This window comes from Pinus tabuliformis, chromosome 7 (assembly GCF_031772625.1).
Source record: "Pinus tabuliformis cultivar Carrire ecotype Pingquan chromosome 7, CPIR1, whole genome shotgun sequence".
NCBI classification, from domain to species: Eukaryota; Viridiplantae; Streptophyta; class Pinopsida; order Pinales; family Pinaceae; genus Pinus; species Pinus tabuliformis.
Genome location: NC_142293.1, coordinates 709319860 through 709391948, shown reverse-complemented (window position 1 = coordinate 709391948; position 72089 = coordinate 709319860). Strand labels below are relative to the sequence as shown.

At 36.2% G+C, this 72089-nt stretch overlaps 1 protein-coding gene and 2 pseudogenes across 1 annotated transcript; 2 read left to right on the top strand and 1 right to left on the bottom strand.

Moving 5' to 3' along the window:
• Positions 1-33106: 33106 nt before the first annotated feature.
• LOC149249478 (F-box/FBD/LRR-repeat protein At1g13570-like) lies at positions 33107-34632 on the bottom strand. Its single transcript, XM_089453091.1, has 2 exons — positions 33628-34632; positions 33107-33379 (listed from the first exon to the last, which is right to left on the bottom strand). Exons 1-2 carry the CDS (start codon positions 34630-34632, stop codon positions 33107-33109), a joined length of 1278 nt encoding a protein of 425 aa, XP_089309217.1.
• A 5831-nt stretch (positions 34633-40463) lies between these two features.
• Positions 40464-46632, top strand: LOC149249477 (ubiquitin fusion degradation protein 1 B pseudogene; annotated as a pseudogene).
• Positions 46633-47080: 448 nt separating this feature from the next.
• On the top strand, positions 47081-48168 carry LOC149249476 (NAC domain-containing protein 82-like; annotated as a pseudogene).
• Positions 48169-72089: the final 23921 nt, after the last annotated feature.

Below are 72089 nucleotides of genomic sequence, written 5' to 3'. Positions count from 1 at the left end.
AAACAAAGCCATGTTTTCTTCTTTAAATGATTGTAACACCAAAAATATATATGTTGGTGATGATAGATCTCTTAGTGTTGTAGGGACTGGAATTGTTCATCTAGACAATGGTCAATTTAATGATGTATTATGTGTTCTAACCTTATCTTGCAACCTTCTATCTATATATCAGATAACTCATTCATGTGAAGGTAAAATCATTGAATTTTCACTTCACGATATTGTAATTAAGGACCTAAGAGATCCTAGACAGATTTTAGTTGCTGGCATTGCTGATGATTCTACAAGGTTGTATAAGTCTAACAACTTTGGGTCATCAAATCTTCCCTCAGTATTTGTTGCTCATAATGATGAAGTCAACAAACTTTGGCATGAGCGATTTGGTCACTTAAATTATCGCTCCCTTGAGAATCTATGTAAAAAAAATATGGTGACAGGTCTTTTAATGGTATCTTGCAGAGATGGTGTTTGTTCCGGATGTGTACTCGAAAAACATCATCGGGATAGTTTTGAAAAATGTGCCTCTTGGCATGCCTCAACCCATTTACAACTTGTGCATAGTGATTTATGTGGTCCACTTCCAGTTGTTTCATTCTCTGGCTACAAGTATTTCTTAACTTTTATTGATGATTTCTCCAGACGCACTTGGGTATACTTCTTAAAACTCAAGAGTGAAGTATTTAACATGTTCTTGGCCTTTAAGGCCTTTGTTGAAAAACAATCTGGACATCAAATTCTTAAGCTAAGATCTGATAATGGTGGAGAATATGTTAACAACAAATTCATCAACTTTTGCACTAAGAATGGAATTCCAATGCAACATACCGTTCCATATACTTCACAACAAAATGGTGTAGCTGAAAGGAAGAATCACACCTTAAAGGAAATGGCTAATTGCATGCTTCAATCTAAAGGACTTAGTCTCAATTTTTGGGCAGAAGTAATTAATTGTGCAAATTACATAGTAAATCGCACTCCTACTAAGTTTTTAAAGAATATCACTCCAGAAGAAGCATGGAGGTCAATTAAACCAGGTGTAAGTCACTTTTGTGTGTTTGGAAGTGAAGCATGGGCCCATATTCTAGATGAGAAACATAAAGCTTTAGAACCTAAGAGTGAAAAATGTATTTTTGTTGGATATTCTGAAGATTTCAAAGGATATAGACTTATTCCACTGAAGTCCAAAAATGTTATCATTAGAAGAGATGTCAAGTTTGCTGAAAATATATCGGCCTACGAGCCTAGTTCGGTAGATGTGCCACCTCTCTCTATCCCTTCTACTTCTGAAAATACTTCTTCTTCACATGATGACGGCGAGGATGACAATCCTCCCCCACCTTCTCAAGATCCTCCTTTAGCTCCTGAGCTTCTAAAATGGGTCCGTGCTACCCGGGATGCCGCAGGTGCTCTTGCCGGTGATCCTATAGATCAATGACGTACACATTATCAGTTCGATAGAGCCTCTTCTTTACTGGCTCAAGCTTCAGCAAATTATGATCTTGCCACCTTTGCAGAAGCTTCAGGCCATCTATATTGGGACACAACTATGAATGAAGAATATCGTTCATTGTTGGCAAATGATACATGGGATCTTGTTCCTCTTCTAAAGGGACGAAAACTTGTTAGATGCAAATGGGTTTACAGAACCAAGTATAGACTAGATGGAAAAGTTGATAAACATAAAGCTCGTCTCGTTGCTAAGGGTTTTTCACAAGTTGAAGGCATTGACGACACTGAAACCTTCTCCCCTGTTGCCAAAATGAACTCTATCTACCTTGTTCTTTCCCTTGCTGCCTCTTTCAAATGAGAAGTCCATCAGATGGATGTTGAGTCTGCCTTCTTGCATGGGGACTTGCATGAAGAAATCTATATGGAACAACCTACTGGCTTTATACAAACAGATTCCAGCATTGTAAGTCTGCTTAAGAAATCACTTTATGGTCTCAAGCAAGCCTCTCGGGCTTGGTATGCCAAAATGGATAACTTTCTTTTAGAAATTGGCTTTTCTAGGTGTCATTCTCACAATATTGTCTACACCAAGAAAGTGGGCAAGTATCTTGTCATTCTTGTTCTTTATGTTGATGATCTTATCCTTACTGGTAGTGATCCCAACCTTATAAACCATGTGAACTCCAGCCTTAAAAATAAGTTTGAAATGACAGACTTAGGACACTTGCATTATTTTCTTGGTCTTCAAGTCTTGCAATCCACGAAAGGTATTTCCCTTTCCCAGTCCAAGTATGTCTGTGATCTTCTACGCCATTTTCACAAGGAAGACTGTAAGCCAACCCCTTCTCCCTTTCAGTCTAGAGCCAAACTTTCAGTCACTTGTACTTCCCGTGAAGTTGATGCTACCTTATATCGTCAACTTGTAGGAAAACTTTTGTATTTGACCCATACTTGTCCTAACATTTCCTTTGTTGTTGGCCTTATTGCTCGATTTATGCAAAACCCACATGAAAGTCACTGGAAAGTAGCTAAAAGAATACTTCGTTATGTTCAAGGTACAGTTCAGTTTGGGATTCATTATAGTGCAGAAGCATCTCCTCTATTGGTTGGTTTCACTGATTCCGATTGGGCTGGTGACCTTGATGATCGGAAGTCTACTATAGGTTATGTGTTCACTCTTGGTTCAGGACCTATTAAGAAACAAAGTACCATTTATCTTTCTTCAGTAGAAGCAGAGTATCGTGGTGCCGTAGAAGCTAGTAAGGAAGCCTTGTGGCTTCGTCAGATCCTGTTAGAGTTTGGCTTTCAATAGAAACATCCGACTACACTTTGGTGCGATAATCAAAGTGTCATTCAACTATGCAAAGATCCAGTCCAACATCAACGCAGCAAACACATTGAACTGCACATGCACTTCATTAGATAGCTCATTCATGACCATGATCTTGAAGTGCAATATTGTTCAACAGATGATAAAGTTGCAGACATATTTACAAAGGCTCTCTCAGAGGTGAAGTTTACTAAAATTTGATTTATGGTTGGAGTTCAGGAAGTTGTCACTAAGGGGGGATAGACTCTAATGCCTCCTTCCTTCTCCTATTGTGTCATATTTGTACATCATTCAATCCTATCCCAAGTTGTTCTTAAGGGGGGATGTTAGGATATTCTGACACATAGGAAATAGTTAAGTATAACTTGGTCTAGTGTAGAATTAAGTAAAGTGTGTTTTTTTACTATGTACTTTTGTAACTTACAATCCGAGGGTCATGATATGTTCTAGACATGAAGTGATCCAATGGTTCATTCTCTCCTCGGTATTACTAACACTTGATCCGTGGCTTAACACTCGATTGGTCCATGATCTCTATTTAAAGAGCATGGAGGGTCATTTGTAGGGTAACCGTTCATGAGAGAAGCTTATGTAAATTTTCATTATTTTATTAATAAATTGTCTGAAGTGGTCGTGTTGGCTCAGGCCGTGGACTGTTTCCCTCTTTGAGGGTTTTAACCATGTCAAGAATACTGGTGTATTGATATGTGATTTGTTTGTAAGCGGTGTCCTTTGGTGTTCTGTCTGAGGAACTTACCCTGTAAATTCCTACACTTCATAAATTCAACAATGGAGTCAAGTGATTTGTTATATTTTTTGTTCATATCAAAATCCATGATTTTTTAGTTCTATGTATTTTTAAATGAGGGAACGAAAGAGAGATATATGACCAGTCTAATAATATTTTTTAGTTGCTTAAATAATCAATTTGTAGAATATCACAAATGTATATATTGTTGTTTTGAATATATAAAAAAAAATTCCTTTGGAAAAAATTCAAGAAATAAAAAAAACCATCTAAATTATAAAAAAATTTGAGATACTCATTAAAAAACAACTGCAAAAAAACTATTCTAAAATAGAAAAATATGAAAAATAAAATAAAAGCTTCTTACAACCCCTATAAATTGAGAATATGCAAAATATATAAAAATAATCAACTCGAAAATTATTTTGCATAACAAAATGCGGTTTCTTTGGTTTCTTTATAGGTTAACATTTAAATTGGTGTCAAAACTCCCTCCCAAAAATTAAAACCCATTTTCCTTTAAATTTTTATCAATTATAATTACTTACAAGATACTTAGCTAAAAGTTGAATGATGATTACTTAGCTAAAAGTTGAACAATTATTTCTCAGTTAAAATTACCTTTTTCTTTTATCCATTTTTTTCCTATAAAATATAATTATTTCACTTTTACTTAGCTAAAAGTTGAATAGTTATTTCTCAGTTAAAATTATCTTTTTCTTATATCCATTTTTTTCCCATAAAATATCATTATTTCACTTTTGATTTTTTATATTTATAAGGGATAATTTCAATATATCAGGGATAATGGATAATTAGGCCGATAGGGATTTCTTTTGAATCAGTTAACCTGATAATTGGACCGAAGGCATTTCTTTTGAATCTGTCAACCTGATAACTTCGTCAACCTACTTGTTATGCAACATGCGAGAATGGTGGCAATTTCAGTGGTGACCTGTTTAAGAATTATTATGCTGAGACATCAAAACCACTGATGTTGTTGGCGAGGCAATTGGTCCAGTCGAAATAGTGGCTTGGTACAAGTTGCTCTTGCTGCTCCAATTTATATATCTTCTTTTGCTCTTTGAGGTTTCTTACATTTCATTGTTCCTGGTTGCAGGCATCAACCTAAGAGCCTTCAAAAGTTTTGCATGCAACGGAGTGTTTGAGATTCAAATAATAAATAAAAGAAACAAGTTCCAGAGAAGTTTGAATTTGCCCGTAGCTCCCGTTTAATACCTGATAAAGCGAATCTGGGTTTTCGCTTTCCTTGTGATGGACCTGGTAGAGGAGGAACATGTCAAGTATCTGCCTGGGATCATGTCTTCCTTGGTTTATTCTGGATGTACAATGCAATTTCGGTAGTAATATTCCATTTCAGCTGGAAAATGCAGTCCGATGTTTGGGGTAATATAAGTGATCAGGGAGTGGTAACTCATATTACGGGAGGAAACTTTGCACAAAGTTCCATTACGATTAATGGGTGGCTCCGTGACTTTCTATGGGCACAAGCCTCTCAAGTGATCCAATCTTATGGTTCTTCATTATCTGCATATGGTCTTTTATTTTTAGGTGCTCATTTTGTTTGGGCCTTCAGTTTAATGTTCTTATTCAGCGGCCGTGGGTATTGGCAAGAACTCATTGAATCTATTGTTTGGGCCCATAACAAATTGAAGGTTGCTCCTGCTATCCAGCCCAGAGCCTTGAGCATTGTACAGGGACGTGCTGTAGGAGTAGCTCATTACCTTCTGGGTGGAATCGTCACAACATGGGCGTTCTTCCTGGCAAGAATTATTGCAATAGGATAAAGGCTAGGAGGATTTGAAAAGTATATGGCATCAAGATTTCCAAAGTTCAGCTAAGGCTTGGCCCAGGACCCAACTACTCGTCGTATTTGGTTCGGTATTGCGATCGCACATGACTTTGAGAGTCATGATGATATTACCGAAGAACGCCTTTATCATAAAATTTTTGCTTCCCACTTTGGTCAGTTGGCAATAATCTTTCTGTGGACCTCTGGTAATTTGTTCCATGTGGCTTGGCAAGGCAATTTTGAAGCATGGGTACGCGATCCCTTACATGTAAGACCCATTGCTCATGCAATTTGGGATCCTCATTTTGGTCAACCAGCTATAGAAGCCTTTACCCGAGGAGGTGCTCCCGGTCCGGTCAATATTGCTTATTCCGGTGTTTATCAGTGGTGGTATACCATTGGCTTACGCACTAACGAAGATCTTTATGCTGGAGCTCTTTTCTTGCTATTTCTTTCTGTCATCTTTTTAATAGCGGGTAGGTTTGAATGGTTTAAATTATAGTTACTAAATTTGAATTCGAATATATTTAATATGGAAATTCGAATTAGAATATGATTCAATATGGAAAATATTTGGCTGTGTAAATTTTCAGGAGTATACATCTTATAAAAATAACATAGTGTTATTTTTTCCTAAAATTTTAAAGAATTGAAATGAATTTTTATTAGAGAACAATAAGATACTCTATTTACTTATTTCCAATATTAATTTTTTTGTGTAGATTTATAATGATAAGATAAAATGTATCAATTTTTTTTTTGTGTAGATTTATAATGATAAGATAAAATGTATCAAATTTTTTAGTATCAAAATTGGGAAAACATATAAGTAAATTCTAGTAAAAAAAATAACAAAACTCAAACCTAACTGTAATTTAAAAAATTAGATAGTAGCTATTAGAAGTATGATTTAAGTGATCGCACATATTAAGAGATTTATATCTTAATTACTATCTTTGGAATTCAAATTTATTTAACATAAATATGTAAATTTATATTTTAATTTTTTTTTGGGATTTAAATTTATTTAACAATAAGTATGTAAATTAATTTGTGGTGGATAAAAAAAAAAAAATTAATTGAATTCCAAACCAACTGTCCTAGTGAACCTAATAACTCTAATGACAGTGAACCTAATAACTCTAATGACTCTAATTGAATAGAATCATAAAAGTCTTGAATATTCTATTATTCTATTTTAAAGTTTTTGATTTTTCAAATATCAAATTTAATCTTCTTTTTATTTTTTAAATAAGAAAGTCAGATTTTTTAAAAATAAGAAAATTACATTTTTTAAAACAAAAAAAATCACAATTTTTAAATAAATAACTTACTATTTTTTGTAATTATAATTTTCTAAATATAAAATTATTTCTTTCTTTTTAATTGCATTTTCTGTAATATAATGGGATGAGATAGACGTTTACACCCTATGGCTGCATACACTGTTTCAGAGCGTCTGGCCCCTGCTGAGCCTCGAGAAACATAAAGAGTTTAAAAGCTTCGTGACCCTGCTAATTCTCATTGCTCAGAATAACAATAAATGGTTCTAAGTTTAATTGGAACAAGATAACCACACACAATAAACTTAAATTGATTTAAAAAACCAGAAATGCGCAACCTTATTATATTTATCGAATTTTAACTCAAACCGAACCATACTAACGAAGTTTCGAATATTTTTTTGGCCAATAAGGTCGAATTTGGTAACTATGGTTTAAAGTAGGGATTATATAATGTTTTTAAAATTTGATTTGATAATATGTTTATGGGATAAAGTATTTTATGAATTTTTAAAAGAATGATAATGGTAAAAAATAAAAGAGACATATTTTTAATTTTATTAAAAATATAATTAATATTTATTTAATTATAAACTAAAGTTATTTTAATGTGACACCCCTATATTATATAAAAAATATTATCACTTTTTATTGTCTAAGTATTTTTTAAAATCTTAGTTTTCAGTTCTACTTTAAGGAGAAGGGTTGCTCAAAAATCTTATGTCAATGTTATTTTTTGTAGTTATTAGTGTCACTTTCATAAATACTTGGACGGAAGCGATTTAATGCATTACACTGCTTTGAAGTATCATAAAATTTGTTCCCTTTGAATATAAATACTACCCTCAAAAACTTTTGTTTCCTTTGAATATAAATACTACCCTCCAAAACTTTTGTTAGTAGTTGCAATAATTGCAACCTTGCAGAGAAGGAATTGTGTTTTCTATGAAATGTAATATAAAATCTAGGTTGGATTGAAAATTTTAGCATGACAGTTGTTAGTGTCACTTTCAAAAATACTTGGATGGAAGTATTTAATGTGTCACATTGCTTTGAAGTATCATATAATTTGTTCTCTTTGAATACAAATATTACCCCCAAAACTTCTATAAGTAGGCACAATAGTCACAACCTTGTATAAAAAGAATTATGTTCTCTCTTAAATGTAATATAAAATCTAGGTAGGATTGAAAATTTTAGCAATGATTTGCCTTACCATTAGTATCTATAAGACAATATTATACTTGTTAATATGTAAATATATTTCACTGTCTACATTATACAATTTGTATGATATTCTTGTTTTATCATTTTTTTTTTGTTGGTTCTACTAGTGAGACATGTCCAGAGGATTGAACTTGCAATCTTACTAGCATGTCCAGAGGATTGAACTTCCAATTATTTAGATACACAAGGGCTTGCTAATGTGCTTTTTTCCAATTGTGTTACCACTGTTGGACATATTCTTGTTTTAGATTTAAAAAACACATAAATAATTTTTTAATTTTAATATATATTTTTGTTCAACCATTATCAAGGTCAATAAATAAAATGAATGAGTTGTTGAAATCAAAATACATTTGTATCCAACGATAACATACCCATTTAATGGAGTGTATAGGCAAGAGATTGTAGTTAAGAAACATCAATAAAAAGTGAAAAGAATCGGTAAAAATATAAATCATCACCACATTGACATCTTAAAAGTAGAAGATGTTGGCATACTTATTTATGGCCCATAATACTTCTGAGAATTTGCTTAGTTTTCAACTTTTCTAGGTTATTATTAGTTTTTGACAAACTCTATTGTTGTCATTTGTGTTTTCATTTTCTTGTATACCACAGTTTAAGATAATATACATTTTCATGGTAAGAAATGTACACAAAATTACTTTTTGAAAAGCCTTTTTATGACCTTTGTATGCTTTTGTTTATCCAAAATTTTATAATATCGATATAAAATTTAAAATTACCAATACATATGATATATGACATACATATCTATAAATACTTTCTTTAAATACTTTCTTCATACCATTTTTCTAATTGGAAAAACCTATCGACCTCTAATTACACTTTTTAAAACAGTTAATAGATATTCACTTTTAATTTTTTAATATTTGTTTTTTAAATATTTACAGTAGTTTAAAAGTGTTGCCTGCACTAATAAAAACAAGAGAATATTTTTTTGAACTATTTACTTCCTCAAAATGACACACATATCCTCGTTAAATACATCATGGAACATAGAGTTTGTCCCTTTCTATATTAGGTTTCGAAGTTAAAATGCGTAGCTCCTCCTTGCTATGAATACTTGGATGTCGTTAACGACAATATGCACGTGTCCAAAACCCCAATTACATGGTTAGAAAAATGCATTTAATTGAAGAATTTAATTGAAAATTCAATGAGTTTTGGTATACATATTTGAATTTGATTTAAAGTCTTTTTCGATGAGCATGAAGTTCGTGATGGAAATTTAGCGCGCTTCTGGCCGGATGCTTGGCAACAACGGGCCAAGCTGGGGAGCCATCCCACTCTACACGACCTTCAAGCTGGGGCACAACAGGCTGGCCTTGAATATGTTCAGGATTATTGGCGCCCGGCAGGGCAAAATGAAGTATGGCGTGCATGGAAGAAACCTTCAGAATGGCATGCGAGAATAAATATGGACATTCAACAACTGTATATCAGGGAATTAGAAATGCGGAAAATTAGGATACGTCCAGGCAATGATATCCTTCGCTGGGGGAAAGCATCGAAAGGTATGTTTACAGTAAAAGAGGCATACTACTGGATAACAAAGGAGGATGCCATGGCTGACCCAACGCCTTGGCAAAAACTCTGGCAAGCAAAATGGTGGCCGAAGGTGACAATTTTCGCATGGTTGGTGTGCCGTGGTAGGATCTTGACGTGGGATAATCTCCAGAAACGAGGTATGATCGGTCCCTCATGTTGTTCTCTATGTAACAAGGAATTTGAGACACAGGAGCACTTGCTGAGTCGCTGTTTGTATATCCAAAGCCTGTGGGAGGAAATTCGGAGTCTCTTTGGTTATTTGAATAGGGACCCTAACAGTCTTAGGGGTACCATTCTGCAATGGGGAGTGGGACATTTTCACAGTAAACTTGTCCGGAGGTTATGGAGTTTATCGTTGGGTTTTGTTATTTGGGAGGTGTGGAAGGAACGTAATCGACGAATTTTCCGGGGACGCAGCTGCTGCGAGGCAGGTATATGGGAGGTGATATGTCGGTCGCTGAAGGAAACTGTCCTCTCTGAATCTTGGGAAGAGGAGGATTGGAAATTAAATGTGGACGAGCAGCGAATATTACTCAAATTGGGCATTGATTCTACGATGTTATACCCAAACACTGATCGGATTCGTCGACAGCGTTTGCAGAGCCCCAACTTCTTTCGCCTCCCAGATGAGCAGCAAATTAAGCTGTCCTTCGACGGTGCCTCCAAGGGTAATCCTGGGGAGGCAGGCTGGGGTGGGATTTTCCGCGATAGCCGAGGGAGGTCGCGTTGGGCATATGCGGAATGGGGAGGGGAGATGTCCAATAACGAGGCGGAGCTCTGGGGGGTTTACCATGGCCTTCGCATTGCGGTGAGGAACGGATATCACAATCTGGTTGTAGAAGGTGATTCCCAAATCGTCATTGATATGCTGCGGAAACTGCAGCGGGGAAAACCATGGGATCACGTCGCCAAGAGCTGGCGGGTGGCTGCTATTATCCAGGATATTGAGGAACAGGTGAGGAAGATAGATTATCTAACACTTACCCATGTCTTACGTCGTGGCAATCGCGCGGCAGATTATCTAGCCAATTGGGCCACTGCTGATTCAGCTCGGGTGTTGGATGGTAGTTGGAGCTCGATCTATGAGGATCCACGCTGGGCTGAGCTCGCAGCCATCACTCGCCAGGATAATGATGAGGCCATGGGGTGCGACAGGACCTTTTAGCACCCTTCACATAATGATCTGGGGACGAAAGGAACGGCATCATAAAGATCGCTGCGGTGGGATCAGGTACGAATTTGCAAACCTTCCCATTTGGCAGAATGATTTAATGAAGACATGCGCTGAATTGCCCATCCCAAGGCCGACGGCAGAGTGGGTATTGTTGTGGGTAAGCGGTGGCATCGAGAGAACACAATGCTCATCACATCAAACCCCTCATTCCGCGACGTGTAATCATGACCTTCCTTCTAATGACGACGGAGGGTGGTGGACAGGTATCAGCCTCCATGCAACCGGTTTTATAACACTTGGTTTCTCTAAGTCTCTACTCTATTTCGTGAGGGAGTTCAGTATTGGTTTGTCTGCAAGTATGGCTGCAGTTCGCTCTGAGGGTAGACGAACGCGCAGTCAGGGAACGCCCCTGGGGGAGCAGGGGAAACATGCCGCGGACGAAGCCTTGCGTTATATACCTGTAGACCTTTCTGAGGATTCGGATGACCAGGCCAGGGAGAATTCTGGAGCAGTGGCGCGACGGCCGACCTCGGGAGGCAAGGTAGGCAAATGGATGCGGCATTCTAGCTCTGTAGGTGGAGATGACGATGCTGAGGAGGATGATAGTAGTCCTGCGGATGAAGACGAAGAGGCGGTTCGCGGAGGTCGCGGTCGCGGGAGAGGCCGGAGGGGCCGCGGAGGTGGCCGTGGTCGTGGTCATGCCCGAGCTCGCGAGGAAGGTGGCAGTGCTGGGGTTCCTGGAAGGGGGCGAGGAAAGAGGGATATGCGACGCAAATTGGCGGAAGCCGAGAGCGCCTATATGCATGAAACTCATCCAAAAGTTCGGCGGTTTGTAGACCATCTAGAGGAGGAGGCCCTGCAGGAGCAATCGGATCTGGAAATGGCGGATTGGGAGCATTATATCCCTGACCCTGGCCACACCAGAGGGCGGATGTCCCTATATAAACAATCTCTGCACGTTTATTGGGGTCTGAAGCATTTGCTTGCCAAGTCTATGGAACAGGTAGCAGCGGAGATGGTGGACATCGCCCAAGCAAATCTGAAAAAAGAACTGAAGAACCTCCAAATTACTCTCATGATGCAGGACAGGAAGATCGATAAGTTAACTCAGCTCATCCGAGATGGTGGCATTGTTAAGGCGGAACCTGATCTTCAGCCAGATGACCTGAAACAGTAGCGTCTGACGGTTTTTTACATATCACTCTTTTTGGTAGTTTCGTTATCATAGAAAGCTTTTCATTTCAGTTTTGTCTTCGTAGTTTCGCAGTTTTGATTAGTATGTTAAGGTTGAACAGTAGTATTCTCTTTCCTGTTTAGACAATCTGACCATATACTCACCTGGACATGGGACATGACTTATTTTTTGAAGCTCACCTGGTTTCCCTTCGAGGCAGGTGACGAAATTTATATGTACATAGTTTCTCTATTTTTCTATTAATGGAATCATACCTTAGCTTACAAAAAGATGATCATGCTATAGGTACCTTCCCTAAAAGGTTATTTAATTAGATTTTTGGTGTTTTGTTCGGTAATTAGTGAATCTGATAATTGGGCTGGTTTTTATCTATTTTTTTTTTTCTTAATCTCTAGGATCAAACCCTTCGGCCATCATAGACTTGACCCCAAGGGCTTCGGGTAGAATAGACCATGTGACCTCCCGTTTTGGCGAGGCACGACTTGACCAGTTGGGCTAACCCTTGGGGTTGTTTTGTATTTTTTAATATAATTTTATTTATTGGAAAGGCTCAGTGTGATGTGTAATATTAATTGTTTGTCATTAAAGTTATTTTGTTCGTATCTTTCAAAATATTTTTTTTTACAAAATAAAAAAAAAAATTATACTAAATATTTAAATAATGTTTATTTTATAAAAAAAATTTACAAGTGAAAAAATTACGTCCCTCTCAATTTATGTTAAATCTGTATTTAAGATAAATCTATGCCGATAATATTTTACATAATATATTTTATTAAATAAACTACACTTCCAAAAATTAAACTATTAAAATATATAAATTTAAAGAAAATAATAAAGAGTTTCTTGACTCTTAGAACCGAGATGTTGTAAAGCTCAATAAAATTCTTCACAGTATACGAAATGCATAAAACGAGGCGCGAGATAAAAAACTATGGGCAAAATATCAAAAACACATATTCTACTTGATGCAGGAGCATCGGGACGGGCCAGCAATGTGGGAAATTGCCCGCATGTTGTGGCTTGACAAATTGGATTTCATTTGCTGTTAATTTTAGTATTACTATGAGAGTTGATTTCATAATTAGTTTGTTATTGTAATGAGTGACATCTCTCCATTTAGTATTTGATTTGTTAGGCGCATTAAAATAGTTCTGTTGGAATAAATTTATGGAGGATCACCTTATCTATCTGTTAGAGTAATTAGTGGTATAACAGAAGCTAATTAAGGGGCGATTCTGGTGGCAATAAATTGTAAACTGAAGATCTCTTGGAGCGTATCAACGCCGATTCCTCATGGGCCTGAAATCTGGTAAATTGTTGTGTTATATACCTGTGCTAACCGCCGATTGTGGCAAATACAGCTGTGTTGGACCAGATTCTCGGCAATCATCGAACCTGTACTAAACATCCAACTGAGATATGGCGGAGGGGCGTATTCATTGGAAGAAATTGCGGTCAAAAGGGAATGCGTGGACGCTCTTTCAAAGCGCGCAATATCCAATCACTAATAACCATTACAGTGGGGAATTAACTCAGCAGTGGTAAGCAATGAGAGATCCAGGAATGATTTACATCGAGCAGTAACAAAATTCCTCCACTGCGCGTATATCAATTCCGGCATTCTATTTCCCTTCTAAGGATTCCTTCATTGCTCCAGCAACGTCCCTGATTGATGACCAGCATACGGTTCTGTACAGAGGACACAAGTATGAAGAGTTCTTCAAAGTTTTTATGAACCAGACACTGCAGATTGATAAGAGTGCGTTGGATCATTTCAAGATCGAACATCCAGGAAAAGATCATTGAATTGATTTATGGTGTTCAATCAGCGTTTTTTTTTCCCAAAGTCTTTATATAATCTGAAGCTGTGTTCAACCAGCGGGTTCTAGTTGTTTTTTTTATTATTTCGGACAGTCATGTAAAACAAGGTCCTGCGTTTTTTTTTAAATAGTTAATGGGCAGAAGTGTTTTTTTCTTTTGTTTAAAACATCTATTATGCGTGGGCCAGAGGAATGTAATGTGCTGCACTGGTAATGAAATAAGGAAGAGTCCGATTTATGTTTAAAAAAAAAACAGAGTTTCTATGTTAGTAGATCGGCCTTTTAACTTTTTAAGCAGATTGATATGTATCTTTGCTGAGATCTGTTGTTGAAGATTGGGCTCAGAATTTCAGTTACATTATTTTTGGTATCAGAGCCAGTGACAGGTGTTGCAGCAAAGATGCCGCCAAGGAGAGGAATTGGTCGAGGAAGACCAGAACCTAATGCAGTCCTGATAGAAGAAGTGCGAAGACTGCGTGAACGAATGGAGACAATGGAGACAGCCCAGAGAAGAGCGCCTGATGAGGGGGCTGAAAGTTCTTCAGAAGAATCTGAGGAAGATGTGGAAGCAGAAGAAGAGAATGAAAACGTTAAACTTGTGAAGATGTTGGCGAAGGTTGGAAGCAAACCCAAGATAGAAATTCCTATGTACGAAGGGAGTTTAAATGCCGAGGAGCTCATGGATTGGATCAGATCCATAGATCAATATTTCGATTATGAAGAGGTTGAGGAGAATAAGAGGGTGAAGTTTGCAGTCACTAGACTGAAGGGCCATGCAGCCATCTGGTGGGATGAGTTACAGACATCAAGAACGCGAAAGGGGAAATCTAAGATCAAGCAGTGGGATAAAATGGTAAGCAAACTCAAAGCCAAGTTTTTGCCTAAAGACTATCATTTGAATCTTTTTAAGCAGATGCAAAATTTGAAGCAGAAAGGAATGTCTGTTAAAGAATATACTGAAGAATTTTACAGGTTAAGCATCAGAACAGGGCATGTAGAAGATGATCTGGAGAAAGTAGCCAAATATGTTAATGGGCTAAGGTATGAGATCCAAGATGAGATTAGCCTGTTAAGTTTGAAAACTGTTGAAGATGCCTATCAAGCAAGTTTGAAAGCAGAGGAGAAAATATTGTAGAAACAGAGTCAAAGGAACAGAGGAAAGAGCTCAGCAAGGGGTAGAGGATCAGTCAGATCCAGAGGAACACAGCATCAGTTTGAAGCAGGAAGTTCAAGCAGCAGATCACCACAGATGGGTGACTCTAGTAGAGGGAGATTCGCGCCCAGAGGAAGAGGGCGAGGAAGAGATGTCAGGTGTTATACCTGTGGAGAATGGGGACATACATCGTGGAATTGTCCTCAGAACAAATCAGCAAGCCAGAGAGGTGCAAATGTGGCTGAGGCAAAGCCAGAACCACCTCGACTTGTAGAGAAGGAAGAACCACCGGAGGAAGGTGAATCATTACTGCTCAGAAGAACTTTGCTGAGATCAGAAAAAGAGATTGGAGAACCTGCGCAAAGGAAGAACTTGTTCAGAACTACATGCAAATCAAAGGGTAAGTGCTGTAAGGTTATAATTGATAGCGGGAGCACTGACAATCTTGTGTCTACAGGGATGGTGGAAAAGCTTGGGTTAACAAAGAAAGTGCATCCTGCACCTTACAAAGTATCTTGGCTTCAGAAGGGTCATCAAGTCACCGTGACAGAACAATGTAATGTGGAAATGCAGATTGGCACATACAGAGATGTGATTTTATGTGACATAATGCCCATGGACGTATGTCACCTGTTATTGGGGAGACCATGGCAATTTGATCGAAAGGCGATTCATGATGGAAGAAGAAATACATACACCATAGAAAAGGATGGAGTTAAGCATACGTTGCTGCCAGTGAAGAATGACGCTGATAAAGAGTTGCCTGAAAATAGTATCATGTTGGTGAGTGGTAAGGAACTGCTACAGGAGGTTGATAAAAGCGAAGAGGTGCATTTCGCTATCGTGGGAAGGCCAAAGGTAATTTTAACCTCCACAAATTTAAATGATTTGCCTGAAGAAATTCAATCTGTGTTAAATAGTTACATGGATATCATTGTGGATGAATTGCCAAATGAATTACCACTGATTAGAAGTATAAGTCATCATATCGACTTAATACCAGGAGCAAGTCTACCTAACAAAGCTGCATATAGATTAACTCCTCAGGAAAATGCAGAAGTTGCAAGACAGGTTCAAGAGCTGATGGACAAGGGGCTGATTCGAGAAAGTCTGAGTCCGTGTGCTGTGCCAACGGTGCTTAGTCCGAAAAAGGGAGGAGAATGGCGCATGTGCACCGATTCCAGAGCTATCAACAAGATAACAGTCAGGTATAGATTTCCTTTGCCCAGGATGGATGATTTAATGGATTGTTTAAGTGGATCCAGGTACTTTACTAAGATAGATCTGAAAAGCGGGTATCATCAAATCAGAATTCGGGAAGGTGATGAGTGGAAAACCGCTTCCAAAACCAACAGTGGATTGTATGAGTGGTTAGTGATGCCTTTTGGGCTCACTAATGCACCCAACACATTCATGAGACTAATGAATGAGGTTCTGAAAGAATATACAGGTAAATTTGTTGTTGTTTACCTTGATGATATTCTAGTTTTCAGCAAAAGTAAAGAGGAGCATTTGGAACATTTGAAGTTAGTTTTGAAAACTCTGCAAAAAGAGAAACTACTAATCAATCTGAAGAAATGTAGTTTTATGAAAGAGGAGCTGGTATACTTGGGATTTGTGATTTCCAGAGACGGTTTGAAAATGGATCCGGAAAAGGTACAAGCAATCAAAAACTGGCCTATTCCCAGGAGTGTCTTTGAGGTAAGAAGTTTCCATGGACTTGCTAGTTTTTACCGAAAATTTATAAAGGGATTTAGTCAAGTTTGTGCACCAATCCTTGAGACAATCAAGGAGGTCAATCAGCCATTTCGATGGACAGAAGCAGCTGATAGAAATTTTAATTTGTTGAAAAGAAAGATAACAGAAAAGCCTATTCTAGCCTTACCAAATTTCGAGAAAGTCTTTCAAGTGGAAACCGATGCAAGTGGAGAAGCAGTTGGTGCGGTGCTAAGCCAAGAACAAAGGCCGATAGCATATTTCAGCGAGAAGTTAAATGATGCAAAGAAAAAATATTCTTCTTATGATAAAGAATTTTACGCTATTGTGCAGGCATTGAAAAAGTGGAGGCATTACTTGCTACCGAAGGAGTTCATCTTATATTCAGACAACCATGCTTTGCAGTTTATTAATAATCAGCCAAAGCTAAATCAGAAGCACGCCAAGTGGGTGGAATTTCTGCAAAGTTTCACTTTTGTAATAAAGCATAAAAGTGGTAAGTCTAACAAAGTGGCGGATGCATTGAGCAGAGTAAGTTTTCTTTTGCAAGAATTTAAAGTGGGTGTTGTAGGATTTGATGAAATGATAGAAATGTACAAGGATGATGAGGATTTTAAAGACATCTACACAACAGTGCAGAATCCAGTGAGCCATAACAGAAGTCAATGGATGGATTACCTTATTCAAGGAGGCCTGTTATTTAAAAGCAACAAACTATGCATTCCTAAATGTTCAATGAGAGAGAACATCATTAAAGAGAAGCATAGTGGAGGATTGTCTGGTCATTTTGGCCAGGACAAAACTTTTGCTCAGGTGAATGCTTTTTATTATTGGCCAAAAATGCAAACTGATGTTAAAAAGTATGTTGAGAAATGCAGGGTATGCCAGTATGCCAAAGGAAGGAGTCAAAATACCGGACTATATCAGCCATTGCCCATACCAGATCGACCATGGGATGCAGTGAGTATGGACTTTGTTTTGGGTTTACCAAAAACTCAGAGAGGAAACGATTCTATTTATGTTGTTGTAGACAGATTTTCTAAAATGGCTCATTTTATTGCTTGTAAGAAGACTAATGATGCCACACACATAGCAAATTTGTTCTTTTCAGAGATTGTAAGATTGCATGGGTTGCCTGTAAGTATTGTATCAGATCGAGACACTAAATTTGTAGGGCATTTCTGGAGGACACTTTGGAAGAAACTGGGAACTAAACTCAGTTTTAGTTCAGTTTACCATCCTCAAACAGATGGTCAAACTGAAGTTGTAAATAGAAGTTTGGGGAATATATTAAGAAGTTTGGTACATCAAAATCCCAAACAGTGGGATTTGGCATTAGCGCAAGCTGAATTTGCTTACAACGACACACCAAACCGAAGCACTGGAATGAGTCCATTTCAGATTGTCTTCGGAATGCATCCGAGAGGAGTATATGAGCTAAGAGACTTGGGGAAACAGGAAGCTAGAAGTGCAAGTGCCGAAGATTTTGCTGAACAAATGCAGAAGCTACAGGAAGAGGTTAAAGGTAAACTACAGGAAAGCAGCAAGAGATACAAGCAGAGTGCAGAATTGAGAAGGAGAGAAAAAGAGTTTCAGGTAGGAGATTTGGTCATGGCATATTTGAGAAAAGAGAGATTTCCTACAAAAACTTACAATAAGCTGAAACTGAAGAAGATAGGGCCATGTAAAATCAAAAGGAAATTTTCAGCCAATGCATATGAGATTGAGTTGCCGGAAGGAATCGGAATATCTCCCATTTTTAATATTGCAGACTTATATCCATTCAGAGAGGTAGAAACAGAATTGCAGACTGAAACTACAGGTGATGAAGTCCAAACTGTGGATTGGAAAGAACAGGTGCCAAAAACATTCAAGAAAGAAGTTGAAGCTATTTTAGATCAGAGGATATCCAAGAAAACTCGAGGGCAGACATATTTTCAGTATCTTGTCAAGTGGAAGGAGCAGCCAGCAGAAGATTCCAGTTGGTTGACAACAACTGAATTGCAGAAATATGGCATAAATCTTGAAAGTTTAAAGAACCAATCTTTTCTTCTCCGGGAGTCTGATGCCCCGCATGTTGTGGCTTGACAAATTGGATTTCATTTGCTGTTAATTTTAGTATTACTATGAGAGTTGAATTCATAATTAGTTTGTTATTGTAATGAGTGAAATCTCTCCATTTAGTATTTGATTTGTTAGGCGCATTAAAATAGTTCTGTTGGAATAAATTTATGGAGGATCACCTTATCTCTCTGTTAGAGTAATTAGTGGTATAACAAAAGCTAATTAAGGGGCGATTCTGGTGGCAATAAATTGTAAACTGAAGATCTCTTGGAGCGTATCAACGCCGATTCCTCATGGGACTGAAATCTGGTAAATTGTTGTGTTATATACCTGTGCTAACCGCCGATTGTGGCAAATACAGCTGTGTTGGACCAGATTCTCGGCAATCATCGAACCTGTACTAAACATCCAACTGAGATATGGCCGAGGGGCGTATTCATTGGAAGAAATTGCGGTCAAAAGGGAATGCGTGGACGCTCTTTCAAAGCGCGCAATATCCAATCACTAATAACCATTACAGTGGGGAATTAACTCAGCAGTGGTAAGCAATGAGAGATCCAGGAATGATTTACATCGAGCAGTAACAAAATTCCTCCACTGCGCGTATATCAATTCCGGCATTCTATTTCCCTTATAAGGATTCCTTCATTGCTCCAGCAGCGTCCCTGATTGATGACCAGCATACGGTTCTGTACAGAGGACACAAGTATGAAGAGTTCTTCAAAGTTTTTATGAACCGGACACTGCAGATTGATAAGAGTGCGTTGGATCATTTCAAGATCGAACATCCAGGAAAAGATCATTGAATTGATTTATGGTGTTCAATCAGCGTTTTTTTTTCCCAAAGTCTTTATATAATCTGAAGCTGTGTTCAACCAGCGGGTTCTAGTTGTTTTTTTTATTATTTCAGACAGTCATGTAAAACAAGGACCTGCGTTTTTTTTTAAATAGTTAATGGGCAGAAGTGTTTTTTTCTTTTGTTTAAAACCAGTGGTTGTGATCTATTATGCGTGGGCCAGAGGAATGTAATGTGCTGCGCTGGTAATGAAATAAGGAAGAGTCCGATTTATGTTTAAAAAGAAACAGAGTTTCTATGTTAGTAGATCGGCCTTTTAAGTTTTTAAGCAGATTGATATGTATCTTTGCTGAGATCTGTTGTTGAAGATTGGGCTCAGAATTTCAGTTACATTACTACTTTATTTGCTGGGTTAGGGTAAAGTAAAATTTTTCATCGAAAATTTTGAATCTGCTCAAAACTTTGATGTCCAATAAAAAAATACTCATTCAAGAGAAAAGTTTTACTTTTGGCTAAAATGTATAGGAAAAGGAAAGGTCAAATTACAGGTTAAAAATATAAAAAGTAAAATTTTAAAATATAAAAATTTAAAATTTAAAATATAGGAAAAATTTAAAATTATGAAAATAGTTTAAAAAGGGAGGTTGAAATAAATTTTCTCAATTTTAATATGGTTTTATGAAAGATTTAAAATGTATTTAAAAAAATTAATTATATTTTTAATATAAAGGAAAAAATTATTATAGTTAATTTATCAAATTTGTTTTTTTGGATAATTATCATTAGTTGTTATTCATTAATAATGGTATGTTACAAATAATTTAATGGTATGTTACAAATAATCTATGTAAGAATGGTCAAATTGAGGATGATTTATTTTGATTGTTGGAATATCTTCAATTTGATTCAATATCTTCGACTTGATTCACAGTGAAAGCTGACCTGAGAGTTTTTTGGGAATAGTCTAAAGGATCCTTGGCTTAAAGGCATTCTTAAAGGACTTAGACTAAGAAGTAGAGAGTGCACCCTAGCCTTTGGCTCCACCTTTTAATCTTGAAACTAGGAAGGTTGTAGTGTCCTTGGCTGTGCCATATCTCTGAGTGAATTTCCTTCGTGAAGTTCCCTACCTCAGTGTAGGAGCCACATAAAAACGAAAGGGTTTTTTCTCGATCTTGAATTTGAATTTCCTTCCTGAAGTTCCCTACCTCCCTGTAGGAGCCACATAAAGATGGAGTTTTTTTCTCGATCTTGAATTATGGTAGTAAGCATAGATACTAGATTGGTTTACAATACGGAAAGTACTGCTAGAGATTGGCCTGGAAAAAACCAAAAAGTGGAAGAAATCTTAAACTATGACCTCAAATTGGATGTAGGAAGAGCCTTGCGGCGAAAGAAGTTCCCCTTTATTTACCATATTTGCAACAAAAGCAACAAGATGAAGAGATGTTGACAATTGATATAGTCCTGAAGCAAAAAATCTCTCAAGAACACAATGACTAGAGACATTAGGGTTTCCTAGGGTTTCCATCACGATCCTAATAGCAATTTCTTTAACTTAACCTGAGTCCTCTTAGTATTATTAAAATGTGACGAACTCTTCCATCTTATAGCATTTTGGCAATCATAAAATATGTTTTATTATAATTGATACATTATGTTTTAGAGGAAGTATTTTGCTTTTTTGCTTACAAGGTTGTTGTGGGCATAAAAATTATTTTGGAAAATATATTTATTTTTATTAATTTTTATAGAATTTATATCATAGAGATTTTTAATATTAAAATTTATCTCTTAGAAGTTAAGGGATTTTATTTTGTAAAAATAATGAGTTGATATCTGGAACATTAAACATTATTTAACAAAAGTATGAGCTCTTTTCTAAAATAAATTATGAATGGGATTATGACTTGTTAATATTGCAAGAAACTTAGACGATGGTGTATGGTCGACCATTTTGCAAATTAAGAATAAAACGAGGAAGTACTTAACACATGAAAATATATAATAAAACCACTTTTATTATAAAAGTCGATAAAATCATTGGCATGTGTGGTCATGATCACAACATTCTATGTTTTTGTGAATGGGGAATAAAGGAGAGGCATATGACGAGTCTAATAATGTTTTTTTTTTAAATAATCATTTTGTAGAATGTTAGGAATGTATAATTTTTTTTAATATAAAAAGATTTTATTTTTTTTTTTGAAAAAAATCATAAAATAAGAAAAATCATTTAAATTGTAAAAAAAATTGAAATACTAATAAAAAAGGATAACTAAAAAACTATTCTAAAATAGAAAAATATGAAAAATAAAATCAAGACTTCAAACTATTCTAAAATAGAAAAATATGAAAAATAAAATCAAAACTTCTTACGATCACTGTAAATTGAGAATATACAAAATATATAAGAATAATCAACTGGAAAATTATTTTGCATAACAAAATGCGCGTTCCTTGGTTTCTTTATAAAAGAATATCTAAATTAGTGTCAAAATTCCCTTAAAAAAAAACCATTTTCTTTTAATATTTTATCATTTATAATTACTTACAAAATACTTGGCTAGAAATTAAATAATTATTTAATATAGTTGTTAAGTTTTTTTTTTTTTAATCCATTTTTTTTATCCATCTTTTTCCGGTAAAATAAAACTAAATTCATTATTTGATAACTTTAATTATTTCAATTTTGATTTTTTATATTTGTAATGGATAATTTCAATACATCATGGATTATGGATATTCACTTTTGCTTTTTTGATCCTTGTTTTTTAAGTGATTGCAATAGTTTGAAAGTGTTACCTGCCATAATAAAAGAATATTTTTTTTGGACTTTAATATGTGATTTATAAAAGGTAAATTTTCACTACTTTTAAATTTTAGGGTATTAACCTATTTCTTCTTTATATTCTAAAGAAACAAATTATTAACTAAACAAAAACAATTTTAAATTTATTCCCACACAAACTACTTACATCTCATTTAAATAAATAAAGTTTAACTACATGTCATTTAAATAAATAAAGTTTAAGCTATACTTTCCCAAAGTATACTTTAAAATCGTACAAATACATAGTTTAAAAGGGCATGTTGTATAAATTTTAAAAGTAGCCAAAAGTATGGTGATAAGACATAATTTAAATGAAGTAATGTCATAAGATATGGAGGTGTATATGGTGGCGTCCACCTCACCCCACTTTGTTTCCCACCTAGATTCCCTTAGTTTAAAAGGGCATGTTGTATAATTTTTTAAAGTAGCCAAAAGTATGGTGATAAGACATAATTTAAATGAAGCAATGTCATAAGATATGGAGGTGGAGATGGTGGCGTCCACCTCACCCTACTTTGTTCCCCACCTACATTCCCTTACGTACATCCAAAACATTAAACTTTGTGTAAACCATTTGTATATACTTCTTTTAAAAATATTTTATGTCTTTGTTTTATCGTTTTATTCGATAAAAACATGTGTTTTTTAATTAAAAATGGTATATCATATGTAAATTGAGAAATTGGCTTGATAAGCCTGGGGGAAATTTAGCCACATTTAATATCTAAAGAGAAGTTAACTTAAGATTATATGAAAATTGAGGAAGAATTTGGATTGGTTGGTTATTGGGGAATCTAACTAAAACCAAATTCAAAAGACAATATTTTAAAATTGATATTATCCATATATTTATTATTGTCTTGGTAATTGAGTCCAACAATGATTACTATTTTTTGGAAGTTTTTTTTTTTTTTCCTTTTTTCTTATGGATATTAATCCATTCTAAAGAGTTGTTAAGAACATATATAGAGGATACAATGATTGTATTTCCTTGAGTCAATTCTTATTCCAGGGGTCTGCAATTGTAGGTTCTTCCTTATCACTATATGAGTTATCTGATTCATGGAAGCATTTGTGCCCACTCAGTGATGAAGCTAAGGCCATAGTTGTGTCTCTTATGTCTCCATTCAAGGGGTGGACCTCAATGTATTAAGGATGAGATGGCACTACATGTGGCTAAGCTAAGGTTGAAGGATTCAATTTAGCTAAAGAGATTTTTTGGTGTTGAATGTTATCTAGCTTGTTTGTTGAAGATTTCTTAGATCCTATTGGACCTTTTCGATCTTGCCACCCTCAGATCTTATTATTGGCATCTAAAGGAGGAGAGCGTCCTTAAGAAGAGGGTCAAACATTATGAAGATGAACAAGTTGTTGATAGATCCTACATCAGAAAGATGTATTTTCATAGCCCACTTGATGTGAACAAATAATGCTCCTCTAGTTGAGGAAGATTTTATCTGGCGATGCTCTCTTAAAATCTATTTCAACACATATGTGAGCGAAGGTTACAATACCCTTCTTAGGCATTTTTGTGTCTACCTTAATGAAATCACTGAGTGAGTTTCCACATCAGCTAAAATATCTAGATGTAGCAGATGAAGGGGCATATTCGGGAATCTAATTCAAATTGGAATGGTCAGATATGACATAGAAAGAGGCATAAAACCAATAAACCGTGGCTTAATGAAGAGCCTAGATTGGCCCCAAAACCAGGGTCCTTGTTAAAAAACCTTTTGATAATCTTGAAGATCTTTAAAATAGACCACAAAGAAGCCATTCAAACAAAAAAAACAAATATATATTCAGGACCAGGTTTGATGCACCCATTCTCGAAGTGGAGATGATGATGGCCAAAACCCATTAAAACGACAAATAATGGCATGCTACAAATAATCCATGCAAGAATCATCTAATTGAGGATGATCTAGTTTGGTTGTTGGAATATCTTCAACTTGATTCATAATGAAGGCTGGCCCTGAGAGCTCTTTGGGAATAGTATGAAGGATCCTTGTCTTAAGGGCATCCTTAAAGGACTTAGACTAAGAAGTAGAGAGTGCACCCTAGCCTTTGGATCCATGGTTTAATCTTGAAACTAGGAAGATTGTAGTGTCCTTGGCTATGCCATAATCTCTAAGTGGATTTCCGTCCTGAAGTTGCTTACCTCCGTGTAGGAGCCACATAAAGATGGAAGGATTTCGATCTGATCTTGAATTATGGCAGCGAGCATAGATACTAGATTGCTTGCTTTTACCTGAATACATAAAGTACCATTAGATATTGGCCTACGAAAACTAAAAAGTGCAAGAGATTTGGAACTATGACCTCAACTTGGATGTAGCTTGCGACGAAAGAAGTTCCCCCTTATTATCATTATTGCAGCAAAAGCAACTAGATGAAGAGGATTATGACAAATAACATAGCCCTGAAGCAAAAAATATCTCAAGAACACATTGACGACTGGAGGCATTAGGGTTTCCATTGCGATCCTAATAACAATTTCTTTAACTTAACCTCAATCCTTTTAATGTTATTAAAATGTGACCAACTCTTTCATCTTATAACATTTTGGCCATCATAAAGTATGTTTTATTATAATTGATATATTGTGTTTAGAGGAAGCATTTTGCTTTTAAAATCGTTAATATACAATATTAATATTTACATATTGTTGTGGGTGAAAAATTTATTTTGGAAAATATATTTAATTTTCGTAGCTATTATAGAATCTATGTTATAGAGGTTTTTAATATATTTATTATAGTTAAGATTTAATAATGAATTGATATTTGGAGCATTAAACATTATTTGACAAAAGTATGAGATCTATCTAAAAGGAATTATCAGTGAGATTATGACTTACGAATATTGCAAGAAATTTAGATGATGATGTATGACCCTTTTTTATCTGGATCTTGGGGGGAGGCCCCCAAGATATTAAAGAAATGAAATTCTAGAAGAAAATAGGAGAACACAATAAAAAAACCACAAAGAAACTTTTTATTAAAATAGAGAATAACTGTAAAAGCTACATTGTGGTGGACAATCTATCCTTTTACAAAATGTGACTTGTTACTTATAGTCTTTTTTTAGTTACAATACCACAGGTAAATGCCATGAGTGGATAAATACCATGGGTGGATGCCAATTACAATACCATGGGTGGATGAATACCATGGGTGGATAAATACAATGGGTAGATGTAAATTTCCATTTGGATCATTCCTCCCTCCTTAAGAAGCAATGGTCCCCATTGCGTGAACTTCCCTCCTGAGAAGCCTTTGTTGAATATGGAGAGCCACTGAAGAGAAGGGTTTTGTGTGGTTAACCCATAACTATGATGAACGAAGATTCAATGATAGAGATACCTTGTAATGTTAGTGACCAACTATGATACTGACAGTGTGCGGTCTAGCGAATTGACTTTGATGAAGTGTGGGTTTGTGGGTGACCCATAACCATGAAAAATGAAGATCCGAGGATAGAGATACCCTATAATGCTTGTGACCAACTGTGACACTAACAATGTGCGACCGAGCAAATGGACTTCGTTGACAAGGATTGTGTGAATTTGAATGATAATCATGATGCTGACTGTTGATGAAGTAACAGGTGACTACATTAAGCCTGGGTGGGAGGGCACATCTCCAAAGAACCCAATTTGGGTGTTGCTATGTTGAAACTCATGAATGTTAAGTAGGTGCCTACTAAAGCGAGGTGGGAGGGCACGTCTCCAAAGGGAACCCACTCTGAATGTTGTTCCAGATACAAAAACTCATGCATTATGGTTGGGGTATAGAACTGGGCCACACCAGAGATGCACCTCAACTATAAATGTGTTGCAGAGTGGTAACAAAAGTGGCCATGGGTGTTGTAGATTCTACTATCCAATGAGATGTTGTAAAGTTTTCTTTCACATTATAGACCTCTTGATACAACTTTGCTGATAACTTCTGCTATAGGTGATGAAATCAAATCAAATTCCGTCAAAGACCCATTTGAGTTATTGAAATTTCATGACCCATGGAGTGAGAAAATGATTCCAAAAACTCATGGTACGAGCGGTCGTGCAATGTTCTAGACATGTGTAAATTCAATTGCTCATATCTCTCAAATGAAATCAAATTCCGTAAAAAAACCCATTTGAGCTAACGGAAAATAATTTCAAATGTGTTATTTTTCACCTTCTAGAATTCTCTATGGAGGTTGTAGCACTTACATGAATTTTTCTGAAGATTTCTGCAAAATTTTGAAACTATAATATGCTTCAAACCCTCATTCCTATGGAGTCATAACTTGAATATGATACCACTGATCTGGATCTTGGGGTGAGGCCCTAAAGATCTAAAAAAATTAAATTCCAAAAGAAAAGAGGAGAACACACAATAAAAAAAACCACAAAGATTTTTTTTATTGAAATAGAGAATAACTGTAAAAGCTACATTGTGGTGGATAATCTATCATTTTACAAGATGTGACTTGTTACTTATAGTCTTCTTTTAGTTACAATACCATGGGTAAATGCCATGGGTGGATAAATACCATGGGTGGATGAATACCATGGGTGGATGTCACTACAATACCATGGGTGATTCCATGCGTAGATGAATACCATGGGTGGATGCCACTTACAATACCATGAGTGGATGCCACTTACAATAACATGGGTAGATTCCATGGGTGGATGAATACCATGGGTGGATAAATACCATGGGTGAATGAATACCATGGGTAGATGTCACTTTCCATTTGGATCACTTTTTAAAATTAAGAATAAAACTAAGAAGTACTTAACACATGAAAATATATAATAAAACCACTTTATTATAAATACATTCAATAAAATTATTGACATGTTTGATCATGATCACATTATAAAGTAGTTCAACACAAGAAGTAAACAAATAAAGATTATAAACCTTAAATACATAATTGCGTCCATAGACGTTCTAGAAAGTAGTATAGGTGAGATGTGTATGTGTAATGTAAGAAAGTTTGTCAACTTTTTTAAAATGTCAAGAAAAATATACATAGGAAATAAATTAAATGTGTGCTTATATATTCAAACTGAAACATATATAAATATAAAATGTAAATGAAGTCAAATAGTTCGACCTAAAAATGATTTATCTTGGTCATTTTAATTTCTAAAATAAAATTTAACAAACAAAGATTAACAAATCAGATAAATATAAAGTACAAAACAATGGGGTATAACAAAACCACGGACAAAAACTAATAAATTAAATAAGTATAAACTGAAAAACCATCGACTATAACCAAAGCATGAGCTATAATACTTTTCTCAAAAGCTACTTTTAACACAATCAAATCCAATGACTATAATAAATGGTTTAGTAAGTTATAGAATAGTGATATTTATATAAAATATTTAATTTAATAGAAATTTAGAAAAAAATCATAATTTAATAATATTTTTAAAACCAATTAAGATTAACAAAAAATAACTGTGTAGAGTAGTTAAATTTCACCATTAAAATTTAACATAATAATAAGTTTATTATATAAATTATGTATGTGGTCCATTAAAATAATTAGTATAAAATATAACTATATAGATGCAAAAACAAATTTTTTTTGTGCCAAGAGCTCTCTAGCCTAGTATGGAAGAAATGTTGTAATGTCATGTCCTGTCCTATAAACATTTACACTTGGTCAAATTACATAAAAAAAAAATAAAAAAAAAAATAAAAAATAAAGATAATAACCTGAAAATCAAAATAAAATATAAATAATAAAGCAAAATAACTCTAAAATAAAAATAATTTCATTGTATTCAACCATGGTATTCATGTGGAATATAGGCTATAACATATTTAAAAGGGGAAATTAAACCAGCCCAGATCCATCTTAACTCCAGATCAGAGAGATCAAATATCTTGAGATGCAAACATATTTTATAGTGAAAATAAATTTGATCCCTCTCAGTGCTTGGTAGATCCAGAGTAAGGATAAATCTAATTTCTAATACATCATTGAAAAAAATAATTAACTCATTGAATACGAAGAAATAATTAAACTCATTCAATAAAATATAATAAATATAACATTAATATTAATATAAACCTAACTAATACACAACAACATAAAAAGTGATTATTAGGCCGATAGGCCTTCCCTTTGAAAGAGACTTTCGTCGTCCCTTTCATTCTAAGGTTGACACCTGGCATTTTTTCATCTTTGCAGTTTCGCATTTGTTAATGACCCTGTATGCGCTGTTAATCCGTGGATTGTGGAACCTCTGCCCAACAACCTGCGTGTGGTGCGGTGGATTGTGGAACCTCTGCCCAACAACCTGCGTGTGGTGCGGTGAACGTTGTTGGACAAGATGAGGCGGTTCAAGCGGTTGCGGAAGCTGTGTTAAGATCATGGGCTGGACTTGAAAGACCTCAACAGCCGACTGGATCTTTCCTAGCCATGTTCTCAATTGGCCCAAGAGGCATCTCATTGCTCTGGGAATAGCTTGAGGCCTGGCATTTCTTCACACCAACGTGCACCTGACCATGATCCATGGCGATGTGAAGCCAAACAATGTGCAATTCGACGGAGATTTGAAGCCCATCTCTCAGATTTTGGCCTGGATAGACTGGCAGCCATTCCAGCAGATCCCTCTTCATCTGCACCTACCCCTGCTGGCTCTCTGGGGTAAGTTTCTCCTGAAATAAATTCAACGGGGCAGATGACAAAAGAATCTGATGTCTACAGCTTTGGAATTGTATTGTTGGAACTTCTTACTGGTAGGAGGCCGGTCATGTTCACTGAGGACAAAGATATAGTGAAATGGGTGAAAGAGACAGCTTCAAACATGGCAGATTTCAGAGCTGTTTGATCCAAGCCTTCTGGAACTGGACCCAGAATCTTCAGAGCGGGAGGAGTTTCTGCTGGCAGTGAAAGTGGCTCTTCTGTGCACAGCCCCTGCACAGCCCCTGATCCTCTGGACATGCCATTCATGACAGAGGTGGTGTTCATGCTTGAAGGTCATCCATGCTGAGGCGGTTTCTTGATTTACAATAAATTAGATCCTCTCAATCCATGTTTCTTGGCTTTTTAAATTAATTCCTTTGAATTAGACCCTCTTCATCGACGCTGAGAGGTGGTTTCTTGTTTTTTTAAATTAGATCCTCTTCATCCATGCTGAGGCGGCAGCATAGATCCCTCGTTGCACAGAAAGCCAGATAAACCGGGTCTGCCAATGTCACTGTTGAATATGGCTAGCATCGAAGCGTTTTTCTGGAGGAGAAATTCCTGTAAAGTGGAGATGTTAAAGATGGAGTAAACGGCGTAATTACACCTTCGTATACAGTGAGTGCATCTGCTTCTGCTAGAGTCTTTTCAAATTACTGTTATTTCTTTTAAATGAATCTAAGAAACCAGCACGTACAACCCGTTGCAAGCCAGCTATTTAGTGCTGGATAATTCCAGTTGCCTACACGTGTGTAGAGCAACTCCACCGTTTCAACCAAGTGAAATTCCTGTTGTAATTGAAGGGATTTGCAATTTGTTTCGGCCTTTTTATTTGCTCTAACAAATCCAAATGTCATAGTAATAAGACTTGAAATCACATAAGAGCGTGAGATTCCTCTGAAATGTGTCATGAGATTATATTTAAGAAGTTTTAACTTTTAACCCAATCTAGGTGCAAGACAATATGATACAACTACATCTACATTTTCACATAAGCCTTTCCACAATGATCCCCACACTCATCCAGAAATGCTACCACTGTTTTGTAGTGCGCAAGCATAAAGTCACGTTTGGGTTGAGCAATGAGCAGCATGGGGCTATATGCCACTCAACTCACTTGAGGGTGGGAAGGCCGTCTTTCTCTTCGGATAACAGTACAAACATTTTTCAATTGACATGAATATTATCCAGTCAATACCCCATCTAAATTGAATTCATTTTCTGAAATCCCCATCCCGTCCTGTTGCTGCACAATTACATAGCCCGAAAGATATATTTGTTAGCAAGAAAGTGAATAGGACAGAACATAGACCTAGATTGTTTAAATGATAAAACCATCAATCACCAGCAGAAGCATCAGCAACATACTCTTCTTGTTTTTAGCATGTACCATATTCATTCACAACAAGGTTATTGAAAATATTCTTACAACACAATTCATTCTGATAAGTGAACAAATGTATGCATGTTATAATTGTAGCCGCACAAATTAGGAGGTGCGCATACAAAAATGTATGCTGGTGCATAATTTTGCTTCCAATAAACTTCAATTTATTGTTTTCACAAAAGAAAACAGCCTGACCCAATGCATTCCTGGACTCTGTGTATGCCTTTGAATATTGTTGTAGGTTAGAAGACATTTCAGGCCAGAGTTATTGAATAGACTTGATGAGATAGTTGTATTTGATCCTCTTTCTCATGATGAGCTCAAGAAAGTTGCTAGACTACAGATGAAAGATGTAGCAATTCGTCTTGCAGAGAGAGGTGTTGCTTTAGGGTTTATAGATGCTGCTCTGGATCTTGTTGTTCACGAAGCCTATGATCTTGTAAGTAATCACTTTGTTTCTTGTTTTATTCAGTCTAACTTGCCAGGGGATGTGCCCCCTACCCTAATAAACTTGACATTGCATCTCCTTCACAAGTCCTCCCTTTCCCTATTGCAGGGGACATGACCCACTCCTTGGACACATGTATCCACATTGTAGGAGATGTTGTGGGAGGGTTCCCTGACTAAATTGGACTTACCTCCCTTTGAAACAATCTAGAATTGCGATTTATATGTTCTATTCTGATGCCTGGTATTTTTCATTCATAATGTTTGTTGGGTGTTCTTCATGTACAATGATTTTATTCAAGGTCTGATTTCTATTTTCCATGCCCTGTCATATAAACCTGTGTGGAAAGTTATTCTAGGAGTTTGATGTTTTGCAGAGTTTTGGTTGTGGTGGCCAACAGTGAATATTAAAAGCGCAGGACTTTTCAGTTTACAATTTCATTTTCTCATATTTTCAATGGTCTGTCATATATTTTGCATGAACCTGTCTAGGGAGTAATTTTAGTCTGATATTTTTGCTGGCAGTTGGTTGTGGTGGCCAACAGTTGATCTTTAAGAGCTATGAACTCTTCAGTTTACAGAGTTGCTTTATGAGATTTTCAATTTTCTCAATTTTCACATTCAGTTTCAGATTTTCTAATTTTCACATGATTTTCTTCCTTCTGTATGGATCCCATCGATATAAATTTCAGTTCTGTTCTTTAAATTTTAACATTTTCCTCTCGCACTTGAACTTTAAACATGGGGTGCTGCCTGTCTCTGCGTACTCGACGAACTTAGTTCAAAGTATATAGTAAAGGGATGTTTTTGGTGTGTTTGCTGATTAATATAAATTAATGCATTGTTTACTTGTTAATACTAGTGAAGTAGGCAGGATCATTATTAGCCTTTGTGGTTTGTGGGCAATTTAGGTCAAAATTTGTGAGTAAAATGCAAGACTAGTTGGGGATTCTCATTTAAAACCTCTAAATGGATAACGTGGTAACCTGGTACTTGCAGGTTTATGGTGCTCGCCCCTTGCAACGATGGTTGAAAAGTAAAGTTCTCACTTTGCTATCTTGGATGCTCATCAGTGGGGAGATTGATGAGAACAGTAAAGTATACATTGATGCAGTGCCTGAGCACCAACTCCCAGAGTTTGCTCCAGATACATCCTCAATAAATTCATCTATCACTCGCAATGCTTGGAGTTGATGATGATTTGGTATCAAACAATAGTCCAGATTTTAAATCTACTTCTCTGAGCTTCATAATTTTTCTTACTGCTTGCTTCTGTAAAAGCTTCAATATTTTATATGTGGTGTATTACTGTGAGCCAATGTCACTACTTAGCTGTGTTCAATTTCAATCACTCTGCATAATGGCTGAAGCTGTGTTTGAAGTTGAGTGGAGTCCATGTAAAGTCCCTTGCCCACTTGATCTACTTGGAGCAAACTTTTAGAGAACAAGAACATGATAATAACAAACCTAGGGGCAAAACCTTTTGCTCTGCAAATTCCAGTTGGGATCCTTAATAAATATAGTTAAAGTCTATAAGCACTTTTTAAGGCATTTCGGCGCCCCTCAGTAACTAATTTAATCATTTGCACATCTCTTGAGCTAGCTCACTGAAAATACATATAACGATCATGTTTCAAAAAGAAATAGATGGACCTACACGTAAGCAGAGAAGCAAACGGTTCCGGCTCCTCCAGTGGTAACCAAAAGGAAAACTTTACAAATGGGTGAAATTCATTGCCACCTGTAGCATGTAGTATAAAGGAGGACAAATGAACTTCTGCCGGGTTGTTGGAGATTCAGAAGCTTCAGAAAAGGCCTGTAGCCTAATGGCATGTACAGTCCATATTTTAGTGTAATAAAAGAAATTACAATACATTCCATATTTTAGTGTAATAAAAGAAATTACAATACTTGAGACACTGCACACAAGCAGCTGGTAACTTGAAACTCCAAGATAATGTAAAATTTATCCATCTATGGGCTGGTTCATCATCATGGATAACATGAGAATGAGGAACTTGTCCATTTATGGCACCTCAGTCTAACACAAGCTGGGTTTCTCATCTAATACTGTAGGATGAAGAATAATAGAAATTTTTTTTTAGTATTAATGCCCATTGTGTTTAACAAATTCTTCTTAGTCAAAGCTTTGAACACCTAAATTACAATTATATTCACGCTGATACAATTGTTATCGATGTCTGAAAATCATGTCCATTCGATATATAATACTGTGATTTACGAAAGCCTACACAATGAATACCATCAATTGTTCAAACAGTAAACCTCGAGAAGGAAATTCCTCTGAAATACATTTGAACACTGTAAAATAAAATATATGAATATGTATCTTCCATTATTATATGTTTAATCAACGTTTACTGAAGTGAGTATCTTTCAGCGGCTCCTATGGTACCACTCTTTGTGTATCCTTGTCTTCGTGGAAGCTCTCCCCAATTCCGATATCCTTTCCAAAAACTTTATATACTGTGTCTTCGCATATTCCTCTGGTAAGCTGAAGTCCATAATTTTAAGAGCAGGAGTGCTCTGAAGCAAGAAACCTACCACGGCGATTTCCCTATCATCTAATTGAACTAAATCTACCCCTAAGAATTGAAGATTAATCAACGGAATGCTTAAGCGTGCTGGTACTGGATCTCTGGCTAGCTCCTGCATTAAATTAGAAAGCATATCAGTCAACTCTTCCCTAGATGAGATTTTAGCCCTAGCCTTGGCTGATGCACACCAACGATACACATAAATAAAGAGCGGGTCAGTTTGCCCACGATGCACATAAATACACAACACAGCTTTGGACTCCATATTGTCATCATACCATGGGAAGCAAGGCTTTAACATTATACATGCATAATGAGAATAAGAGTAAGAAGAAATTAGCATAAAAAAGAATTCCTTACCCGAATAGACATGCAACGAACCTCCAAACGCTCGAGATTGGGAAGTCTCTCGAGCAGCTTGTAGAAAGGAACCAACATCTTTTCAAGCGATGGCCAAAGTCCAATGTCAAGTTCCTTCAAAGTTTCGAAACTCCCCACTATCCCAAGAAACCTCTCTGCCGATAAATTGTTTGCTTCCTCTTGCCACAAAAACATTGACAATTTGATCAAATTAGTGCCAAGCTGCATTTTAAGTTGAGATACCGCATAGGAAAACTCATGAAGCAACACCCCGTTCACTCTTAGATCTTTTCTCAGGTACGCTTCCATAGTTCTAAGTTTGGGACAATTGACAGTTAAAAACTCCACCCCATTATGTGCATCTAAATATATCATGTTGGGAGCAGAGATGACAGGTTTCCACAGCCCTTTACATGTCCGTAACTTCAGATTTTGCAACAACGGGCAAAGGGAAATAAAGTAGGCTAAGGAGGCATCTGTGATTTCAATATTAGTCAAGTTGCAAGTAATGAGATGGCTGAATCCAGAGAAATGGGTGGGGAGATGGGAGAGAATGTAATTAGAAAGTGTGAGCTCCGTAAGAAAATTGCAGGAGAAGAGGGCATGAGGCGGGATTTCACTTAGAGGGGAATCACACAAAGTGAGGCGTTGGATATTCTTCCATGCTGTGTACTGCACCCATTTTGATATGCTTTGGCGGTTAAATCGCCATTCCCGATTAAAGACATTGTGCCATTCACAAGTGTCGTTGGATAAATGAAATGCCTCCAGATCCCATGAACGCAAAAGTAGAATATTGGAGATTATATTCTCCACTGTTAAGATGGAGAATGGATTAGGAGTGACATAAGGGCCCAACAGAAGATAGGGGGATAAAGTGAGTTGGCTGATTTGGGTGTAAAGAAATCTCCATCTCTTGGAGAGGATGGAGCATCGGATTGCCTCTTTTACTGAAATTCTGGAAAGGATAAGGCAGAGCAGAGCATCCGGTAGGATGGAAATCATGTCTGTAGTAGGAAGCATAATGATGCACTACAGGGAATGGTGAGTATAATAAAAAAACACACAGAGATGAGCGTATGAAAACCTCCGTTGGTACCCTCCTGAACTGATATTCTATGTGAATTGAGACAATTTGAATTAACATGATCCATAGAAAGATCATTAAGTTTTAAAAAACTTAGATGACCTTACACTTATGCAGAGCAGCAAAGGTTCCTTCTCCTCTGGTAGTTATCAAAAAGGAAACAGATGGCTAAAATTTCTTAACGCCTTTATCCTTTTGTAGAGAGGACAATGAAATTGTGCCTATTCAATGTAGGTTTCGATAAAAGGCCCGTATCAATCCAGCATTCCAGTGTTTCAATGAGATAATACGCCATAATCAAAGAGAAGATCCACAAGGAGAGGCGGTTAAGAAATCATGGCTTCAACTAGACACAATGTTGTGAAAAGTCAAAGACGATAATGGACCCTTGGGCTGAGATTTGATTTATTTTTATAGTTGACATAAGACAATTTGAATTAATATGATCCATAGAAAGATCATTAATTTTCAGAAATGGTTCACATAAGCAGATAACCAAAAGTTCCTTCTCTTCCAGTGGCTACCAAGAAGGAAAACTATAGAGAACTCTGAAATTTCTTACCAACTGCACCCTTTTGTAGAAGAGGGAACATATGCAATTGTGTATGTTTGATGGAGGCTTCAAAAAAGGCCTGTATTAATGTAGTTGCATTGTCTAACCTATCCAATGGAATTTGTAACTGCACCAGACCAGACAATCCTTGGAAACAAATATATAAAGAAGACTAAGTTGATATCTCACGACACAAAAACTTGACATTATTCTGTGGTTGATCTCTATCGGATGAGTTTATGGTTACACTCCATTGGCTGACATTAGAATGATGGCCATCTTAATTACACTTCATTGGCTCACTGAAGAGTAAAATATGTAAACAACTTAATAGTGATTATTGATGAGAGGATGAGATTTACTGTTTTGTTCTTTATGTTATCTGCAAAACATAAAACACATATAGTTGAATAGAAAATATTGATTGTGAACCAAAACAAGTTCTAATTGATCTAATAAAATTGAAACTTGAATGGCCATTGTAAACGCATGTGATAACAAACTCTACTTATGATAACAATAGTGTTTGACAATAGATTTCTAATTAGCAACTTTGTATTTTCTTTCGATTAATACAATTGTGTCTCTTCTTGTGGTCACTCGTTTTAATGACCCACTGGTGCTCACTAGAGCTGAAAATTTTCTTGTCCTTGCCTTTGGAGCGATTGTATGTATGTGGAAGGAAAGGCAAGTATGATATCGCTATTGATTTGCCAGACCATTGTTATGTACTTTTTTAGGTCTGAAGATGTGTAACTTGTGGTTTAGCTTGATACATTCTCTTGTATACCACTTTAACTTTGTCAATATCATAAGTCCAGTAGCGATTTAAGTGTATGTCTGCATGGCAGAACTGCATTAGGCTTGAACTTTTATAAAAAATTACATTGTATTTAAAGAAATATGATGTCCAGATAGCATAGAACTCCAAACATCAAATCTCTTTGCTCCTTGTAGGCTTCAACCAATATCTCTTTTAGAGAAATTCAACAACTCTAATTTAATAATCCTATCGGCCTCTCTTTGTACCTTTTGGGACAATTGCTAGTTTTAAAAATTGTCCTCAATTTGTTTTTAAATGAATGGATGAATTGGATTTACTTTTGTGTCCATTAGGGATTGGTCTACGAAAACCAAAAAGTGCAAGAGATACGAAACTATGACCTCAATTTGGATGTAGGAAGAGCTTTGTGGCAAAAGAAGTTCCCCCTTATTTACCATATATGTAGAAAAATTAGCAAGATAAAGATGATTTCGACAAATAATATAGTCCCGAGCAAAAAATATCTCAAGAACATAGCGATGCCTGGAGACATTAGGGTTTGAATTGTGATCCCTAAATCCTCTTAATGTTGTTAAAATGTGACCAACTCTTTCATCTTATAACATTTTGGCAGTGATAAAATATTTTTTTATTTTATAATTGATACATTGTGCTTTAGAGGAAGTATTTTGCTTTTAGAATTATTAATATATGATATTAATATTTGCATATTATTGTGGGTGAAAAATTTATTTTTGAAAAATATATTTAATTTTCTTAGTTTTTATAGAATCTATGTTATAGAGGTTTTTAATATATTTATTATAGTTAAAATTTATCTATTAGAAGTTAAGAGATTTTATTTTGTAAAAATAATGAACTGATATTTGGATAATTAAACATTATTTGACAAAAGTATGAGTTCTATCTAAAAGCAATTATGACTGAGATTATGTCTTATGAATATTGCAAGAAACTTAGATAATGATGTATGACCCTTTTGCAAATTAAGAATAAAACCAGGAAGTACTTAACACATGAAAATATATAATAAAACCACTTTTATTATAAACATGTTCAATAAAATCATTGACATGTTTGGTCATGATCACATCATAAAGTAGGTCAGTACAAGAAGTAATAAAATAAAGACTATACACCCTAAATACCCCAGCGTAGATCCATCTTAACCCTGGATCTATCAAGCGTCGAGAGGGATCAAACCTCTTTTTTTGAGTGAAAAACTTGAGGAAATGTTTGCACCTTGAGAATTTTGATCCCTCTTGGCGCTTGATAGATATAGGGTTAAGATGGATCTAGGCTAGTTTCAGTCGTGCACAGTCATACAAAATTTGTTAAACATCTAATTATTCTGATCATTTTAAATATGCTAAATATGTCTAAGATTAATTTGGTCAATTTAATTTTAAATTTTCTTAATTACCTCAATTTGTTGAGATGAGAGAGACTGTTAGTAAATTGAATGGTGAAAAATGATGGAACAAAATTTTTGAATGCAAAGTGACAATGTAACAATGTTGAATGATAGAAAATGCGAATAATAAGAATGTAGTCAATTACAAACAATCTTCATTGTGATCAATCTCAAATTTCTTTCTTCTATTGTTCTTATTTTCACACGTATTAGTTTTGCCATCTTTTCATATCAAACATATGAAAAGGGGACTCGAAATCATAGATCATTCAAATATTTAACTTGATCTATTGTAGTAAACATCACAACTTGTCTCTCTTACTCTCCAATATTAATAATAACTTTCTCCAAAGTCAATGATTGTGACTTATGAGTGTTAAACCCCAAATAATTTTCAATGATAGTTTTTTTCTATTACCTTATTTGAATGCAAAGTGATAACAAAAATGAATGATGGAAAATGGGAATAATAATAAAGAAGCCAATTACAAATGACTTATAGTTTAAGGAAGCAAGCATTTAAGGTAAGTGAACATTTTATTTAGGATGAAAATTCAAGTATTGTATTTATGGTTGAATCACTGTAACACAAAAGTCAATGCACATCATAAATAAATTGTATGTTCTTACACTGAAATAAATGCACAATATTAATATAATTACTTTGAAATTAATGTACATCATACATCTAGTTGCATCAAATCAGAAATCAACATCTACACTAAAATCAATGCATCTAGTACAAACAATAGAATAGGATTAGAAATAAACATCTATATTGAAATCAATGCATCTAGTGCAAGCAATCTGTTAAACACACACATGGCAACAACAAAATATTAAAGATAAGCAGGAGAGTACATCTATTATTTGACAATGATATACATTTATAGTACATTCGTGTGACCATTGGGTTCCACAACCCAAGGTCTCTTGGACTCTCATGGCTGTTCACATTCTACACCAACTCATAGAGGATTAGGTGTCCAACATTCCCCCCCTTAATCCAAAGGGTTATGTATGAGTCCAAGAAGAGAGATGTAATGCAAAACGTGCAAAAATGCATGGCAGCACTAGGTTGAATGTGCTCTCTGAAATGTTGGTATAAAGGGCGGTGGTTTAAGGATGACCACCAACACTGGAACGCTTAGTGCAGTTCCCAGAACTCTTCCAAGTCTAGCATGAAGCCCAAGTCTTCTACTAGAGGAAGTGCTCCTGATGTTTTGAAGAGGGAAACCTTCAACCATGAAAGGGAGGTCTCATCCCGAATAAAAGGGAGAACCTCAACCTGAAAAGGGAAGTCTCAACCTGTGATGGTTTAAGGATGACCAACAACTCTGGAACGCTTAATGCAATTCCTGGAACTCTTTCGAAACTGGCAAGAAGCTGAAGTCTTCTGCTAGAGGAAGTTTCCCCAATTCTTTGAAGAGGTATCACCGACTAAAGGCATGCTCAGTGGCATATTTGTCTCTGGCTACAAATCTGAATATGGTATGGCAGGTTGTGGCTCAGGCTCACTTGATGTAACTTTGAAGCTTGTAGATGACCATCATTTACCCCCCATCAAATACAAGGCGAGAAGATGAAGATATCTCAACTGCAAGACTTTTCAATATTCGAGAAAAAATCCTGTTGTATGAGCGAAATATCTTCTTGGCTGTTGAAGCCTATTGCCAAGAAGCGATCCATCCAAAATGAATCATTGTTGTTGTAAGATGTTTGGTTTTGAAGCGTCTGTTTGAAGAATGACTGGTTTTATGATAGTGCTTACATGGATGAAGATCAAAACAATGATCTTTCATATGGCTAACTAGGTCACAGTGTTGGCATTTCACAATCTGTTGCTGTGGAAGAGGGGCAGAATCTGGAACAGCTGGAGGTGAACTGTCATGAAGGAATCCAACACTTTGAAACTGAATGGGCTTTGAGTAGTCTGGAATGTGAAAGGACACGTCCTTGCCATATCCAAGGCCAATTATGTGCTTGTTGTGGACAAGCTTTTCCCAAGGTCCGATGACGGACTTGGGAAGTGTAGACTGAATTTCTGCATCTGTATGTACAACTACTGCTTCATTAGGTACTAAATCTGAATGAACTGTAACATTATTGACTTGCTGTTGATGGGTTGTTGTCTCAATGTTCTGAACAGAAACAGGTTTAGAATGACGACTCCATTGTTGTAATTCCGCTTGCTGTAGCTGAGATTCAAGCTATAAAAAATCAATCTTCTCTTGTGTATGTTGCAAGCAAGTTTGAATGTTAAAAAGAGTTTCCTTACTAACTTTTACCATCCCATCAATAGTGGAATAGATTAGACTATTCAATAACTATAATGCATCATCAATTTTCTCCATTTCATAACAATGTTGCATGGATATCTCACACAATGCCAAATAACTGCGACTTTAAAGAATATAAACAGTTCCCAATGCTTATGAACATTGAACTCTTTCGTTCCCAAAAATCCTCTAGCATATTCACTTTCAAAGCAGAAATGATGGCTATCAAAACTTCAACAACTATCGCACCATGTCATGGACATGACTGAATGCTCATATATATAAATGCTTTGAAGGGTATGAACCAATATTCTCTGAACTTGCCACTTTCTTCAAAGAAAACAATCTGCTCTCAATACTCATATAAATGTGACAATCATTAGAGATGTAGGCCTTCATGAAAATTCTGACTACTTTTGGAATAGTATTGAGAGATTGGTAAAGGATGAGTTATGCAAGTTTGTTCTTGCAATTTCACGTCGTAGGAAAACACTTAAATTCTGTCGCTTCGTTGTACTTGAATAAAAAATGAAGTTGTTGTTGAAACCCAACAAGACATCCACATTACAGTCAGTCCTATGTTGGATAGTGGAACACGAGGCTGCTCCTTCATTGCATTCTAGCTACAAAGTTTCTCTTTCAATATAATGACCCAGCATTATGCTTCGACACGGTTGCTGATAGCTTAGCAATACAGATGCGAATTCCATTGTTCTGGCTTCTTTTATTGATAAGCCTCAGCTGGAAACTGGTGACAAAATTATAATGCCTCCGTTAGCTCTTGATCGTCTGGCATCTCTGCACATAGATTATCCAATGCTTTTTGAGCTTCATACTCCAGTAACACAGCGTACATCACACTGTGGAGTACTTGAGTTTATTGCTGAGGAGGGCATGATTTATATGCCATATTGGATGATGGAAAATATGCTTTTAGCAAAGGGTGATACAGTAGAAGTGAAAAATTCCACCCTTCCAAAAGGGACATATGTCAAACTGTAGCCCCATACAAAGGATTTTCTCGACATATCTAATCCTAAAGCAGTGTTGGAGACTAGTTTGAGGAACTTCTCCTGCTTGACCACAGGTGATGGTAGCTTATAACAACAAGAAATACTATATAGACATAGTCGAGGCAAAACCAACTTCTGTCATAACTATTATTGAGACAGATTGTGAGGTGGATTTTGCTCCTCCTCTTGATTACAAAGAACCAGAAAGAGTTCCAGCCAAACCTGCTCCTTCTGCAAGCACAACAGCATCTGAAGAGGAATCAAAAGATGTGGCAGAACCGAAATTTAGTCCCTTTACTAGAGTTGGAAGGCGTCTGGATGGGAAACCATCGACTTCCTCTGGGAGGTCAGAAACAATATCCCATCTTACAAACAATAAAACATCAAGGCCTGGTTCTTCTTTGGGCGCTTCACAACGCCGTCCATCAGGAAAGCTTGTATTTGGCTCAGGCATAGGTAATATTTCGGCCGATGCTTCTGATACTTCTAAGGCAATTTTGAAGGAGGTCAAACATGAGGTACCAAAGGAAGAACCAAAGTTCCAGGCATTTACCAGTAAAAAATATTCATTGTGTTGGGTCCCTATAATACTAGTGATTACCCCATTACTATTGTATTTGTATCCCTTATTAATATTGTTGTGCCCCTATTGTCCCCATATTGTTATTACTGTGCCTCATAGAATCCCTCTATTGTTATTTTTATGGCTTTATATTATTATTGTTAGGTCAGCTGGGTTATTGTACTCCTTAGACTCCTATATATAGAAAGGAGGTTTTGTCATTTGAATCATCGAAGAATTGTTCATTTATGTAATGTAAAGGAGGTTTCCCCCTCGAAGAGGCTGAATTCTAAGGCGTTGATCTATCTTTTCTATCTTTTTGTGAGCTGGTTTCATAACATTTGGTATCAGAGCTTTGGATTCTAGGGTTTCGCTGCTCCAAATAGGTCATCGTGGCATTTTCGCTATAACTTTTTGTTTGCGACGTTTCAGAAGATTAAAAAAACCCATTTGAGAAGACATCGTGCTGAACCTCGGGTCCGAATTTCAAAGCTTTTTGAACTATATTTGCGGAGATATGATCTGAGGAAGTTGGTTTATTTGCAGACTCCTGAATTACATTCCAAACAGGTGACCTGGGGAAAATCGTCATAAATTTCTCTCTGAGCATCAGATTTAAATTTCGTAAGAAGGTACAGAAAGAGGACGGAATGTAGTTTCTTGTATATATTTTTTAGAGCCAAAGGTAGAAACAGTGACTCGTGGCACGTCGTAGAAGTTCGCTCTACTGAACTAGTCTATAATCAAGTCACTATGGGAGATTTCACATAACTCTTCCTTGGAGAATCCAATTTGGATCAGACTGGTGGCATTGGAAAGAGGACATAGAGGGCTACTGCAGGTCACAATTTTAGAACTAGATGATTGGAAAGTACATAGATACATCAGAGGCAATATGGAGCTCCTGCAAAGTGAAAAAATGTGTGTAGATTTTTTTAAATTTTTGCTTAAGCTTGGTTTGAAAACTTATTTTGAAGGAATTCAAAGGGCATAGTAGAGAATTATTATTGGTAACTGATGCCTCGAGGAAATAAAATGCAAACAGCTAGTAAGCAACCTGAAAGCTCTAGCATGACTCATGAAGAAGAGGAAGAAATGCTACATGATATATCAAAATTACAAGACCATGTGCAACAAATGTCACTCTCACAAAAGCTAACAGAAGCTAAGATAAATGGCGTGGAATATTAGATAAAGGGCATGGAAGCTAAGATGGATGATTTGAAGATAGATTTGAAGAGAGACATGGCAGATTTGAAGACATATTTGAAGAGAGACATGGCAGATTTGAAGACAGATTTGACAAATTTTCTACAAGAAATACTTACTAATTGTGAAAAGGTAGTAAAGGAAACTCATGATGCGAACAAAAGAAATGTTGATCATGATTTCATAGACTCTAATGTGGGATCGAAGACCCACCATATTCCAAAAACCGATATGAGGAAGTTTGATGGCAAGGATCCAACATGGATATTATAGATGGAGAAATTTTTCGATCTCAATAATGTGCAAAACACACAAATGGTACGTATTGCAACTTTATATTTGGAACCAAATCACTTTGTATGGTATCAATGGTTTTTCTCTTGTAAACAAATTATCACTTGGGCAATTTTTACGGAAGAATTGACAGCACATTATGAGGATACAAAAAGCAACACTTTTTTTAGCCAATTGATAAGTCTCAAACAAAAGGGTTCAATAATGGAGCACATTGAGGAGTTCCAAAAATTGAACATAAGGGTAAAAAATATTCAAGAGGAGCATAGGATTGATGTGTTCATAGGAACTTTAAAGGATAATATCCAATATGATGTTCGCCTTTGGGAACTTGATTCATTAGAGAAGGCATTCAGGTTAGCAAGAAAAATGGAAAGCAAAATTATGGCAACCAGGAAGCATACCACTCACAACTATAAAGATGGAAGTGTTGTTTCCCCTAGTCTTCCACAACCTATAAGGTTGACACCAAAACAATTGGAAGAAAAAAGAGCAAAAGGGCTTTGTTATAGTTGTGATAATAAATACACTAAAGGTCATAAGTGTGCTGAGAAGAAATTATTCTACATAGATTGTGAAGAGGAAGAAGAAAAGGAGAAAGAAAGGTCAAAAGAAGAGGATATACTCCAGGAACAAAGCCTAGATAAAGAAGAAATGAATCCGACCATATCTTGTAATGCATTGGCATGAATTACCACTCCTCAAACCATCAAGATAGAAGGAAAAACTCAATGCATCTAATGCAAGCAATCAAATAGGATTAGAAAGCAACAACTACATTAAGCAATACATCTATTTTAGTGAAAAACCAAAATATTCATGAATTTCTAGATCTAACTTCTATGTCTGTATTTGTCTCTATGTGTCTATTTTTTCTTCCCTCTCTTTCCACCTTCCATCTCTGTGTCTATCTCCCTCCATATCTCCTTCTCTCTCCCCCATCTCTCTCTCCACCTCTTCATCCCTCTCTCTATCTCTCTCTTCTTCCCTCTCTACCCCTGCCATCTATATCTATACTTCCCTCCATCTCTCCTTATTTGTCTCTTTATTCACCCCCTAAACACCTGTCACACATGCTCTCTCTCTTCATATCTATCTCTCTTCCTCCCTCCCTCTCCCTGTCTCTCTCTTCTTCCATCTTTCCCCCTCCATCTATATATCTATCTCCCTTTGTATCTCCTTCTTTATGTCTCTATATCAGCCCACAACCATACAATCTCTCTCTGTATCTATCTCTCCATATTCCTCTCCCTCTCCCTCTCTTCCCATTCTCTCTCTCTCTCTCTCTCTTTTCCTCTTCTCTCTCCATATCTATCTCTCTTCCTCCCTCCCTCTCTTTGTCTCTCTCTTCTTCCCTCTCTTCCCCCTCCATCTATATCTCTATCTCGCCCCACAAACATACTCTCTCTCTCTCTCTCTTCCAATTCTCTTTCCATGTCTCTCTCTCAGCCTCTCTCCCCCATCCATCTATATCTGTATCTCCCCTTATCTCTCCCTCTCACCCCTAAAACATACACACTCTCTCTCCATATCTATCTATCTCTATCTCCCTCCCTCTTCCTCTCCCTCTCTCTCTCCCCCATCTCTTTCTCTCTTCCCCTTCTAAAATATTTTGATTGTGAAATAAGTTATGGTTTTTGGGCATGTGGTATTGATAAGCCATGGTATTGGCCTAAGGTATTGTAACTGAATAATTAAAATCTTAGATCAATAACATATAATCAAAAGCCTAGATCGCCCATGGTATTGGCCCATGGTAATATGGTTTTCTTTAATCTAAAAAATTGTTCGTAATTTTATTAATAAAAACAAAATCAATGTATAACAAAATAAATTTTATTGTTTTTATTACTTGGCTCAAACCGATTTATTGCAATTAGAATGACTAAAGAGAACATGGACAATTGTGTTGTTTTTTAAGTTATTATTATTATACAACTTGAGTGAGCCTAATGGTTAAGAGCATGTGTTTCCTTGTAAGAGGTCACATGTTCAAAACTAGAGGGGGGTAGCATATGTATGCCTTCATAGACTTTAGCAGTCAAATTACTACGCGAAGGTGGGTCCATTCCATTCCATTATTACTTATAATATAGCCAACATTAAAAATGTTGACATACAATCTTTCTTACATTACATCTAACGCCTACACATATACAATTGTTCTTACATTACATCTAACTCCTACAGATATACCTTATACTGGGTTGTAGAGTGCCTCTTGGCACAATAATTGTGTCTAAAGACCCTCTACAACCTAGTATAGGTGGGATGTGTAGGTGTAGTGTAAGAAAGTTTGTCAAAATTTTTAAAATATCGAGAAAAATATACATAGAAAAAAATTAAATGTCAGCTTATATGTTTAAATTGAAACATATATAAATATAAAATGTAAATGAAGTCAAATAATACCACCTGACAATGATTAATCTTGGTCATCTTAGTTTATAAAAGAAAAATTAACAAACAAAATTTAACAAATCAAATAAATATAAATTGCAAAACCATGGGGTATATCAAAACCATGGACAAAAACTAATAGATTAAATAAATATAAGCTACAAAACCATCGACTATAACCAAAACATGAGTGATAATAAGCTACTTTAACACAATCAAATCCAATGACTAAAATAAATAGTTTAGTAAGTTATAGAATAATGCTATTTATATATAATATTTAATTTAATATAAATTTAGAAAAAAGATCATAATTTAATAATATTTTAAAATCAATTAAGATTAATAAAAAATAACTATGTAGGGTAGTTAAATTTCACCATTAAAATTTAACGTAATAATAAATTTATTATATAAATGATGTATGTGGTCCATTAAAATAACTAGTATAAAATATAACTATATAAATGCAAATACATTTTTTTTTTTTGTATATGAGAGAACCTTTTAACACTTTAACAATAATTATAGTAAATAATTGGGTCAAGAGCCGTCCAACCCAATATGAAGAAATGTTGTAATGTCATGTCCTGTTTTGTAAACATTTTGACTTGGTCAAATTACATAGAAATAAAAATTAAAATAATAACTTGAAAGTAAAAATAAAATAGAAGTAATAAAGAAAAATACATTAAAATAAAAATAACTTCATCATATTCACCCATGGTATTCATGTGGAATATAGGCTATAACATATTTAAAGGGGCCAATTAAACCAAACCAAATTCATCTTAACTCCAGATCTAGCAAGTGTTGAGAGGGATCAAATCTCTTGAGATGCAAACCTATTTTATAATGAAAATAAATTTGATCCCTCTCAAGGCTTGATAGATCGAGATTTAAGATAGATCTAATTTCTAATACATCATTGAAAGAAATAATTAACTTATTGAAATATGAAAAAATAATTAAACTCCCTCAATAAAATATAATAAATGTAACATTAATATCAATATAAACCTAACTACTACACAACAACATAAAATGGGATTCTTTTAAAAAATGTCCTCAATTTGTTTTTAAATGAATGGATGAATTGGATTTACTTTTGTACCCAACATCATTTTATATTCTAATTAATAATGGGTATCATTCATATTTAAATATCAAGACCACTAAGATGGGGATGCCTTGCTCTTTCCCCTCCCCTTTTATTTATAATCATAATGGCTTAAATCCATATTCTTGGGATTGGTTAAAGGTTTACACGTGTCATTGAATGTAAACCAGTTACAATTTCCGAGATTACAGAATAACACGTTACAATTGCCTAGATTACAGAATAACACGTTACAATTGCCTAGATTACAGAATACTTCATTTGTAGCAGAGGCATCCAACAATCAATGAACTTAAGAATGGTGTTGAAATATTTTCAGGAAGCATCACGGGAGAAAAATAATCCCAAAAATTTAAAGATTTTATTTGTTAGTGTAAAATTTATCCTCCAAATGATATTGATCCATAGTTGATTTTTACACCAAAGGTGTTCTTATGATGGATTTCGCTGGGGCACATTCAGCCAATAACAGAGGTTCAATTTCATCCTCCTCCATCCAACAATTTTTGACCACGTGGCAAAGCATTAATTGAGTGTGATTATGTTTTTTTCGATCCTTTGGTAGGAATGGTGAATATGTAGTGAGGTTTCCATGCTTTCTCATTGGACTCCAATCATTTTGCGAAAGGAGGCAACACCAAGGAAAGTAGTGGGGTCGAAGACAGACTGAAAACCTTTGTCCCTTCAGTAAGCACATCTTTGCATTTAGTTCACAACATATCTCAAGTATGAGCATTCATGGGTGACTTGAACTGCTTACTTCTAGGCTTTCGATTTCATCCAAAAAATGAAGAGTTGGTCTGCTATTATATTAGAAGGAATCTTTCTAACTCGAAATCAAAGTCGAAGTCAGAACCTATTTACTTGAATGAAATTATAGATATTGATCTTTACAAGTACACGCCATCTAACTTAGTGATGAGGGCATGCTTCCAGGGCAGGGATCGACACTAGTTTTTCTTTACAAAGGGGAATAGGAAGAAATACCCTAATGGATCGCAAAATAACTAGGCTACCGAAGGTGGGTATTGGAAAACCACTGGTAAAGACTGTCCAATTTTGTCAAGAGGGGTGATTGTTGGGATGAAGAAGACTTTGGTGTTCTAAGAGGGTTCTCGCCTCGCGCAGAGCGTACTAGCTATGTCATGCACGAGTATAGGCTTTTTGATGATGAGGTTGGGGAGTCTTCTTTGTTAGAAAATCACTGTTTTGTTCTCTGTTGAGTATTCCTGAAAAGTGGCTATGGTTCAAAAACTTGGGAACAACATGGAGCTTTACTTTCAAGACTAGATTCAAGATCAACAGATAATTAGTCTACACTTTTGACAAAAAAAAACAATATGATGATGTTATACTCCCATCTTTAGGGGAGGGTGAGGTAGAAGAGACATATTCACCGCTAAAGCCCCTTATTGCCACTTCAGAGGAAAGCACCATTCCCTGGGATGAATATCATCTTTCAAAGTTCTTGCTAGAATGTATTAATGAGTGAGATAATGAACATACTGCTTCTAATTCACTGCAAAATTCTAGTTGGGGCTAATGAATGGTCCAGTTTAATTAATGATCCTTTTGCTGAAGTGAAGGGCGTCAACACTCTTATGGATGAAGGAGACATGTTGATCAGAAATGATACACACGAACAAAGTTCATATGAGCAGAAATTATATACAAAAAGGAACGTTCACAAGGTTGATTATATGGATGGAGCAAAAATTAATGAGAAATCAAATTTCGAGGCATTTTTTTCTCTAGCTTATTTAGGTGGATACTTTTTGGAGTTGAATGATCTAATTTAACCACTTGAGTCATATTCCCTTCTTTAGGTCAATATCTATGATATACAAGGCTACCACATTAGTAGCCTAAATATGGTTGGAAGTGATAAGTAAGCTTGGTTATTGTTGACAAAATCGTTGTGGTTCTTTTCTTGTGAATATTAGCCTCATTCCTAAAGTAGTGTCAACGAGACTAGTGGAATCTTGTAGGAGAACCCATTGTGCGGTTTGGGGAACGGGTCATTGGCCTTGGACAAAGATTGATCTTGATCTTCATATAGTATTTATTTTATTAGAATTAAGAGTTTTTATGTTTAATGATTTAATTTTTCAAAATAATCTAGTTCCAAATCTATTATTCCTTCGGTGTACCTTTGCACCTTTAGGGGTAATTTCTAGTTTATTATTGAGTCCGCAAGTCTTCATTCAAAGTTTGTATACTTCTTTAATATTCATTGTTGAAATTTAAAATGGTTTGCTTGATTGATTTATCCATCAATGAGTGAATGACACATTAATATTGACACATTTTGAATCACTTCCATTAACATAAGCATGTGAGAGGGTTGGAAATGATATTTTTGGATACTTTTTGAAAGGATTATAGTATATGGTTTCTTCATTGTCTTTTTCTTATAATCATAATTTTCTTAACATTTTTATTTTACTATATAAAGAGTTAAAAAAGGAAATTCCATATAAATAATTAGAAACTTTAAGATAAAACTCTTGAAGAGATATTTCAAGTTTAAATTTCATTAATCGATCCTTTTTTTCTATGGTTGTTAACACAATGCTTTTATAATTCTTTAAAGATTATGAGGGATAGTGGAATATAACTCTAAAGTTTGAAATGCATGAATATTGAATATCTTAAAAATACATTGGTAAGAACTTGTTTAAGTGTCTCAAACAATTTCATCACGAGTAGTGGTAAGAACTTGTTTAAGTGTCTCAAACAATTTCATCACGAGTAGTCTTATCATTAACAAACTTGTGAGTTGTAAGGGATGATACTTAATAGTGTTATGGCATGATGCATGGAATGGACATATTTTTTTTTTAGAATGTAAAGATATGGAGTTGATAATGGAAGAATGTCACTGACTATTGTAAGATGATGGTTAGAGTGACAATGATGCACCATGTTATAATAATAAGAAAGGATATAACATATTTGTCACTTAATTTTAGGAATAAATTGAGAATCTCTAGAAGAGGGGAAGAAAGTAAGAAGAGAAGAGGGAAATACACTTGTTTGTCTAAGTTTTATTGTTGATTATGTGATATAGGATGTAGATCTATTAGGGTAATTAAATTAGGTATTAACATAAAGTGTAATATAACAACAATTTAACAAAGGAGAGAAAAATAATTAGGATAAATTGGTCTCCATTGGTGAGCTAATTAACCTCTAATTAGTGAAGATGAAAGAGAAGTGAAAAATAAGGAGATCACTAGGAAAAACATAATTGTAGGCCAAACCTCCAAGATAGGGTTTCTCCACTTGAATAAGCCTCCACATTCTACTATACCTTTGCACAAAATATTTATGATTTCCATCTCCAATAGAATGCAGTAAACACCCTAAACCTAAGATATAAATAATGAAATAATGAAGTATTGTATGGTGACCCAAAGTTCCCTTAGAAAGTTGGTTCTCTATTTCCCTAAATGTGTTGGAACCAGCTTGAGGTAGAAGAGTTGAATCATCAAGGATGTAGGAGTAGACTAAGTCAATGGAGATGCCCTATGAAAAAAGAATGGAGATGCCCTATGAAAAAAAAACCAAACTTTAGAGGAGAAACCAAAATAAAAGCAAGAGATACATACTTTAACACTCTCAGCAAGAGATTTTAATTTCTTAATAAAATATTATATGGATTTACAATTGGATTATATTTATTAATTGTGAAAATAATTGATTTAATCAAATTATATTACAATTTAGCTAATCATACAATTTGATTACAGTAATTTCTCATAATTTTGTTTTCTCTTAAATAAAATTTTAATTTTAATTGAGACAATTAAGTTCACACTTCTTACACTAATTAATATTATTAATTTAAAAATTTGTAATAATTCTTGCTACTTTTGAATCTCATCGAGCTAAAACCCTATCCCCTCTGCAAGCATCAACACCTTTTCCACTGAATTTCAATGGCTTCGAGCCTGGGGGCCTTTGCCCCTCCTTGTGAAGAGGAGTCCACCTTTCATGCTATGGTCTTGTTCCTCAAAAGCAACCATAGACCAAAATAACAACAAATTAATTTCATTAAAAAGTTTTAGAATACCCTGTCAGTTTCTCTCCCTTCGGGTTTTCAAAAAACCTCCTTGACGTTTTCTAACAGGGCTCTAGTTTCGAAATTCATGGGTATGTGGCCTTCGCCTAAGTGCATTGAACAATGGTCTAAAAATGTTTGGAAACCAATGATGAACAATAATATTGGCGTTTTTGTAGTGGGAAACATATTTTTTTCTTTTCTCTTCAAGTACAAGGAGGACAAAGACATTGTATTTCGAAATGGGCCATATTTTTTTGGCTCTAGGTGTTGAAAATGTAGAAAGAAATTCCTAGATTATTTTTTCCTTTGATTAAATTAGGACAAATTCGAATTTCAATTTTAGAAAAATACTTGGAGGTAGTTAAACGAGGTGACATGGCTCTTGTCACTCAGGTAACTCGGTAAATTCAAGTTGGGGACACTTGAGTTCAATTCTAAATGATTGATTGCTAATTTGTAGCAATCTATTTCAGATAATTTGAGTTATTGTCAGTGTAACTAGTTCCCACTGTTAGTATAACTAGTGGAGGTTTAGTCAAGGGTGTGTAACATTTTTCACGCTGAGTTATCTTTTAATTAACTGATTAGTCAACCCAAAATAATGGATGCATGCAGAGAATTCAAGTTACCAAGTTGAGATTGGATTTAAAGGGAAATGTACTATCAGTTGTAAACTATTCCAAGTTGTACAGGTCATGCATGCAGTCAGAGAAAGACCTAATGGAATTGCACAATTCAAATTGGTGAATTTCCTAATTAATAGGGGCCTAATTCCCAAGGAAACAACACAAGAAAATAGGAGCTTGGCAGGTAGTAAAATTGGCTAAGTGTTGGCTAGACTTAGTTCGTGAGATAGAGAGATAGACTATATTATTGTAGAGGTTGCTCAGGCTTGAGAAAGCATTGTATTTCTTCTCTATTCTATGATTAATGCAATACAAATAGTAAGGGGTTTTGAGTAGTTTATTTCCCCTAGATAAATATTTGTGTATGTGTGTTAAATCTTGATGCATGTTAATGATATGAGTTCCCAATCATGAATTGCTTTCCGCAGATGAGTCGAGTAGCTTCTAATCTTGTGATTTAGAAAATTTCATGAGAAGTTTAGAATCTACACATTAATTTCTATATGGTATCAGAGTTAGATTCATAGTAGAGAAGAGAGTTTGAAGTTGTCATTGTAGGAGGATCGAATTTGCAGATCAGGTTGTAGGTTTTCTTCAGGATTTTGAAGATGGATTTCAATGAGCTCAGGCTGAAGTATGCCCTTGAGGGAAGCTCGGATTATGTGGCTTGGAAGGATTTCATGGAGGAAGTGCTGGAAGATAATGGGTTGAAGGAATTCATAGACAGTAATATTCCGAGACCAACAACAGCTGATGCTCAAGATCTAGCAGATTGGAATAAGTGTGTAGCCAAGGCAAGGAGGATCATATTGGAGGGAGTACGAGACCATATTTTCTCGAACCTCCATGGGAAAGAGACTCAATATGAAATGTGGTAATCATTGAAAGATCTATTCCAGAATAGTAGTGATCATAGGAAGTTTTCACTCAAGCACACGCTTCAAAGTATCAATATGCAAAAGAATGACACAATTCTGCAATACCTCAACAAGTTTACATAGTATTCCGATGAACTTGGATGGGTCGGTGTTAATGTCCCTGAAGAATACTTTGTAGCTCTAGCTTTATTGGGCCTTCCTAAGAGTTGTCACAGTTATCAAGATTCAGTAAATGGTAGAGAGAAACTACCAAGTTGGGAGTGGTTATTGTCCGATTTGGCACAAGAGGAGATAAGGTAGAGCAATGGAGACATGACTTCATCCAAGGGTGAGGATGAATAGAATTGTACCTTGGCTAGAATGACAAAAAAAGGGAAAGGGAAAAAATCCCAATCCAAAGTAGATTCGAGTCAAGGGGGAAAGAAAAAAGACTTGTCCATAATAAAATGCTTTCATTGTCACGAATTCAGGCACTATGCAACGAAGTGTCCATACAAGAAAGAAAGAAAGAAGACTGTAGGAGGAGAAACAATTGAAGCCTTAAATTCACAGGTTGAACTTGATTTTACCCTCATTGCATAAATGACAAGCACAATGATGGTTAGTGTGTGGTATCTCGACATCGGTGCCTCATTCTACATGACGGGAAACAAAAGCAGTTTCAGTGACTCGGAGGCTAAGGATCTCCAGACACACATCGAGATGGGAGATGATGGAAGGTATAGTGTGACTGACATCGGTACAGTTACTTTTCAGAGGGAGTCTAGCTCCCCTCTTAGGCTTAAGGATGTGATGCATGTATCGATTCTAAAGAAGAATCTAGTTTCCATCGTGGTGTTGGAGGATTGTGGCTACAATGTGATATTCTCTAAAAGAAAGGCCATCTTAAGAAACATCACCAGAAGAAAAGTGAAGTGGATCAGGGTTTGAGTGAAGAACCTCTACAAATTAGATGTGGAATACTGTGAAACATTGAGCACAAAATTAGAGAAGATGCAGAGCTGAGATGTCGGTGAATTATGGCATAAAATACTTGGCCATTTACATCATGGCACTTTGAAGATAATGTGATAGATTTCTATAGGCCTCCCCAATGGAGCACTAGAGTAGCAAGACACATGCAAAGGGTGTACCATGGGGAAGTACAAAATATCCACCTTCAATGATCGGGATAGTAGGGCACATGTAATCCTTGAAATGATCCACTCTGATATCTGTGGACCTTTCTTGACAGCCTCCATTGCCAATTACAAGTATTATGTTATATTTGTAGATGATTTCTCATGGAAGTCTTGGATCTAATTCATGCAGAAGAAATACCAAACATTCTCCAAATTTTTTGAGTTTAAAGCACTTGTTGAGAAAGAAACTAGGAGGAAAGTGAAGGCTCTCAGGAGTGATAACAGTGGTGAGCACGTGTCGAATGAGTTTAAAATTTATGTGCAAAGGAAGGCATTCAATGGGAGTTGACAACCCATAACCCATAACATGATGGGTTGGATGAGAGGAAGAGAAGAAGTATTGTGGGAGTAGCACGACCGATGTTGCATGACAAAATGCTACCTCTACACTTGTGGGCTGAAGCATGCAACAAAAATATGGTTTATTTGCAAAACATGAGTCCTCACAGGATTCTTGGCATGAGTACACTAGAGGAATATTTTTCATGGAAGAAACGAGATGTATCACACTTTAGGATCTTTGGATCATCAATTGACTGTCATGTTTCCAAGGAAGCAAGGAAAAAGCTAGAGCCAACAATAAAGTTGGGGATATTTGTGGGGTACATTGATACACCTCACAACTATTGTGTGTACTTTCCATCCCTCAAGATGACAATGGTTAGAAGAGATGTAAAATTTGATGAGGAGAAGGCAATGTGGTGTTCTCTTGAGAGGGAGCTTCAGTTGCAGCCTGATCAGGAGCTTTTGGCTCCAAAGGAAGAACCTAAGGAAGTTGTGTAGCTTCCACAATCAGAGGAGCAGAGAGTGGAGACATCCACTCAAGTAGAGACATCTAAAGAAGGAAGGAAGAATACCAGAGAAGCTCACATATTATTGCAAGATGCTAGAGAGAATGTGGGAGCACCCACATCACAACACAGGCAGAGGAGGTCACTAGATCAGTACACTGGGTACATGGATTTGATGAGTGATCTAGTTGAGACAGAACCATCCTCATTCGAGGAAGCAGTGCAACAACCAGTATGGGTTGATGTTATGGTAGAGGAATATGATTCCATTGTCAGAAACAATGCTTGGGAAGTGGTGCCAAGACCATAAAACAAGTCAATGGTTGGTTCGAGATGGATTTACAAGGTAAAACATGCAGCAACCGAGAGAATAGAGAAACACAAGGCCAAATTTGTGGCCAAGGGGTTCTCTCAGGTGGAGGGAATTGACTATGAGGAGACCTTTGCCCCAATAGCAAGATACTCATCCATCAATTCAATTCTAGCACTGTCGACATAGATGGGATGGAAGATCCACCAGATGGATGTGAAGACAACATTCCTCAATGGATTTATTGCAGAAGAGGTGTATATTGAGCAGCTGGAGGGGTTTGAGACCTTTGAAAGAGAGTCACATGTGTCCAAAATCATGCGAGCATTGTATGGACTCAAGCAAGCACCCCGTGTTTGTTACACCGGGATTGATAACTATCTCACTAGTTTGGGCTCCACCAAAAGTGAAACATATGCAAATTGTTATCACATTGTGGTAGAAGGTAAATTATTGATTATTGTTTTATATGTCAATGACGTGATCATCACTTATGATGAGAAGCTAATTAGATCTTGCAAGGAGGGCCTTGTAAGAGAGTTTGAGATGAAGTACATGAGACTCATGCATTATTTCCTTGATTTGGAAGTATGGCAAGAAGATGGGGAATTTTTTGTCTCTCAGGGTAGGTATGCCAACGAGATTCTGAAGAAGTTTTGCATGGAGAGTAGAATATCAATGGAGACTCCTCTAATAGGAAACTGGAGGAAAGAGGATCCCATTTCCGATTAGGAAGTGGAGGCCACCATTTACATGCAACTTATGGGTTAACACACGACCAAACATGTGTTATGAAGTTAACCAACTTAATCAAGCCATGATTAAGCCAACCAAACTTTATTGGAAGGAAAAAAATCATGTGTTGAGATACCTCAGAGGAACTACTCAATTTGGTCTTTGGTATAGACAAATAGAGGGAGTGAAGCTACAAGGCTTCACAAATGCATATTGGGCGGGGAGTCCATCAGATAGGAAGAGCACTTTAGGAGGAAAAATTAGTGTTGGGTCAGCAATAGTTTCTTGGTACAACAGGAAGCAGATATTTGCGGCACTCAGCTCAGCGAAGGTTGTTTGATAAGAAGCTGGATCCTACAGTGATTTACTGTGAAAATCAGAGTTGTATCAAACTCTATGAGAATCTAGTATTTCATGATCGATCTAAGCATATCGAAATCCTGTACCATCATCTATGAGATTTTGTGTGGAGGTGGATTATGTTGTTGCAGTACATTCTGATAAAGGAACAAGGTGTAGATATTTTGACAAAGGCCTTGTCAAGAGGAAAATTTGAGTTCCATAGAAGCAGGATTGGGGTATCTGATAAGCCCTTTCTTGTTGAGAGGGAGTGTTGACAATGAAGCAAGAAATTCCTAATTTAAGTTTTCCTTTGATTAAATTAGGAGAAATTCAAATTCAATTTCAACAGAATACTTGGAGGTAGTTAACTTAGGTGACATTCATCTTGTCACTTAGTTAACTCACTAAATTTGATTTGGAGATAATTGAGTTCAGTTCTACATGATTGATTGACAATTTGTAGCAATCTATTTCAGTTAATTTGAGTTATTGTCAGTGTAACTAGTTCTCATTGTTAGTAGAACTAGTGGACGTTCAGTCAAGGGTGTGTAACTTTTTTCACATTGAGTGATCTTTTAGTTAACTGATCAATCAACCCAAAATATGATGCATGCAGAGAATTTGAGTTACCTATTTGAGATTGGAGTTAAACGGCAATGTACTATTGATCATAAAATATTCCAAGTTGTATAGGTCATGCATGCAGTCAGAGAAGGACCTAATGGAATTACACAATTCAATTTTTTTGAATTTCCTAATTAGTAGGGGCCTAATTTCGAAGGAAACAACATAAGGAAATAAGATCTTGGTAGACAGGAAAGTTGGCTAAGTGTTGGCCAAAGTCAGTCTGTGAGGCGAAGAGATAGACTATACTAGTGTAGAGGTTGCTAAGGCTTGAGCAAGTATTGTTTCTTCTCTATTCTTTGATTAATGCAATACAAATAGTAAGGGGTTTTGAATAGTTTCTTTCCTCGAGACAAATATCTGTGTATGTGTGTTGAATCTTGATGCATGTTAATGATATGAGTTCTTGATCATGAATTTATTTCCGCAGATGAGTAGAGTAGCTTCTAGTCTTGTGATTTAGAAAATTTCATGAGCAGTTTAGAATCTACACATTAATTTCTACACTAGGGGGATGTATCTGAATACTTGGTCCTTAGATTTCAAACTAGACAAGGAAATCCCAACCACCATCCTTGTTTGGGTTAATATTACTCACTTACTTATTTCCTGCTAGAGTGATGAGTGCTTGAAGGAAATAGGTAATAACATTGGTCAGTACCTTGTTCATGTTGAACCTAAAGGCCAAAAATTTGTGTGCGCTAAAATTTGCATGGAAGTGGACCTTGAAAAAGGTTTTCCCTTTGAAATTTTCTTGAGCCAAGGGGATTGGAGCTACATTCAGTCACTTGACTACGATGAGATCCCATTTAAATGTTAAAGTTGCTATGAATATGGGCATTTTTCCCGATATTGCAAGAAAAATCATTCTGGAAATGGAGATTGAACAACCCTAGCACAGGATGATCAACAACACACCCAACAAAGTGGGGGAGGGGCGGGTGGTGGGGAAATGGGAAAATTTTGCATAAAAAATCCAAAAACACAAGCCAAGAATGTTGCCTCATCATCAGTGAATCCATATGAAATTTTGTCTCAAGAAGAGAATGAACATGTGGAGCCAAATACAGGTAAACAAGCCCCAGGTACTAAATAAAACAAGGGAGAAGGAGAATAAAGAGAGATTCAAAAGGAAGAAATGGCATGAGAAAGAAAATCCTATCAGTGATGTCCAATATTAGATTCAACACAACTCTACAACGTCAAACCCTGCTAGGAGAGATAAAATACTAGGTTGTGTAACTTCAGAGCCCCAAGTAAAAAAGGAGGGAGTAGTAAAGGTGCTTATGAGAAGTGATAAGAAGAGGCTTAACCGGGCAAGTGATTCCACCAACCATGAGTTAGAAAATCACAAAAAAGGAGCAAGTCCTTCCAAGAAAGATGTCAGGGGAGCGGAAGCAGAACAAAACATCAAGCTAGGCAACCAACCACAAATTTTAGAATTTCTCAAGAACATGAGCAATAGAGAACATGGGAGCACTAAATCCATAGGAGGTAACTCAAATGTCTCTAAGTTTAAATGAAAGTTGTATCATGGAATATCAGGGTCCTGGGAAACCCTATTAAATCCAAATAAGTTAAATATTTAGTTAAAATGGAAAAAATGCAAGTCTTATTTTTGCAAGAAATGAAACTAGAAAAAGAGGAGGTCCTAGCTCTATCTAGGTCATTCTAGAGAAATGGTTTTGGTATAGCTCAAAGATCTTGTAGAGCTTATAAAGGCCTGGGTACATCTTGGCCAAAAACTTTTTTTGTTGTTGTTAAAAGCTAGTTCCATGACAAGATATTGGGTGTCTGTAAGGTTAGAAGACAAGTACAAAAAATAAACAATATCCTTTGTAAATGTTTACGGTGTGGTCATCTACAATGAGAAAGGTGAATTTTGGGATTCCTTAATAAGATTAAACGAGGAACAATTGCATATTAACAATATTTTTTTTTGTGGAGACTTCAATATTGTTCTTCTCTCTTCAGAGAAATGTAGAGGAAGTATCATTAGAGATCCCTTTAGATAATGATTGGAATATCTCATTAACAAATAAGATCTTCGAGATATAGCCCCAAAAAAAATAAAATACAATTGATCCAATCAGAGAAGCGGTTCTGAGCATATTACCACTAGGTTGGATTTGTTTATTATCCATAACAATTGGTTGGTAAAAGGAATTGAGTGCTCCTCTTTAATTTTGGCTTGGGGGGATTCACGCTATGGACATATCAAGCTAGATGTAGACCCTCCTGAGTATTTGGGTCCAATTTTGTTTTGATTTAACCTAGGGTGGTTTCCAAAGGAAGGAGTAATAGATCTAGTAAAACCATCTTGTGAAACTCTCGTAAATGGATCCCCCACCTTTCAGGGAGTCTAAATTAAAAATGGTGATGCAAGATCTTTGAAACTAGATAAAAATCAATTCTAAGCCTCCAAGTCAAGAAAAATATGAATTCATTAGACAACTTGAGACTCATCAAGACCAGATGGATAATGATACAATTACAGAGTGGCTCATTGAAAAAGAAAAGAAAATAAGTAACTAGATTCACCTTCTTAGCAAGAAAGAGGAGGAATATTGGTGGCTAAAGTCGAGAATTCTTTGGCTCAGGGATGGGGATATGAATACTTCCTTTATTCACAAGCAATATAGAGCTAGGGAGATCAAGAACCGGGTCAAATAAATCACTTCATAGGGTCAACCAAAAATATCCATAGGTGCCTTGGGTGAGACCTCGCCTAATTTGTAGGTGTTGCCGAAAGGGTCAGTACCCAATGGAGTTTTTGTTGGTCGCATCACGTGTAATATCCCAGGTTGGAAACTGAAAAGTGCCAACATTTGATTTGAAGGAATATTTAGAAAATGAGTAGCTAGCCAATGAGATGTCGAACTAGATTCTAGTAATATAAGCAAATATCGAGACCGCATGGTGGATATCCCACCTAAAGCTCGTCTTGCACTAATGGAAATAATCCCACTACCATTCCAAATCTTGTAATGAGTTTGGAGGGCCTCTCAATCCTCCATTTTGTTCTTATGGAGTAGAAGAACTGAGGGTCTCTCTTTCTTGATCAAATATTTCACTTCCTCCATCCCTTTTGTTGACCCTAATCCCCTGCAATTTTAGGAAGGGACCCTCATTACTTGTTTTATGAGTAGCTCCTTTCCCATGATCTGACTTGCCTCCTTTTCTAGTGTTTTTATATCCATTTAATTTTGGATATAAGTTTTCATATGTTCCCATCTCCTTATCCTTGTATATTTTTTGTTCCTTACCTCTCTATTAGTTTGTCAACAAGCCTTCCATTGGATCCTTTCTAATTATTTTTCCTTCTCTCCCTCTATCTTCTTGTTAACTGAGCTTAGAAAGGAAGGCCCCAATTTTAAGCTTTTAAGGGAGAGGAGTTTTTCCTCTTCTAAGGAGGATTCCACTATTTGTTACTCTGGTATTGGATTGTTTTCTAATGGCAGCATGGATGCATCATTTTTCTCTAGTTCATGTCATGGTCCCAAATTTTGTACCTTTTCTTATACATTTGTTCCAATAATTTCCACTTCATCAACCACCGATTTGGGAGCCTCAAAGTTGTAATTTTTCTCATTTTGGCCTTTACAAGATCCTTCCCATACCCCTGAAGTGGATCACTTAGGGGAAGTTAGTCCTTTCCCTTTTTTCCCATTATGATTTGGTTGTTTTAAAGGATTGTTATCTTGTTTAGCTAGGCCTCTTCTCCTCTTTTGTTGCTTCCATTGTTATCCTTCATTTCCTTGTTTTTTTTGCTCCTCCTACTTTGTTTTGTAGCTCTTTCAAAGTTGCCAAATTCATGGAAAAATTTGCATTTAAAAGGAAGTTGATCGTAGTTAACCTCCTAAATATGGGTCCAACTACCCCAATTTAGGGTTATTTCTATTGGGATCCCCTTATCCAAATCTACCTCCACATATATCCTTGCATAAGAGAAGATCCCCTTTGGTGTCTCAGTTTGATCAATGTATTTCCACATTATATTGTTGATATTTTGAGAGTAGTATCATTCCAACAATGTAGGGAAAAAATGAATATTTACCCAAAAGGGAGGACAGATGGGACGTTACTTTTAGGCTTAAAATTTTGGCTCCATCGACCTAGATATAACCTTTAGGCCCCCATGAAGTAAGGTCTACTTCAAAAGATCAGGGTTGGTCATCCTTGTTCTTAGAAAAGAAGGTAAAAATACCTTTTCTGCAAAAATATGAAGTGATAGAACCCTTGAACATGGGTTTCCAAATTTTTTCAACCCAAAACCTCATAGAATGTGGGGAGGGATGAATCCCCATGAATTGGCCTCCCAAGCCACATTCGGCTAGTTGCATGGCTTGTGCTCTTGACTGTGGTACAAAAGCCTCAACCTTTGAAATTTATTCTAGCCTCTTAACAAAATGAGAAGTCTTTCCTTTTGGTACCACAACCCATTTGCGATTAATGAGTTAAAATCATCGATATCTAGAACATTGGGTGGGAACACAAGAAAATACCCACTCGATCTAGCCATCTAACCACAGAAAATGCATTATATCTGCCTTAGGGATCATGTTGACAAAAATCAAAAGAGGTATAAATTACCAACATGAATGAAAGTTTGAATGTATTAAGGACCATTATGAGCGAAGTCAAGAGGTAAAAACTAAATTATTTAAAGTTGGTACATACGTTTAAGTTGGATTATTTGCTTCTATACATTTTACACTGACATTTTTTTTCTTGTATGGTACCATCTAATATTAAAATGATTAAGGATGCAATTTTATGTATAAAAGAATTTGATAGGTTTTGAAATTCCAAATAACAAAGAATAAGGAAGATGAAATTCTTGATATTTATATATATTTGAAATAAATTCAAAAACCTAGGTTCTTAACTCAAGCCAACAATAATGCCCATTAGAATTGGCATATTCAATATCTTTTTTGGATTGCAGGTTTCTGTGGAGTGGTTTTTGCGAGATTGAATTCGGATCATCCACAGTGTTCATCTTTTTCTGTCGACGTTTCGAGTCTAGAGCAAGACTCATCATCAGGACATGATATACAGAGAAGAGGAGAAAGAATTTGCAAATCTGATTCCTTTTTCTGTATTTTGACCCTGGTTCTTTCGAGATTACGAATCTCTTTCCAAATATCCCCTCCGTACAGGGCAACAATTTTGGATTGCAGGTTTCTGTGGAGTGGTTTTTGCGAGATTGAATTCGGATCATCCACAGTGTTCATCTTTTTCTGTCGACGTTTCGAGTCTAGAGCAAGACTCATCATCAGGACATGATATACAGAGAAGAGGAGAAAGAATTTGCAAATCTGATTCCTTTTTCTGTATTTTGACCCTGGTTCTTTCGAGATTACGAATATCTTTCCAAATATCCCCTCCGTACAGGGCAACAATTTTGGATTGCAGGTTTCTGTGGAGTGGTTTTTGCGAGATTGAATTCGGATCATCCACAATGTTCATCTTTTTCTGTCGACGTTTCGAGTCTAGAGCAAGACTCATCATCAGGACATGATATACAGAGAAGAGGAGAAAGAATTTGCAAATCTGATTCCTTTTTCTGTATTTTGACCCTGGTTCTTTCGAGATTACGAATCTCTTTCCAAATATCCCCTCCGTACAGGGCAACAATTTTGGATTGCAGGTTTCTGTGGAGTGGTTTTTGCGAGATTGAATTCGGATCATCCACAGTGTTCATCTTTTTCTGTTGACGTTTCGAGTCTAGAGCAAGACTCATCATCAGGACATGATATACAGAGAAGAGGAGAAAGAATTTGCAAATCTGATTCCTTTTTCTGTATTTTGACCCTGGTTCTTTCGAGATTACGAATCTCTTTCCAAATATCCCCTCCGTACAGGGCAACAATTTTGGATTGCAGGTTTCTGTGGAGTGGTTTTTGCGAGATTGAATTCGGATCATCCACAGTGTTCATCTTTTTCTGTCGACGTTTCGAGTCTAGAGCAAGACTCATCATCAGGACATGATATACAGAGAAGAGGAGAAAGAATTTGCAAATCTGATTCCTTTTTCTGTATTTTGACCCTGGTTCTTTCAAGATTACGAATCTCTTTCCAAATATCCCCTCCGTACAGGGCAACAATTTTGGATTGCAGGTTTCTGTGGAGTGGTTTTTGCGAGATTGAATTCGGATCATCCACAGTGTTCATCTTTTTCTGTCGACGTTTCGAGTCTAGAGCAAGACTCATCATCAGGACATGATATACAGAGAAGAGGAGAAAGAATTTGCAAATCTGATTCCTTTTTCTGTATTTTGACCCTGGTTCTTTCGAGATTACGAATCTCTTTCCAAATATCCCCTCCGTACAGGGCAACAATTTTGGATTGCAGGTTTCTGTGGAGTGGTTTTTGCAAGATTGAATTCGGATCATCCACAGTGTTCATCTTTTTCTGTCGACGTTTCGAGTCTAGAGCAAGACTCATCATTAGGACATGATATACAGAGAAGAGGAGAAAGAATTTGCAAATCTGATTCCTTTTTCTGTATTTTGACCCTGGTTCTTTCGAGATTACGAATCTCTTTCCAAATATCCCCTCCGTACAGGGCAACAATTTTGGATTGCAGGTTTCTGTGGAGTGGTTTTTGCGAGATTGAATTCGGATCATCCACAGTGTTCATCTTTTTCTGTCGACGTTTCGAGTCTAGAGCAAGACTCATCATCAGGACATGATATACAGAGAAGAGGAGAAAGAATTTGCAAATCTGATTCCTTTTTCTGTATTTTGACCCTGGTTCTTTCGAGATTACGAATCTCTTTCCAAATATCCCCTCCGTACAGGGCAACAATTTTGGATTGCAGGTTTCTGTGGAGTGGTTTTTGCGAGATTGAATTCGGATCATCCACAGTGTTCATCTTTTTCTGTCGACGTTTCGAGTCTAGAGCAAGACTCATCATCAGGACATGATATACAGAGAAGAGGAGAAATAATTTGCAAATCTGATTCCTTTTTCTGTATTTTGACCCTGGTTCTTTCGAGATTACGAATCTCTTTCCAAATATCCCCTCCGTACAGGGCAACAATTTTGGATTGCAGGTTTCTGTGGAGTGGTTTTTGCGAGATTGAATTCGGATCATCCACAGTGTTCATCTTTTTCTGTCGACGTTTCGAGTCTAGAGCAAGACTCATCATCAGGACATGATATACAGAGAAGAGGAGAAAGAATTTGCAAATCTGATTCCTTTTTCTGTATTTTGACCCTGGTTCTTTCGAGATTACGAATCTCTTTCCAAATATCCCCTCCGTACAGGGCAACAATTTTGGATTGCAGGTTTCTGTGGAGTGGTTTTTGCGAGATTGAATTCGGATCATCCACAGTGTTCATCTTTTTCTGTCGACGTTTCGAGTCTAGAGCAAGACTCATCATCAGGACATGATATACAGAGAAGAGGAGAAAGAATTTGCAAATCTGATTCCTTTTTCTGTATTTTGACCCTGGTTCTTTCGAGATTACGAATCTCTTTCCAAATATCCCCTCCGTACAGGGCAACAATTTTGGATTGCAGGTTTCTGTGGAGTGGTTTTTGCGAGATTGAATTCGGATCATCCACAGTGTTCATCTTTTTCTGTCGACGTTTCGAGTCTAGAGCAAGACTCATCATCAGGACATGATATACAGAGAAGAGGAGAAAGAATTTGCAAATCTGATTCCTTTTTCTGTATTTTGACCCTGGTTCTTTCGAGATTACGAATCTCTTTCCAAATATCCCCTCCGTACGGGGCAACAATTTTGGATTGCAGGTTTCTGTGGAGTGGTTTTTGCGAGATTGAATTCGGATCATCCACAGTGTTCATATTCAATATCCTAAGCTAATAAGGTCTTACTCAAGAATTAATGACCATTATAAGAATATATGTAAATAATAATAAAATAGAATATGGGGTATCATATGTTTACCATACATTCATTATACATTAAAATAAACAACAATAACACTATAAATTTTAGAGCTGGAACCATCACATAGTCCTTTCTACCTATTCCATAAGAAAGCTCCTTTTAACTACATATGATCCTCAAGAGTTTTAAATCCTTTTTTTTGTTTCTTCCATACAATCACTACAAACAAGGAATTAGATACAAACCTCAACTAACTCATCCTTTCATTTACATTTCTTATTTACACTCTAGATTGGTTAAATTAATTACAAGGTAGTTATAAATTCCTTCTATGCAACCATATAGCACAAAGACACAATGGCATGCTAACTCTAGTTATAGCCTTATTATTTGGCATGCAAGTCGACAAGAAACATCAATTAATATTCAATCTGTACTGAAAAATTTGGTGCACAAGTCTTGAAAAGTACAAACTAGTGTGCTAATATGATCCCAACACTATGATTATCTCATCCTTGAGAGAGTGAAACTTATCCTTGCAAAATAGAAGTCGTTGAAGTAAGATCTTACTTCACCTGCTTAATGAAATCATTAAAAATTCTAAGATTTTCATAAGAAGTGATTAAGGTCTCTATATCCTACTAAAATTTGGTAATTGATTCTAAAGTTCTTTTTCATTTTGTTGGCTTAATACTCTTATGAATCTAGAAAGCTACAATAGTCTTGAGTTGGAAATATATCAAGCTAGTATAATTCCTCTTTGCATGTTCCTAGAATTGTGCTAATTGATTAGTAAGATGTTTTCCTTAGATTGCACCATCATAATCTGCTTAGTTAGGGTAGTCACCTCAAAGATGATATCCTTGCATGCACTCATGGGGAGTTCATGAATGAATTGTTTCTTCTTAGAAATATATGCTTTCTATTGTTGAATCTCATCATCTTGGTGACTTCTATAACATTTTGCAAATGTCAAGTATAGAGAGTGAAAGCCAAAGTCAACTAGGCCCAAAACCGTATTCACCCTAGCCTTCAAATTAAAAGACAAGTAATGAATAACTCTAATCTATTTTTTAAATTAAAGGCTTGTAGGTGTAGGAATTGACTTAAAATTTTCATGCAACTATGTATTTTCATCACGGAGGGCTTGGAATTCTTAACATAATTGAGAAAGCTTCTTTAGTTCAGAAGTAGGTGGGTTTATCTCTATAGATATGATTTGGATAGTATAATACAATTCATCAAGTGTAGTAGTAAATGACTCATACTCAACTACCATTGGCACATGTATTCTATTAAGTTGTTGATAAGACATTCCAAGCACTTGACATTTTTTATAGAATTTGGCATCATTTCTAATACATGATTTGATAAATATGTTGATTGTATTATAGAAAGGTCAAGTTTTGCACATGGGTTCTATTGTGAGATTTCACCCCTCTCCATAGCATTATGAGTCACAAGAGCTAGAGGATATATGCAAAACACTCTCCATTGAACCCCTGGACCATGAAGGGCCCTCTTGCTAGGATTTGAAGTTTTTGTTGTTGTTTTTGAGTAGTCAATGTAGTGCCACTTGGTTCTTGAGGTGGAAAACCTTACTCCCTTATAGATTCTCCTAATTACAAAATAATGTAAAAAATTCCTAACTACTAGGAATAATCTTTCTAAATTAATTGATGAACTTATATATGTGAAAGTGGATAGTTTACAATATTCTAGACTTTCTTGGGAAAATAATATTTACTCAAAGGACTATATAACATGTATTTATTGTGAAGATTTATGAAGAAGCTCTTGGTTATCCTTGTCTTACTACTACAACTATGGAAGATTTGTTGATTATGATGATAATAATTCATTTTTTACCAGTATCTTGTGTTGGCTAAGGGTATGGGCTAACTCCCTAGGTTCTTAAGTTGATTGCATAGATATGGTAGTTACGTTCCCTCCATGGATCCTCTTAAGTGATGTTATCCACCAAGAATAATTGTGTTGGTTCTATTTGTCTTGGTAAGACATATTTCATGCGCTACTTCTCTTTCTTCCCAACATTTTGATTCCTCTTATTCTCCTTCTCTCTACCTCTTTGTCTTTTCAAATGACTTTGTATCTCGATTCTTATCTTGTTTATGTTTTATTCTTTCCTTCTTGATATCTATGATCTCAACCTCAAAATAAAGCCATGGGCATACATTCTCAAGACATTGTGAAACTATTGTTTGTATCATCCTTAGTAACATAGAAAGGCATAACGTCCACTAAAGCTTGTACAACTACACAAGTTGTTATATAAACAATATACATATCTATTTTAAAACAAATGAAATCATCATACACAAGATTCTTTGGGATCCTAAGGAATCTAATAATCTCTTGCATCATATAGCTATACCAATATTGGAAATACATATTGGTATTCAATTAATGTTTCTTATCCTTTTTCTATTGAAAAATATTAAATTTTGGTGCTAGAAATGTCTATGTAATCTCTATATCAAAGGGTTTTTCTTTCGGTGCTTTCCATCATTGCATGGAGAAAGTACCAAGCTATAATGGAAGTCCTTACCATACACCTATTCCCCAAAACCATTTGTAATAAAATCATTCTAGAGGTAGAGAAACCAAGTCATATTGATGCCTTGATCACAACACTTAGCTACATAGATGAACCCCATTAGGGTCATCCATTTGTGTAGAATATTCTAACCAATTTGTAAGATAATAACTATTGATCAAATATGACCTCTAGATCCTATATTGTAGAAACTACCACGTTGTTCATACCTCTATGTGTGTGATATTTTTAATAAATTTATTCTATAGTGACATTTTAGGCCATCATCATTCCTATTGCATCCTCTCCTTACCATAAAAATCTTAAAATTTAATGCAAAAGATCTAAGGGTTTAGGTATCTATATGTTGCCTCCATGCAAGTAACACAATAATAAAAAATTTACTTTATGCAAAATGAGGCACATCTAATAGGTCATGATCTAGGTGGATATTAGTGGCCACCTGCCTATTCCACTTGGACCCCCAACATTGTTTCCTTTTAGTTTCCTACTTTCCAACAAAATTTCCTATTTCAGTAGTTTTCTATTTTTGGCAATTTTTCGGGTCTTGAACTTTTAGAGCTGTTTTGAGGCCCTAAACGACGTTTTATGGGGAAACAAGAAAATAGAAAGAAAAGGCCTACATTTGCAATCGAAATTTGTTGTTCTCGGATGTACCTTTCTAATGGGCTATCATGCATGCCAAAGTTATGACCCCAGGAAATTGATGTTCCAACTAACCCCAGAGGGGCCCACAAGCTTTTGGTGCTTCATCTCCTAGGGTTAGGTTTTTAGATGTTTAGGGTTTTACATTATTTAATGATGATAAAAAGCCCTGAGAGCCTATTGTAACTCTATTCAAAAGGCATGTAGCTGTCACATCTCTACTCACAGATAAGCTACCATTGCCCAAGCTAGTTTGTTTCTCTTATGTTTGTAAACAATTTTCAACACTTGCTATTTATTAATTGAAATTATATTTCATTGTATCTATGTGTTCATGTTTAAATCTATGTTTCATTTCATTCCTTCATAAGTCCATATCAGTGGTATCAGAGCACTATGCTCTTTCTCTATTTTTTTTGTGCATGTCCTCAATGAGGTCAGGGTATAAGAAGTTGGGACTTGAAGTGGTTGAACCCTTGCAAGACTAGACTCGCCAAACTTGACTACCTATCATGGCAGAAGAAAAGAAAGATGAGGGAGCATGAAATCCTTTAAAAATGTTACTCAAAGAGGCCCTCGAGCGACAAAGGAATGAGATGATGGACACTTTTTCCCAGATCCTTTGACAGGTATTAATAGGCAAATCATCCTCATCCAATAGTCACTTCGGAGACGTTGCCCTTTTTAATGTACAAGTTAACTTTGACATTCATAAATTTGAAGGCCAGATAGATGCATATGCCCTAGATAGATGCTTAAATTTGCTGGAAGGATATTTTTTGGTCCATAATATTTCTAATAGAGAAATGAATACTTTTGCACTCCTCAAAGTCGTCCCCCGAATTGAGAATTGGTGGGAAACTTACTATGAGTAGAGGGACAAGGAGGAGCCCTCATTATTTTTAGCCACACCCTCTTGGAATTCTTTCTGAGATACCGTCAAGGAATAATATTACCCTATCACGAGCTATGAAGATAAGTATATAAAATGGACCACACTACAACGGAAAGGGACCAAGACGTGCTAGAGTTCACAAAAATTTTCCATACCCTATGCATGAAATTGGGCATCAAGGATTCTAAGAAGAATCTAGTTTCAAGTACTGTGGTTGTATGCAAAATAAATCCAAGAAAAAATGGATTTCTTGGACATATCCTCGCTTGCCACAACGTACAGATATGTTGTCAAGATTAAGTAAAAATTTAAGCATAAGAAGCAAGACTTTGGATCTTCAAATCTAAAGCAGGGAAAAGGCACCTCCAAACTATAGAATAAAGGATAGAGCCAATGTAGAGTGGCCGAGGACAACCCATTGAAGCTACGAGAAAAAAATAGCACAACTAAGATGAATAAGGGCACAAGAAATTGTTGTGAGTTCCATAAGAGCCCCACCCACAACACAAATGATTGTCACGCTAAGCAGTCACTAGTGGCCGAGCTAAAAGATTTAGAGTCTAATGCATGCCCCTACTTTGAGGTATAACCTGACAAGGGAAACAACAAGGGGAAGTATTTTATTGATGCAAAACCTAGTGCCACCATTACCACCACAAAGGTCCAGAAGATTGAGCCCGAAGATCCAGAGGAGGGGGAGTGTCTCTTCCACTCATAGATGTGGGTGAAGGTTTCTCCAATGTAGTTCATTGTTGACAATGGGAGCCAAAATAGCCTCATATCATCATAGGTTGTTAAGTGGTTGGTCCTACCGACCACTCCACACCCACAACCATATAGCATCATATGTCTCTACCAAGGATGATATCTCTGCATTAGCTAGCAATGTCGCCTTCCCTTCAATATCAAGCCCTTCGTGGACGAGGTAATCGTTTATGTTGCTCCTCTTGAAGTTTGTGATGTTTTATTAGGCCAACCATACTTGTGGAAGCATCGTGCTATGTATGAGTCCAAAACTTGAATTGTGATTATTACTTTGGGTAGAAAACTATATGGGATACCAGAGATAGCCCCACCTATTGCCATTTCTTTAATCTCTGCTACAAAATGTAGTAAGATAATCTCCTAGGTCAAGAAATTTGTTTTCTATCTGATTCACTCTCAAAGTAAGGGGAAGATCGTGTCCACATCTATGAACCCCATAAACGGTTCCTCCATGAAGTAGAAGCAAGTTGATAAGGTTTCAAAAGAGTGCAGGGACATCTTCTCCTCACCCACAAGAGTACCCTTGCATTATCATATCAAGAATTTGATAGATATGACTCCCAAAGATCCTCTACACAATGGGCCAATATATCATCTCTATTTTATGGAAAATTAGGAAATCAAGCGATAGATCCAGGGGCTACTACAAAAAGGGCACATCCAACTAAGTTCCTCATCTCATGGGCGCTCAATTGTACTCGTACAAAAGAAGGATGGTACCTCAAGACTCTGTATTGATAATCATACACTGAATAAAATCACTTACAAGAACATATACCCAATCCCATAGATTCATGACCTTCTTTATCAGCTCAAGGGGGCCAAGTACTTCAACAAGATTGATTCAAAGTCTAGCTATCACTAAGTTCCAATAGAACCCGTAGATGTATGAAAGACCACCTTCAAATCCAAAGAGGGCCTTTTTAAGTGGTTGGTTGTGCCCTTGAGGTTGAAAAATGCCCTTGCAAATTTTATGGGGTTGATGGATCACATCTTGCAACCTTTCACCAAATTTTCCATGGTTTTATATTTGGATGACATCCTCATCTTCAAGAAGAGTTGGGTAGAGCACTTGCAACATATTCGATAGGTCATTTAAACCTTATTAAAGCACAAACTATGTGTCAACTTGGAGAAATGCTCCTTTGGCATGAACCAGGTCCAATATTTGGGCTACATCATTAGTGAACAAGGTGTGCATATGGATCTAGATAAGATCCAAGTCATTTGGGATTAGACAACCATGGCAACTGTAATAGAGCTTCACAAATTTTTGGGCCTTGCTAATTTTTATCGAAGGTTCGTGCTGGAATTATCTCATATCATGTGGCCTTTGAGTCAAGTTACCAAGGGTGGAGTGAAATCAATTTTTTTTTTGTTCGAGTCCCTACACAAGGCATTCATTAAGCTAAAAAATCACCTTTCTCTGCACCAATACTCATATTTCCATACCTGAAACAACCATTTGAAATTGAGATAGATGCCTCAGACTATGCTATTGGTACATTTCTCACCCAACAGTGGCATCTAGTGACCTATCACTGTGAGACACTCTCTTATATGATTCAAAAATAACTCACCTAGAATAGGAAGATCTATTCCATTGTGCAGGCTTGTCAATTGTGGAAACATTACATTTTGGGGGAGGATACTATCATCCACACAGATCATCGACCTCTTCAGTTTATACAAACACAAGGGAATTTGTAGAAAGATCACCATTAGAAATGGTCCACATATCTGCAAGAATTTCATTTGAACATTAAATACAAGAAGGGAAGCACCAATAATATTGTAGATTTCCTCAATCAGCCCCCGATTGTGGCATTGACCATTGTTCTCAACTCTTGTGGGCACGAGACTTCTGGATGGCTGCAGCTGTGCAAAAATGATCTAGAATTTTCCACCACATGGATTGAAAGCAAGTACTAGACTTCCACCTCTAGGATGCACTCTTATGCTATCTGGGGAAAGTTTTTGCTCCTTTAAGTGAGTGTGCTGAGCTAATTTTGGAGGCACACTACAGTTGGGTTGCAGGACATTTTAGTTTAGAAAAAAATGTTGCAATACTATAGAAGTATTTTTATTGGCCTAAAAACCAACAAGATGTTGGAAGATATATTATATTCTGCATTGCTTCTATCATTCCCAAGCCAACCATTAAGAAGTAAGGCTTGTACATTCCTCTGCCTACTCCTAGCCATCCTTGGGAATTCATATCCATGGATTATATGTCTAACTTTCCTTCTACCAAGAATGGTAATGGCTATGTATTTGTGGTTTTTTATATATTTTCATAGATGGCTAGATTGACTACTTGCAAGAAGAGTATCACAATAGAATACACTACTAAACTCTTCTTCAAATGAGTGTGGGTAAATTTTGGGATCATGTAGACCATTATATTAGATTGGGATTGCAGGTTACTGAGAACATTTTGGTTGAGCCTCTAGTCATTGTTGGACACCAAGCTCACTAAATTGACTGCTTTCCATCCCCATACTGATGGCCAAATAGAGGTTGTCAATAGGATGATAATGAACATACTATGCATGTACAACTCCAAGCATCCACGAACATGGGATGAGAGTCTTCCCTATGTACAACACAACTGTAATAGAGATATCCATAGCTTAGCTGGCCACAATACCTTTCAAGTGGGCCTAAGATTTCAATCATTGTGCCCGATTGATGTTGCCATGCCTATTGCGACTACATAGATATAATTTGCACATGTACAGTTCAAAGCTGATAAAGCCAACAAGTTTATTGAACACATATAACACATCTACCAACAGGTTCATGATATCCTAGATAAAGGCAATGCCAAGTATAAACAACGTCCTGATTAACATCGGGTGCCACATAAGTTTCAAGTGGGCGACAAGGTGTGGTTGCATTTATAGAAGGAATGCATTACTAAATCTCATCAGAAGATGTGACCACTTCGATATGGATATTATAGCATCACTATGGCCGTGGGTGACAATTTTTTCAAGCTAATTATCCCTCCATTCCTTGGCCTGCACCCCATGTTCAATGTGGACCACATTTGACCATACTTTCCATTGTTGTTGGATAGATCAGACATTGTTGAGCAACTGACACCAATAGAGCTAAATCTAGATTACATCAAACAACCCACAATTGATTAGATCATGAAAACACAGGTTAAAAACACTTACCAATAGAAGATCCAATTGTATCAACTTGTAAAAGCTCACCAACTCCTGCACCGAGGCAAGTGGCTCACCAAGAAACAAATTCATCAAAAGTTTCCCCATCTCATGGAGGCACTCAATACAATGGGGACCATTGCTTCCTAAGGGGGGGGGGGGGATTGATCCAGTTTGATATTGGTGGACACCCTCCTATTCCACTTGGACCTACAAAATTGTTTCCTTTCAGTTTCCTAATTTCTAGCACAATTTCCTATTTTGACA

Excerpts from the sequence above, each read along its gene's own strand:
- LOC149249478 (XM_089453091.1), bottom strand. The coding sequence starts at position 34,632 with ATGATTTCCATCCTACCGGATGCTCTGCTCTGCCTTATCCTTTCCAGA. Across the intron at positions 33,380-33,627 it reads TTCGTTGCATGTCTATTCGG|GAGCTAGCCAGAGATCCAGT; the intron begins GTAAGGAATTCT and ends AATTTAATGCAG.